Below are 72,089 nucleotides of genomic sequence, written 5' to 3'. Positions count from 1 at the left end.
AAGAGGGACGGTGAGGATACAGGGAGCAGAGGTAAAGAAGGTGCAAGATTTTAAGTACTTAGGGTCAACGGTCCAGAGCAACGGAGATTGTTCAAAGGAGGTGAAGAGGCGGGTACAGGCAGGTTGGAATGGGTGGAGAAAAGAGTCAGGTGTGTTGTGTGATAAAAGAGTATCAGCGAGAATGAAAGGAAAGGTGTACTGGACAGTGGTGAGACCAGCGATGCTCTACGGCTTAGAGACGGTGGCACTGAAGAAAAGACAGGAGGTGGAGTTGGAGGTAGCAGAGCTGAAGATGAGGTTCTCTTTGGGAGTGACAAGGATGGATAGGATCAAGAATAAGTTTATCAGAGGGACAACCCACGTTAGATGTTTTAGAGATTAAGTCAGAGAGGCCAGATTGAGGTGGTTTGGACATGTTCAGAGGAGAGATTGTGAATATATATAGGTAGAAGGATGCTGAGGTTGGAACTGCCAGGCAGGAGGTCTGGAGGAAGACCAGAGAGGAGATTTATGGATGCAGTGAGAGAGGACATGAAGCTAGTTGGTGTGAGAGAAGAGGATGCAGAGGATAGGGTTAAATGAAGGCAAATGATTTGCTGTGGCGACCCCTGAAAGGGAATAGCCGAAAGACAAAGAAGAAGAAGATGATCTCGGGCTTCCTCCACATCATAAAAGCAAGGCGCGGAGTTTAGTCCGAGGTCCGGGAAGTACGTGATGTGGTGGAGAATAGGCAGTGGCGGTTTTACACTGAATTGCTCCCCAGGCGAGACTCCCTCCCGGCGCCACTTCTAACCTCCCTGCGCGATGTGTATAAATCAATGTATGTGTGAATAATATGAAATTTTATTTGATATAGGTATATATTTACTCATGCTAGGGTACTTTTACTATGCTTAATTCATGAATTACACTCAAAGTATTAAATCCAACTATGAAGTCTGATTTAATTGTAACCATTAAACATTTTATATCTACATGTTTATTTTTCTATTTATGTTTATGTTTTGCTGGCGAAATACATTTTAGGCAGAGACGTCTCCTCGGTCTTGTTAATTTGTTTTAAAACCCCCAATTCTGTGAATTCCCCCAGCAGCGAAACCGGTTTGATGACTTCACACCTGTTGTAAAGGTGAGGTGTGGGATTACAGTAACTGTGGGTGCGCTTCACCTCGGAGCGTGCTGTCGCTTTGTGCTTAAAGAATAGACTAAAACAAAGACATGTTTGCTTCAGCATTGGAAACAATATTGTATTAGGCTAACTTTATTAAAGATTATACACTTTTGTATTCTTTGTTCACACACGTGGGCATCTTTAAATTTTTAGATATTGATCCTTTCTTGATGCAGCAAATTTTCTGAGCAAATTAATAATAATTTCCATAAATAAAAAGGAGGAAGAAGAAAAGGTTACGCGAAAATAAGAAAAAGCTTTGGAGGTAAATGCTGTGATACATTTTGCATTTCTGGGGTATCATCTTGATGCATTGGAAGACATACCACTCATCAGTGTAAGCTGCAAGTGTAGCAGGTCAGTGATGATGAACCAGTGCCTGCTGATAATGACCAACACGTCTCCCCTGATCTACCAGAGCCAAGTAAAAAGAATGGCAATCAAACTGAATAAAATTAGTAGCAGCATTAAGCAATAATTACTCGTGCTAGTAATTATTATGGTATTCAATATTAATTCAAAATAATGTTTCTCAGCATTATTTCGAATTTATATTGACTACCATAATAATTAAAATAAGTAACTAGTTTACTAGCTTAAGCTAATGCTGCTACTGATTTTATTTCAGCCCACCTGTTCAGTTTTACTGCCATTCCTTTTAAAATATTGTCTTTATAGATTTATATGTTGTTTGTCTTGATGTTCTTTTCTTCATTTCTTTGTTTTACTAATATGACCCAATATATATTCATTGATACTTCAAATAATATGTTTAAATAGCATTGATTTCTGGATTGTGTTATATTTTTATAACACATGTATTATGGTCATGTATAAAGCCAATGTATTATGGTGTGGGCTGCTGTGGGCCAGTAAGTCCAGGGCCACTTTTTGCTCCCAGTCCGCCTCTGGTAATAACGAATGGAGAAAGCGCAGTCAAAGCCCGGGGATTCTGTGTTCCCGGCGCGCGGCGGCCGCGGATTCTTTAGCTAAAAATCCCTAAACGGTTTCCCATTCATTTTCAATGGTAGTGCTAAACCACTACGGATGCGATATACTTTCGGCCGCCGGTGGCCGCTGCGGAGCCCGGCGACGCCCGTTCCGCGCGCTGATTGGTCGAGCCGCCTTAGAAAAAACCCTAAACCGTTTCCCATTCATTTTCAACGGTAGTGCTAAACCACTACGGATGCAATTGTACTTTCGGCCGCCGGCGGCGCTGCGGGGCCCTTCCGGCGCCCGTTCCGCGCGCTGATTGGTCGAGCTGGGAACCGGAGTCGCGCGCTGATTGGTCCAGCCGCCTTAGAAAAACCCCTAAACAGTTTTCCATTCATTTTCAATGGTAGTGCTAAACCACTACGGATGTAATATACTTTCGGCCGCCGGTGGCGCTGTGTGGCCCGCCGGCGTCGTTCCGCGCGCTGATTGGTCGAGCCGGGAACCTGAGTGAGACAGACGGACGCTGTGCGCCTGCGCGACACAGAGACCACGCTGATCGGTAAGTTTTTTCTTATATTATTATTAATTTTAACTTGAATAAGACACTAACAGATGAACAGACCTTATCTTAGCTCTTCCTATACATTTCTCGCCGCCATCGCCGTAATCTTTTTGTTTTTGCAGAGTTCATCGTGTGCGTTAACCTTTATCATTCACTGACCGCTCGTGCTCACGTCTAAACACACTGAACACATCATTCATTCATGTAGTTAGAGGGCATTTAGATGAAGTAGCAACGAGACTAAAACGCTAAATTTAATAAAAAAATAAATAAAAAAAACGCTATATTTCATTCTGTTACATCTAACTCTAATGTGTTTATACCATAAGAAATGTTATATAGTATATTTATCCACTTTGGCTGAACTTCATGGTACTTACTTCAGTTCAGCAGGTACCTAATATGGTATTTTTGTTCATACAGTACCACAGTAAATATGTTTGTACACAATGCTGGTGTGGTAAAGCACAGGCAGTATCATATTAAATACCCACTGTAGTACCATGGTCTTCACAGAATTATCCTTTGGAGGGAACCATAACAGAACCATAACTGTTTGTACTGTTTGTGTAACAGTAAGTTAAACTGTATTGTAATAAAATGTATAGTTTTTGTGATAGCTCCTATGTATCCGATGGATTTTCATGCCAGTGTCAGGCCTTAGCCAGCTTTACGGATAATGTTTGTTTGTTTAATTTGTGTAAAAGGGAACCTAGACAGTTAGAATTAGATAGTAAAACAAAATATTTTTTCTTTGTAACAGGTAAAATGCACAAACAAGTTTGAATCCATGTATTGTAAATTAAAAACTGATGATCAGTATGCCTATTATAAAATATGCATGCCTATGTAGTCTTTATTTTATTTTTATTTTTCCATGTTTCTTTCAGCTCCTGCTTCTGCTACTGCTTCTGCTACGCCGCAAACGACATCGACTGCCAGAGAAGGTACAGGCATCAGGACCTGAAAGAGCTGTCTAACCAAAAGTCCTCCTGCGCTGGGACCACAAGTCGTTTTCCCAAACTAAATCTTCTATTAAATCTTTCCTTCTCATCCCAAACAGCCGACTTGTACACACTGGAATGGCAGGGAAGTAGATTACTGAACTGCAAAGGTATTTTTTTGTACAAGGATCTGTAGAATTATGGAGAAGGAAGGATCTGGGTGAAAATGTAATAAATGTGAATCCTTTGTTTTACACTTTTTGCTTATGATTATCATTAAATTATAGCAACTGTGAGGTGAGTGCTAATGTGTTTTTTAGCTTAAGAAAAAAATTCTCAATTGCAAACATGCATTTATAAACTGAAGCATAACTTGATAATGTAATGGCTATATCGTGGCATTTTAGCGCATAACACCAGCACTTTGGGCACTGGCTGGGAATCGAACCCGGGGCTTCCGCATGGCAGGTGAATCACCTACCATTGAGCCACCAGTGCCTGTGTATGTTTAAAGTGCATAAAAACAATAAAACAATAATGTTATAGGCTAACATATTGTAGCGTTTTAACGCCGGAAATGATGTTGGAGAGACAAGTGAGCTTACTTGCTGCCCAATGCAATGGCTGGGAGTACTTTATATTACACACGCAGTCATACAAAAGCATGAGCAGCACATTCACACAAAGCCTACCTCCAATTCAGCCTAAGCATGAACCGGAGCACATTCCACATGTCACACACACACCACACACAAACAGGGCCGAAGTCACTAACCCAAACACCCTTCCCCAACATGGTGAACACACAGACATCCCCGCAAGGCATGCTGGTCGTCAGCCGCCGCACTGCCCACGCCACCCGAGTTGTGATCGTCCCTGGTCACCATGACGAACTTCGTTTCGGAGGCTTGGAGCCGGTCGGCGCTGGCATTGGGAACGCCGGAGTACTTTGGCAGGTGACGGATGAGCGCGAACATTGTCCGGAGGCGGTCCGGCCTCCACAGAGTTTGATGTTTCGTCGGCGTGCAGCTGGTAAGGCACAAGACGGTCCCGGTGGACCACAACTCGTGCCCGTCCCGCCAACCGCACCCGGTAGATGACATCAGAGAACCAAGCCATTACTGTACAGGGGCCCACCCAGTGGGACATAAGCTTGGCCGAGAGCCCCCTCCTCCTTCCGGAGGAACACACCCATACCTGCTCTCCAGTCCTCACGCTCTGGGTGATGCAGTAACTCGGCTGCACGTTGGCTCGGATGGCTAATCACCGCCGGAGAGCCTGGAGGACTGCACGGGGAGAATGTTTGTCGTCGAGGGTTGTATGTCGCCACGGCGCTCCACTCGCCCGCAGTACCAACCACGCGCTTTGCTGCCCAGCCGTCGGGATGACGCGCTGGCATTAGCGTGTAGGTTTCCCGCTCGGTCTGCTACCGGAAGTTCCGCCCCCCGGGTGTGTGCTACTAACCTGTCCGACTGTGGTTTAGGTCCCAGCAAACTGGCTCCCCCGAAGTTACCACGCAGAGTTCCGTTAGTCAAATTCAGCACCGCACCCCATCTCTCCAAAATGTCCAACCCCAAAATGCTGTCCTTCTCGACACTCCCCACAAAGAACTCCTGTGAATAAGCTCGACCACCCACCTGGACTCGCACCGTGCAACACGCCCGCCCGCAGTAACGGTGCGGACGTTAAAGGCAGGATCATGCAGTCTTCAGACGCACTTGCTTTGCCCCAGGAATTCACAGCGCAGCGTAATTCGAGCGAACGTAGTAAGACGCCGTCCAGCGAACAGTCGACGTAAATCCCAGCGCGGCTTCCCAAACGTCCCCCCGGCGCTAGTTTAGCAGCTGCTGGTGTACGCTGTCCCTCAGGCCTGAGTACATTGAAAATGAAGTATAAATACATATCAGTTTGAGCTTGACACGTTTATAAGCTCTGTCGTTTGCTATCAATGGGCGGCTAAGAGACATAACAAATTTTTCAGCTTCAGTAGACACACAATACTTCAGACTAAAACACGACTGCCCCGTACAGGTAATGAAGGGCATTTTCACAGCTTGCCGTGCGCAGCCGCGGCAAGTCGCGGGATCTCTTTTCTCAAAACGTGCGTTTTTAAAGGCCAGATCTGTAAGACCTCAGGCAGGTGATGCAACCGATGAGGTGCACCTGGAGGTTATAAATAGGCATGAACCGGAAACACCCTCAGATCATTTTCTCTTCAGGATCCATGTTGTGTGTGTGTGTGTGCAAGCATTTGAGCATTTGAGAAGCATCTTTCAGTGTGAAAGAATATCTCGCTGAGTACGACCTTCATGAGTTAACTCTTTCATGGAATAAGCCGTATTTATCCTGTGTTTTTGTGCTATTGACATTTGATTTGTTCCAATGTCATGGATGAAAGCGCGGCCCTTTATGATGATCTCCCAAATCAGAGAGACACTCACAGGCTATCTCTTTCCTGGGAGCTCATCCTCTTGGGAAAAATCCACACTCCCCATCTTCTGGGAGAAGATTTTTCAGGCAGCGGGTCAGCCTGGTTCAGCCCGGCACACAATGGCTTTGCAGGCATACCAGACTACCCTACTGAGAGCTGCACCTTTTAGAGAGGCCGGCAGTGGGGAACCTACTGCCAGCTATGTCTCTTTATGTACGAAGCAACGAAGAGGGCAGCATCCTTAGGAGGCTGTGGTTCAATCTCCGCCACCACTGGTGTTTCGGAGAGCAGCGGTCTCCAGTGAATCGTTAGGTGTTCGGTCCCTTCCTTTTATGTTCAGGATGCCGAACACCTAGCACAACCATCTAGCAGAGGTGTCAAAGTTCGTGCACCTTTAGAGAGGGTGGCAGCAGGGAACCTACTGTCAGCTATGTCTCCTTAAGCACAAAGCACTGTGAAAAAACAGTATCCTCAGGACAAAGTGTTAGGTGCTCGGGTTCCTCCTGCCGTGTTTCAGGACACCGAACACCTAACAGGCACCACCATCACCACCCCTCCGTCGGTGTCAACACATCACCCTAGCTCACCCCACTTCTTAGGGTGGAGCCCTAACGCCACAAAGTGTTCTCCTTCCTACACGAGGTATAAAGTTGAGTGTCATGCGGAATCCGAGCGCAATGCGGGCACAGCTGTCTCCTGCGCGCGCCAAATTCATTATAGCATACTCTAAAGAAGGAGTATAAGCTAAGCGAGGTGGTAACGTCACCGCTCCCAGAGTGGTTTCAGTGGTGGCTTAGTGCTGGGGAATTTCATCCAAGGGCCAATCCCCAGAGGCAACAAGGGTTACGCGCCGGGAGCTTCAGACCCTTTCTATGTGGTTCAGACCCTCGTCCTTGACTTTGGGTCCCACTCCAGGTCCGTGCTGTCGTCGCGAGTTGTTAACGGCAGACGTTTTCCCCTTAGGGTCCGGAGCGCGACCTTAGATGGCTGCCCAGCCCAAGGGAGCTGGAGAGGTCATCTTCTCGTGTGGCACATCAATTGCCCCGAAACGATGACTCTATTTCTGGCCCTGAAATACTCCCTCCAGCAACTGAGAGGCAACAAAGGTTAGGCGCCGAGAGCCTTGTACCCTCTCCATGGAGCTAGCGCCTTGGCATCGACATGTCGTCGTAGCTCACCTCGTTTTCTTTAGGATCGAGTCTCAACGCCACAGAAAGCGTTCTCTTTTCTACACAAAGCATACATTGAGTGTCATGTGAGATCCGACCGCAAAGTTCAGAGATACTTTAAATAATATGTTTAAATAACATTGATTTCTTTATTGTATTATATTTTTATACTAGTAACTGGTGTTAAAAATGTATCACAGCTGTCTCCTGAGCGCATTGAGTCCATTGGTGGCTAAGTGCCTGGGGATTTTATCCAAGGGTCAATCCCCAGAGGTAATAAGGGTTACGCGCCGGGAGACCTCCAGTATTTATAACCTCCAGGTGCACCTCATCGGTTGAGGTCACCTGCCTGAGGTTATACATGCCAAAATATTTGGCGTGTTTGATACACACAACCGGTCACGAGGAATCGTTTCCCATAGCGCTGTCGCGCAGCATCTCGTTCCCGCTTTTTTAGGAAACAGGGTTACAGCAAAGTAACCCGAGACGTTTTATTGCTATTCTTTTTAAAATATTGTCTTTATAGATTTATATGTTGTTTGTCTTAATGTTCTTTCCTTTGTTTTGTTTTTGTTTTACTGATATGGGCCAATATATGTTTAGTGATACTTTAAATAATATGTTTAAATAACATTGATTTCTGTATTGTATTATATTTTTATACTAGTAACTGGTGTTAAAAATGTATATCTATATTAATGAGCCAATGTATTATGATGTGGGCGGCTGTGGGCCAGGAAGTCCAGGGCCACTTTTTGGTCACAGTCCGTCCCTGCAGTAGAGTACATTGTACAGAAAACTTGTACAGTTCATGAATGGCTGATGTCATACACTAAGTAAACAGGTCACCCAACTGATACAATGACATGGGGTATACTACATGTATACTGTACTACTGTACATGAAACTTTGGTTACATACCTGTTCTCCAGTCTAAAGGTCCGGATGACAGTAGCGACAGTAAACCGGCTCAAGTTTGGCTGCAATCTCTGTCAAGTCTCACGCATTGCCGGCTCATGGTTGATGACATGATCTACTAAGGTTGCTCTGATTTCATTTGAAAGTGTTTGCCTTCTTTGGCCATGAAGTCCTCTACCTACTTTACCCCTACCTCTTACTCTTCCTCCCCCTCTTATTTTCAAACTCCTTCTTCCTCTCTCTGAAATGTCTTCCATTGTAGTTGTAAAAAAAAAAAGGTTCTCACCTGTGGTCTTTTCATAGTGTTTACGTCCTCATTGAAGTGTTAACAATTAACCATTGAAGTGTTTGGCCAGGTGGCACATGTAATTGGCCAATTAGCCCATGTAGTATCATTTTGAATGGCAGTGTTTTGAAATGGCAAACATGTGACTTGTAGGGTTTTAACGTAATAATGACAATGAAGGACTGCCGGCATTCTACACCATTATATGTAGGGTTTACATAATAAAGACAACGAATGACAGTCGCATTGTCCACCAATAAATATAGACATTTTAATGTGGACACAATGCCAACACATCCTTCACCATTAATAAGTAACGTTTAGCTCTGGGTCAGAGTTGTATCGAATCTTTAACAAATTAGGTTAATTTGATTAACTAAACAAAATGTATGATTTACACTTTATCGATTACCTGTCCAGCGTTTAGCACTATTTAGTGTATCTTACCAGTTCTGCTTATCACATGGCCAACAACGATAACACAAAATCTAGTATTTATCAATTATGAGCAAGGTAACAAAGTCTGGGCAAATGTTTAGACTTTGAAATACGTGACCAAGACAACAGTTCTTTATAAAGAAACGAAAATTTATTTGACTTATCTACGATACATGAAACTACACTACTTGATGCATGCGCACACACACACACACACAGAGATACACACACACATACATACAAACAGACATACATACAAACAGTTTGGAAGGTGCAAATGAAATGAAGTTATTCTAGTACTGTTTACTAGATCAATGAAAGTCACAAGAGCAGAGTCTTGGGTTTAAGCTTACGGTTTAGTTATGAAACGAGCACCAACTTCAGCAAGGTATGCAGCTTTGTTTGTTTAGTTGCGTCATGTTTTGGTCCCATCCGTTGGTTCGCCTCCAGCGAAGGGAATCACGGCGTTGCTGATTGGTTGGTGCGCAGTCAGGAAAGCCCATCGTTGAGGCGTTGGTTGCCTGGTTACTGATGGCTGCGCTCTGGAACTTCTCCTGAGGGTTTCCTTCGTTGCTGGACTTTGGAGTTCTGGCACAAAGTCTTGTTGAGAGTTCTTGAAGAGTGGATGACGCCAGCAGCGGCAGCGCAGCGCCCGCAAGGGTGGAAGCCCGAGCTGCTTCGAAGATGTTGTAGATTGCAGTTGTGATGTTAACCTTCCCACTACTTGAACTCTTACTCCTTAGGGTTTTTGTCCCTTCGGGGTCAGTCCATACTTTTAACATTACTTTATAAAAAGTAATTTTGCATGAGCTCTGTTCATGCTACCAATTTCCCATGTTCACCAACATTCTTGAAATTAAGCCAGCTTGAGATTGACACCAAACATTACATATCTTACCCACTCATTTATTCCTTAATTTAATAAAAGGGTTTGTAAATGCTGATTACACCTTTAAAGTTATGCAGAATAATCAAACATATACACAGGAATAAAAGGAACTGAGTAAATATATGTGAATACGTTTTGCCCTACTGGCACACTTTAAAGATATTTAAAATAGTGTCCATGCCGTATGCCTTTGTTCATTGAAAGGCATGTCTTCCAGAGGTCAAAAGAGTGTCTAGGTGTGACTTGGTCGTTCCCACCCCCAGCTCGGGGTGAAGCTGTAAAACTATTTGCTTTGTTTCCCGGATCGCCAATTTACACCCTTGGTTTTGGGGTTTACTTCAAAGCATCTGGTCTTGTGAAGTTTCTTGCAGCTTAGTTTCACAGGCACCCCTTTCTAATTGCGGACCAGATAAGATTATTGGGATGGCGACAATGCATGCGGGGAGACGGTCTCTGGAATGTGATCCGTTGATTGCTCTCTCTCTTTGTGGGAGCCCTGTTATTTGCTACAGACTTTATGTCAGATTGCTGTGTCTTATGCAGACAACTGTTTTTAGTGCTATTAATAAGTGTCATTTTGAAATGCAAAATGTGTGTAAAGCAGAAAATGTGGTTAGACTTTTGGAGACTTGAGAAGTTTTGCTCTCTGTGTGTCAGTTTAAATAATTGTGCTGTGCATGTCATTTTAGTGTGTTAGCAATTGGAAAAAAAAATAAACAAACAGCCACAATCTGACAGTAATGTGTTTTCTTTTAAATCAGTAATGTGCTGTAGAAAACAATGTATTCTGGGAAATATTTTATTGTATTTTAGTGCAAACACAGTGTCAGTCTTTATTTTTCTCTTCTTTTTCCCTTTAGGGGACTTGCTGAGCATAATACTTTAAACATATAACATAAACAAAACTTAAATGAAATCAAACAAAACTTGCTCCCGGTCAACCTCCTCAGGCTGGATCTGCAGGCGGACTCACACACACACAGGCACAGGAGATTAGTTCATAAAGCATAACAGAAGTCACAAGCAGTGTAATACGGACGTGGCTGGCGTCTCAGCCTGATCTTGCTTAGCACTGCCTGTCTCTTGACAGGCCTTACCCCAACCCTGCAGACTCCAATCAGTCCTGAGGAGGAGACACGTAGACACAGCTCGACTTAAGAGACATAAAACAAACAAGTGTCACCAACAGTGAACGGACAAGCCTATACGGGTTCGACTGGCTTAAATAGAGACACACAGGGGAGAGACACAGGTGCACATCATTATTGATGGGAAGACCTACCATCTTACCACACTAGGGGGGGGGAAAGCTGCGGCTCAGTATTCCGGAGACCCAGATCTTATTTCCCCGGACCGTGGTGGTACAGATGTGACAGCTGATCAAATCCCATCTGTTCTATCGAATTTATTTGTTTTGTGTTATTATCCTAAACATAACTTTTAGAAGCAGCAATTTAAAAGATAAATTTCAGTCAAGCATACATGAACTTGCTGCAAACGTCATCACTTATTTATATAGCTTTTATTCTGAAGAAGACACATGGGGAAGTCCTTCGTCTTCAACTCTGCGATTATCGGCATCTGCACCAACAAACTGAACAGTAATTTAATCTTTCTTTATTTCCATGACAGTATTTTATTTACAAATGTTGTATTACCAGAAGCAATGCATGAAGTTCATGCTTAGCAAGCTGTCAAGTTTGTAAAAATGTGTTTAGAACGTACTTCAGTGCTGACATGTAAGTAATTTGAGCATTTAAATGTTCATGGATTTTGCTCTCACCAAGCCAAGAGATCATTTTGGTGCCTTATGTTTAAAATGTGAGGAAGCAGATTGCTTTTCTGTATAAAATATATAAACACAGATGTAAGTTTTCTCAGAATTTATCTAATATTGTACGTTAAAGGTTATTTACTATCTAGAGTATATAGTTATTTATATCTATATAGTTATATATTATTTTTGCTAATCAGGTACTATAGAGTTAATCATATAGTTAATAATTTTTAATTGTACTTGATTTCTCTTTGGGCTAACCTTAAAATTTCAACAAAAAGTTGTTAAGCGCACTTTCTTCATGTTATGAATGGGTTGAGATGTTTTTGTAAGACAATGCTGTGTGAATATCACCTTACTATCTAAGTTATTATCGATGCTTGACAATTCTTGAAAAAGTATCTAAATTACTGCTTACTGCTTTTTTGCAGTGGTACTCTGGAATAAACCTGGAGAGAAACCATGAGCCAAGGAGTGAGTACAGGTACTGTGCATGTGTCCCCTCACAGGACCCATAGAAAGTTAATACCAAAATGTTTCTTGTACTGTACTGTTTTGTTATTACTTGCATTGTTATTATTACTGAACATTTTTTACAATTTAAATTTATTTAATGTAATATTATGCAATTTGATGCAAAAAAAGAAAAAGAAACATGATCATGCCTCTGATATGCAATTTAATATGCAAATTGTTTTTACTTTTTTATTAAAAAACATTATGTTACATAAAATTTCTCTGTTGCTTGTTCCTTGGGTAATTTTTTGACTCTACCTTTTATTAAAAGATTTTGATTTATATTATTTCTGATGTGTTTACTGTATATTTTATAAACATTTACAGAGCAATACTTTTCTAATTTCTTTTAGAAATTTAACATAAGATAATTTAAGTGTGAAAGGTGTACTGTAAGTAAGCCTGGGTCTGCTAGTTAACCAATTATCAGGCAGGAGACGGGATAGAGAGGGAAGAGCAGGTGAGCTTTCTAAAGATGAGAAAATACACAGCTTATGAACATGTGCATGCCAGGTATCAGAAAATACTACCATCATCAAGGTACTGTATGCTTTACGATTATTCACATCACCAAGGACCTGGGTCATCAGATGCTAAAATGTGGCAGGAGCATTTCTAAGGCCAAATGCCATCATGGTATACTGAAGGAAACTGCCCAGGGTAACGAAAGCAGAGATTTCAGATGCACATGATGTGAGAGGAGCTTGCCAGTATCCTTTTAACAGATCTAACCTCGAAACAAACTTTGCACTTCCTACTGTACTGTATAATATCAATGAAATCTTCCCCTTTAGGAAGAGGAAACAAATTTTTATAGTTTTGCATTAACTTTTCTATAGTTCGTACAAAAACGATAGTTTTTGTCAGGTTTTGGGACTAGAATGCAGGGAGAACTCCATGGACTGCAGCTAGGGAGAGCAAGACCATTCTTAAGTAATATAATAATAATCAGTTTCCTGTTTCGTAATGGCACATTTTGTGGGTTTAATTTTATCGGTGTTCTGCTTAACAGAAGGGGGGTTATAATTATAATATAATTGTCATGTTGAAGAATGGTGTCAGAGTATCAAAAAAAAGCTTAGGATATTGTATAATACAAATGCTGTATGTCATTTTGAGTGGACACAGACAAGTGACCAAGTTTAGATTGAATATCGGATATCCATTCTGAGTTTGGTCAGCTAGCACAGGAAAAACAGGCACCACCTAAACTACGACTATCGAATGAAGGTGCGAAATCGCATTTATAGGTGTGAGATCGCATTTATTTAAGTGTGATTTCAATTGCACACTCATAAGTGTCTCATAAGAGTATTAAACAATGTACAGTGCAATCTGGGTCTGCAGTTATATTTTTAGATGAAATAATAATGAAAGGCAGATTTTTATGATATAAGGACATTTTAAAAAATTTCAAAGAAGCATATCTTCTCTTCCTGTGGGCAGATTGCGATGAAACAAAGCCCATACGTTACCTTAAGCTTGGCCAAATACATCTGTTTTGTGTAATTACATGATGCAAACAGACAGACAGACAAAAATTCCAAAAACCATCTTGATTTGTTCTATTACTTGTCTTATGTCCCCCCCAATAATTTTTTATTTTTTTGCAAGTATTTTCAATGTACAGGCATGCCGACTTTACAGTTTTATTATATGGAAAGATTTTTTTGTATTATAGTTTGTTTTTGCAAATGTGCCATTGCTCTCATGAGAGATTCTAGTGATGCCTCTTTTATAGAAAGATCATGCTTTATCACGTGATCAATTACAGTAGGCATCACTCTGTCTCTAAAAATCTAGAGCTCTACCTGGCCGATTATCCGGAGCTTGCGGACAGAAAAAAAATCTTTTTCATCACCCAGCAGCTCACAGGTCCAGCGATGGACTGGGCGGCAGCAGTGTGGAGCGCCCGCGGGACTGTGATGGCGGATTATGAGCAGTTCCTTGAAGCCTTTCGCGCGGTGTTTGATCATCCCGACCACGGAAAATCAGGAGAGCAACAGCTGCTGAGGCTAAAGCAAGGTAATCAGACGGTTGCTGACTACGTAGTGAAATTCCGCATCCTAGCCACGGAGAGTGGCTGGTGTGACAAGAGCTTGTTGGCCAGGTTTAGAGACGGGTTACAACCCGAGCTCCAACTCGAACTATCTTGTCGCGACACCGGCTTGTCTCTAAACGACTGTATCAGCCTGGCCATCAAGCTGGACCAGCACCTCCGCGGTCAACGACGACCCCTCCCCGCGAGTAGTTCCACGGGACGAGCTGACCACGGCCGCCGCGACAGCCTCAGCAAACCCCCCAGCGACCCGCGCGAAAGCAGCCATCCGGAGCCTATGGAGATTGGCACGTCACGTCTATCGGCCCAAGAGAGACAAAGGAGGTTCCCCACAGGATTGTCTGTACTGTGGGGGGGGGAGCGCACAGAGTCAGCAACTGTCCCTTGTTGAATGTAACCACACACACATCCTCACACTCATCACTCCTTCTGTTTACATGCCAGTTTGTCATATAATAATCACACTGTGTCTGTTTTTCCACTAATAGATTTCGGATCGGCTGGCAACTTCGTCTCATCAGCACTTCTTTCCGAGCTAAAAGCTCCAGTGTCAAAGCTTTCGTACCCGATCTCAGTTAAAGCTCTAGATGGCCGAAAATTAAAACAGTCACCACTTGAACTTATGTCCGTGCCCCTACGTTTAACTTTCCCAGGTCATACCGAGGAGCTAAAATTTTTTGGGCTACCTCAGGTGGACCAGTCCGTCGTGCTGGGTCTCCCCTGGCTCAGTTATAATAATCCTAATTTTGATTGGGCTCAATCACGCATCACATCCTGGGCTCCTAAATGCGCTAAATTGTGTACACCATCAGCTTTGACGGTCCAAACAACAACCATAGAAAGTCCAAGCGCCCAAACATCGGTCACTGTACCATCGGAGTACCAGGCATTTCAGGATGTATTTGGTGTTAGAGCCGCAGCACGACTTCCCCCCCACCGTCCGTTGGACTGCGCGATTGAGCTTCTTCCGGGGAAAACACCACCTTGCTCGCGCATTTATCCATTGTCCGTGGTGGAAACCCGTGCCATGGAGGAATACGTGAGTGAGGCTCTCCAGCAGGGGCTCATCAGCAGGTCCACGTCTCCAGCTTCGGCCGGATTTTTTTTATTGAAAAGAAGGGGCGGGGGGGGGGCTTAGGCCCTGTATTAACTGGTAGAGGAGGAGGCGTCGCAGTTATTCACAATGATAATTTGACTATTGTACAAAAACACGGACACAAATTTAATTCATTTGAAATTCTTTATAGTAACATAAGTGTATTTAACTATATTAAGTCAGCTCAGTCGATCCCGCTAATTGTCATTTACAGACCTCCAGGGCCGTACTCAGAATTTCTTAGTGAATTTGCAGATTTCCTCTCAAACCTAGTCGTTTCTGTAGACAAAATGTTAATTGCTGGAGATTTTAATATTCATTTTGAAAACCCAGAAGACCCTCTGAGAACTGCATTTATGTCTATACTGGACTCGGTAGGAGTAAATCAGTGTGTAGTAGGACCCACTCATAAAGCAGGTCACACTTTAGATTTAATAATATTATTTGGATTAAGTATAAGAAATTTATTCACAATACCACTATCTGAAGTTATCTCAGATCACTATCTTGTCTCAATTCAAGTGTGTCACGATAATAATGTACACACAGCGCCGCGCTACCGTATGAAACGTACATTCACATCAACTACCAAACAGAGTTTTATCAGTAATCTCCCAGAGTTCCCAACTTCGATTAGATCACCGTCTGACCCCACAGAACTCGATCAGGCGACTGAATATTTAGAGTCGACATTTCGCTATACCCTAGATAATGTAGCTCCAGTCAAAAGAAAAATTATTAGAGATAAAAAACTTGCTCCCTGGTATAACGATCACACGCGCACTCTAAAACAGACCGCTCGGAAATTAGAACGTAAATGGCGTCAAACTAAATTACTAGTATTTCAAATAGCATGGAAGGAGAGCATCCTGAACTATAGAAAAGCTCTTAGTGTAGCTAGATCAACATATCTCTCCACTCTTATAGAAAATAACAAAAATAATCCTAGATTCTTATTTAATGCTGTAGCCAAATTAACCAGAAATAAGACCACTGCAGAAATCTCCACAACAACATCATGCAATAGTGAGGACTTCATGAACTTTTTTAATAATAAAATTGTAAATATTAGGCATAAAATTGAGGTTTTGAAATCGAACAATGTAATTGATGCAGATGTTAATCTAGCCATGTCAGACCAGAACCTAGAATACTTTACTCCCCTTGAAGAGAATGAACTAATTTCACTCATCTCTTCTTCAAATTCATCAACCTGTATATTAGATCCTGTACCAACACATTTTCTTAAACAGATAGTACCAGCAATAATAGAACCCCTGTTGAGAATAATTAATTCTTCACTCAGCATTGGATATGTTCCAAAATCTTTTAAATTAGCAGTTATCAAACCAATAATTAAGAAACCTGACCTCGACCCCTGTCAGCTGTCCAGTTACAGACCAATATCAAACCTCCCCTTTATCTCTAAGATCCTGGAAAAGATAGTAGCGGAGCAGCTATGCTCATATATACATAGAAATGGCATACATGAACTGTATCAGTCAGGATTTAGGCCTCATCACAGTACAGAGACAGCGCTCGTTAAAGTAGTAAATGACATTCTATTGGCCTCTGATCAGGGTTGTGTAACTATGCTTGTATTACTTGACCTCAGTGCAGCTTTTGACACTGTTGATCACGCTATTCTTCTTCACAGATTAGAAAATGTAGTGGGAATTAAGGGTACAGCCCTCTCCTGGCTCAGATCCTATCTGACCCATCGTTATCAGTATGTAGACTTAAATGGTGATTATTCTGCATGTTCTCTAGTGGAGTTTGGCGTTCCGCAGGGTTCAGTTTTAGGTCCACTGCTTTTTTCCCTTTACATGCTTCCTCTGGGCAACATAATCCGTAAGCATGGTATTAGTTTTCATTGTTATGCTGACGATACACAGTTATATGTCTCAGCAAAACCTGATGATAAAAAACAGCTTACTAAAATTGAGCAATGTGTGCAGGACATAAGAAATTGGATGCTAATTAACTTCCTTCTGCTAAATCCGGATAAGACAGAAGTTCTAGTCATAGGACCGCATACAGCTAGGAGTAAAATTTTAGATCACACCGTAACTTTAGATGGCCTTTCTGTTCCATCAAATGCAACAGTGAAAGACCTTGGTGTGATTATTGATTCCAGCCTTTCATTTGAAGCACATGTAGATAATATTACCAGGATAGCATTCTTTCACCTCAGAAATATTGCCAGAATAAGAAATTTATTGTCGCTAAACGACGCAGAAAAACTAGTTCATGCTTTTATCACCTCTAGGTTGGACTATTGTAATGCCTTACTGTCTGGTTGTTCAGCTAGATGCATAAATAAGCTTCAGCTAGTCCAGAATGCAGCAGCGAGAGTCCTCACCAGAACCAGAAGATATGAGCACATCACCCCTATCTTATCTTCACTCCATTGGCTCCCTGTGAAATTTCGCATTGATTTTAAAATACTACTCTTGACATATAAAGCATTAAATGGTCTCGCGCCGCAGTACCTGAGCGAAATGCTAGTGTCTTACGATCCGCCACGCCTACTTCGATCAAAGGATGCAGGCTGCTTGTCAGTACCGCGTATTATGAAAAATACAGCTGGGGGCAGAGCTTTTTCTTATAAAGCCCCAAAGTTATGGAATAGTCTTCCAAATAGTGTTCGGGACTCAGACACAGTCTCAGTGTTTAAGTCCAGGCTAAAAACCTATTTATTTAGCCAAGCATTTTTATAAATAGATTTGCCATAGGTAAAGGAGCAGATCTGGGGGACTCATGGACGTAGAGTATTATGGTGAACTGGTATGTTTGGATGCTGTCTTCCTCACTCTCATTGATCACTCAGGTTTGCTGACGGTGAGGTGATTGTTTGCTTTACATGTCAGGAAGCCCTCATGTTTGTGTTTCCTTCTGGCTCTCCCTTTTAGTTATGCTGTCATAGTTAGTCCTGCCGGAGTCTCTGCTTGCACTCTACAGTTAATATACATTCACATTATACATTGTGTGACTGTGACCATACTTAACTGCCATCTCTCCTCTTCTTCTCTTTCCCGCCCTCTTTCTTTTTCCTCTCTCCTCCTGTCCCCCCCTTTCACTCTTTCTCTCTCTCTCTGTCGAGCTACACATGTCGTTCCTGAGCTGCCAGTGATCCAGACTCCCTCTGCCCTCCGGACCTGTCTGACCCATCCTGGTGCCCCGCTTCTGGCTGAAGATCTCGTCACATGGATGCCCCGTGTGTCTCTCTGGGATGCGTCTGGTGTCTGGGAATGATCTGGGAATGACAGTTCGATAGTTCATGACTGGAACTTCTTACAAGTCTACCTGGGTCTTCAATAACTACCTGGACTCCATATTAACATCAATTAACATCAGCTATTATAGCTGAACTGCCTCCCACCCTAAACACTGTATAAATGCAGATCATTTACTGCTTTCTGTTTCACCCAAATGAGGATGGGTTCCCTGTTGAGTCTGGTTCCTCTCAAGGTTTCTTCCTATTACCATCTCAGGGAGTTTTTCCTTGCCACTGTCGCCCTCGGCTTGCTCACCAGGGACAAACTGACCATTTTGATTCATACAAATTCACATTTCATACAAACTTAAATAATTCTTTTGACTATGTAAAGCTGCTTTGCGGCAATGAAAATTGCTAAAAGTGCTATACAAATAAAAATTGAATTGAATTGAATTGAATATTAATTATCGTGGTCTAAATACAATAACAGTAAAGTACAAGCGCCCACTGCCCCGGTACCGGCCGCTATCGACCAGCTCCGAGGCGCCTCTATCTTTACAAAACTCGACCTCCGCAGCGCTTACAATCTCGTTCGTGTTCGTAAGGGCGATGAATGGAAGACTGCGTTTAGCACGACATCTGGGCATTACCAATACAACGTAATGGTATATGGACTGGTAAACGCACCTGCAGTGTTTCAGGGGTTCATAAATGACGTGTTTCGACATATGTTAAACTGTTATGTCATAGTATACTCAGATGATATCTTAGTATACTCGCGGTCATATGCCGAACACGTCTGTCATGTAACAGCCGTCCTTCGTCGGCTGCGCGAACATGGGCTCTATGCGAAGGCAGAGAAATGTGATTTCCATCAAAAGGAGATTGCATTCCTAGGCTATCGCATAGGACCACAGGGGGTCGAGATGGAGGCAGCCAAGGTCCAGGCGGTGCAACAATGGCCGGAACCCAAGTCAGTTAAGGCGCTACAGAGTTTTCTTGGGTTCGCTAACTTCTGCCGGCGATTTATTCGGGGCTTTAGCACGGTGGCAGCGTTGCTCACAAGCTTGTTAAGGGGGAAACCACAGCGGTTGCGCGAGTTCCCGCTGGAGGCACGCGCAGCCTTCCAGCGGCTCAAACTAGCTTTCACTTCTGCGCCTTTATTAAAGTTACCCGACCCAGGGAAGCCCTTCTTAGTAGAGGTCGATGCGTCAGGGGTGGGACTGGGAGCGGTGCTGTCACAACGTCACGGCAACCCAGAAAAACTCCACCCCTGTGCTTTCTTTTCATGAAAACTAAATCCTGCCGAACGCAATTATGATATTGGTAATCGTGAACTGCTAGCAGTAAAGGCGGCGTTAGAGGAGTGGCGGCATTGGTTGGAGGGAGCTAAACACCCCTTTACAGTACTCACTGACCATCGGAACCTCGAGTACATTCAACAAGCAAAAAGACTAAACTCTCGCCAAGCCCGATGGGCGCTGTTTTTCACGTGTTTTTAATTTATTATTACTTATCGCCCCGGCTCACGTAATAAGAAAGCGGACGCGTTATCCCGCCATTATCCGACGCCGGATCGAAACCCCGATCCAGAAACCATTCTACCCACGACACTCGTGGTGGCTTCGATCATAAGGGACATTGATTCGGAGATAGCCCAAATGACACGGTCACATCCCGTGCCTAAGGGCTGTCCTCCGAATCGAACATACCACCGGAGCCACTACGTGAACGAGGGCCGATTAGGGCTCACACTAGTCTAACATTTGGTCACCCCGGCGTGTCACACACCATCCACCTGCTAGAACCAAAGTTCTGGTGGCCAAAGCTGCGGGAAACCGTGAAAACAGTAGTTTCGTCTTGTGCAGTTTGCGCAGCAACTAAGAGTCCCCGCTGGTTGCCAGTTGGAAAATTAATGCCCCTGTCCACGCCGCACAGACCGTGGTCCCACATTGCAGTGGACTTGGTGACGGATCTGCCGGTGTCAAAAGGGTACACAACAATTCTCGTAGTGGTGGATCACTTTTCTAAGGGAAGTCGTTTCCTTCCGTTTAGCTCTCTCCCATCAGCCCTCCAGGTGGCAGAAACCCTATTCGAGACAGTGTTTCGTTACTACGGTATGCCGGAGGATATTGTTTCTGATCGTGGTCCCCAATTCATCGCGAAAGTCTGGAAAGCTTTTTTCCAGGAATTGGAAACCACTGTTAGCCTAACGTCAGACTATCACCCCAAAACTAATGGGCAGGCAGAGCGGACTATGTTATGTAACATCGGTACCACCTCAGTTCGGGGAAAAGAGATCTGGGTCTCCGGATTACTAGCCGTAGCTTTGTCACCCTAGTGTGTCTACGTGTGTACTTGTTCCCCTGTATCTGTATTAGCACAAGACCAAGTTCACCTGTGTCTACCCCTGTGTGTCTCTATATATACCAGCCGAGCCCATAGCCCTTTGTCTGTTCACCGTTGTGCACCTGTGTCTTTGTGTTATAGAGTGCATGTGCTTATGACTCTGTCCCCTTCCCCCAGGAGTAAAAATGTCTGCAGGACGGGGACCGAAGCAGCCGGAATAGATAAAGACTGTTGAGAATTATGGCCTGCCTGCAGACCCAGCATGGGAAGCTGTCACAGATCCGGCTGTATCTTTAGTTTGTTTCTTGTTTTGTTTCTTTATAAAAAAAATACTAATAAATATATATATTTTAGTTCTGACCCTGCATCTGCGTCTGTCCTATCTATGACATGACAGTAAACAAATACCTCAGTTGCCAGTATATTCACTGTTTGATTAATATAATATAATATAATATAATATAATATAATATAATATAATATAATATAATATAATATAATATAAATTAATGCATATAAATAATATATTTCACTACATGTTTTATCGTCATTTAACTTTTTAGTTCTAACTTGCTCTTAAATTTGTGGGTCTTCCTGAACACAATGGCTGACTGTGTGTATATTTCTACGGTATACAGTATGAGATGATTGACCTTAACCTTACTCAGATGTCGAAACTTTTGTTTTCCTCATAATTTTAGAAATAAGAACTGAGAAGTGAAACTTCTTCTTAGGCATTTAGTAAATGATTGCAAGAGAATTTTCTTGGCTCTCTGTTGGGTCAGCTTGTTCTTGTAAGCATTTAGTTGGATTTTTAGTTTTATTTGTTTATTTATTTATTATTTATGTATTTTTTGTCACATCTTAACATTCTGGATATTTTTACTCAAAACTATGCAATAACTCATATGGCATTAGGTAATAAATTAAGTATAAACAATAACAACAACAGTCAGTTGTTGTTTTTTTAAGACATGAAGGTCAGCTATTCTGGAATAGTTTTGCAAGAACAGAGCAGTATTGTCAAGTGCATTTGCAAAACCCATCAAACACCATGATGAAACTGGCTCTCATGAAGACCTTCCCAGGAAAAAGCAAGACCAAACCTTACCTCTGCTGCAGAGAAGAAGTTCATTTAGAGTTTTTAACCTCAGAAATCACCCATTAACAAACAGCATCTCAGATTAAAGCCGTTATGAAGGAATTACAGATTATGAGTAGCAGATATATTTCCATATTAACTGTTCAAAGGAAATGATTACATATTTTGCACCTCTTTAGCATTGATTTAGTGACCTCTCTTTTAATTTTATGTTGTTGTTTATTTGTAAAAACAGAAATCTGTCAAAAATCTGGCCTCTGTGAAAAAGTTATTGTCCCCTTGCTAAATCATGTCCCCTTGCTAAAGCATGAATAAACTCAAGTTTTCAAAAAGAACCATGATTTAAAGAAATTATAGAACAGATGAGAAACAAAGTAAATGTCATGTACAGTTTTAGTCTGGAAAGGGTTACAATTTAATTTCTATATTCTATATTCACAATGACAACTCATCCAGGAGCTTATAAAAGAACCAAGAACAACATCTAAATAAGGTCTTGCTTGCCACAGTAAAGTTTTGGGCAAATATTGTATGAATTGATTAGACAAAATTGGTGTGCATTCCATTACATGTGGTGTAAAAATAACAGCATTTCATAACAAGAACATCATACAAACAGTCAAACATGGTGGTGGTAGTATCATGGTCTGGGGCTGCTTTGCAAGGACCTGGACAACTTGCCATAATTGATGAAATTATGAATTCTGACAGGATGGATTTCTTACACACAATGTTCAGACAAAATGCCCAGGATTCACCATAATTCTGTTCGGGATGAAAAGTTTACTAATTATGAATGAATTATTAAACTTTTCTGTATAAAAAACTGATTCTTTAACAGTTTTACACATACTCCCGTTCCAAGCCATTTCCACATGTTTGGGCCATTAAAGGAGTTCTTAGGAGGCCAGGCTTTTTAATCATGGTTCTGGTATACAAAAAAGATGATGGTATCCAAGCATTAGTGAAATGCTAGTGTACAGTAAGTGCATTATCAGGGGATTGCATAGTTCAGTAAATCTTTTAACTCTCATAACTTTGCTCTGTTATTCTGCACAGTCTTGTTTTGCCTCCAACACACCCTGTAGGAAGATATGCTGTTACTATACTGCAAAAACCAAGGAAATAGAAGCTGCCTTCCTGGATTTATACATCTTATCCACCTGTTATTACAAAGAAATAAATACCAGAAAAGTGAAAGGACCATGAGAAAAACAGATAACTGTAAATCAGTGTGTAAGTAAATATTTTGGGTGGGTGTCCTGCAGTCCTGAATTTCTGATGAAGACAGCATTGTGACCAAAGAGGAAATGACTAAACACAACAAAATTATAAAAGCAGAAGGACATTGAACCAAAAAATGAAAGCAAGGATCATTCCTAAGTGGAATAGTCAGATCAGAGATAAAACAGAAGCAAAGAAATAGAACTGAAGTAAGTACTGAAGTATTACTGAAGTTGAATTTCATTCCAGGATGAAGATCCTGCTCATCACCACTCTCTACCTTATGTCAGGTCAGATATTCTTAAATATCTCCATATAAAGTTAGAAATTCTGAATTGTGAACTTAGAATATTGAAATCCCAGTGTGATTACAGACATAAGGTAGATGTTCTTTTGATTGACAGGTCCACTAGACTGCTCTGATATGACTGGCTTCTCAGGAGGAAGCATCATTATGATCTCTGATATACAATGGGATCCAAGCCATACTAAATATATTTGTAAGATGGGAAAAAGTGGTTGCAATGACTTAATACGTTTCCACAGCCAAAGTAACCATGTTCAGTACAAAAGATTTTTGCTTTATAAAAACACAGGAGGATCTTTCTTAGTGTTGATCAGAAGACTGAAGCCTCAGGATGCCGGAACATACATATTTGGAGTGGAGGATCAGAGCAACTACACTGTGAACCTAAAAATTCGTAACGGTGTGCAAATTTTTTCTGTCCTTCACATGTTTAAATTGTGACACATTTATGCAAATTAGATTTTAAGACACTGTTAGGGCATTAGTAAGATATTAGACTGCTGGTCAGCTTATAATTTTTTTTGTATAATTGACAGATGCATCTTGTGGGGTGTCAAAAATAATCAGCACTAATCTTGGCCAGAATATCACCATCACCTGTAACTATCCGGGAGAGTATGAAAAAAACAACAAATATGTCATTACAATGAATGATGAGTTTAATGTCAAACCCATTATTGATACTCAAACAACATCTGAGGACAGCAGATTCTCCATTTCTGATGACAAAAGTGCTAGTGTTCTCAGTTTGAAAATCAGCAATGTTAGCGAAGCCGATGACCTTTTTTATTTATTTGGAGTGTGGAATAGTGTGAGGTCTTTTGGGTATTACACCTACTTTACAGAAATCCAGCTACATGTAACAGGTAAAACTTTTTTTTTTTTTTTTTTTTTACATATTTTATACTTACTAGCACGGACAACATTAGCCTTGCAACATTTACAAACATTGTGTCATGGATTTTTTTATTTTTTTTTTAACAACAGGAACCTATTTGACAACATCAGCACCAAAAGAAATCCAATCTGGTGCAGTGCATTTCTGTAAGTACTTACTAATTATATATAACTCAATCTTCCATGCAGTATTTATGTTAAATGTGTACTGTAAGGGGATCACTGTGTTATTGTCATAGGATTAGTGTGTTATAGTCAGAAGATCAGTGTGTTATACAGTATGTCAGGTGATCAGTGTGATATAGTCTGTGGGTCAGTGTGTTACAGTCCAAGACAATCATTGTGTTACAGTCTGAGGAGCAGTGTGTTATTGTGAGAGGATCAGTGTGTTACAATCTGTGGATTGGTGTGTTATTGTCAGAGGATCAGTGTGTTATAGTCTGAGGATCAGTGTGTTACAATTTGTGGATCAATGTGTTATTGTTATATCAGTGTTTTATGGTCAGGGGATCAGTGTCTTACTGTTAAAAAACATTTGTGTGTTAGGGATCCTCACAAGGAACTCAAGCATAAATAATACTGAAACGTTTGGAATTCTAATTCCATGGACTTTCCTATTTTTTTCATTTCCTCCCACATTGTGAAACAATACTTATGGCATCCAAAATATGCAAGAATCTTTTTTGAGCAGTTGATATTGCAAAGTATCTGCTACTTATGATCTGTAAGGTCTTCATAATGGCTCTGTAAAGGTGCTGTTTGTTAATTGGTGATTTCTGAGGCTGGTAACTCTAAATCTAACTACTCTCTTGCAGCTGAGCTAATTTTTTGTCTTGCTTTCCTGGGATGGTCTTCATGAGAGCCAGTTTCATCATGGTGCTTAATAAATTTTGCAAAAACACTTGATAATAATGTTCTGACAAGAACAGTTTCAGAAAAGCTGACCTTCCTGTCTTAAAAAAAAACAATCGACTGGTGTTACCTAGTTACTTAATGTCAGTTTTGGAATCTTTCAATATCGTTTAAGAATGTGTAAAAAAAAAAAAAAAAAAAAACATTAGAAGCTGTGTCCTCCAGAGTCCGGGTTCGATTCCCGGCCAGGCTCGATTACCGTCTCTGTGTGCATGAAGTTTGCATGTTCTCCCTGTGCTTGATGGTTTTCCTCCAGGTACTCCGGTTTCCTCCCACAGTCCAAAGATATGGAGGCTAGACTAATTGGCATTCCCAAAATGCCCAAAGTGTGTGAATGAGTGCGTAAGTGTATGTGTGTGTGCCCTGTGATAAATTGGCACCCTGTCCAGGGTGTACATAAATTGGCACCATGTCCTTGTGCCCTAAGTCTCCTGGGATAGGCTCTAGGTCCCCGCAACCCAGAATACAGGATAAAGCGATATAGAAGATGAGTGAGTGAGTGAGTAGAAGGTGTGCCCAAAATTTTTGACTGGTACTGTGTCCATGCAAAACTATGCATGTACACATACCATCAAATACAGTAAGTCGCCGACTTATGAATATTCAAGTTATGAATTTTCACAGGTATGAAGCCAAAATTGAGTTCGTTAAAGGTTAATAGTATTTAGTAAACACTAATGCAGCGCTGTCCCTCCCTCCTGTGTTGAATTTAAATGAGGTCAGCTGACCCCGCTGCATCACTGAGAATCACCTTGCGATTTAAAGGTGCAGTCTCATATAATGTATATCCAACACACCAAACTTGTTTTTTATGCTTTACATTGTATATTCGTGTCAAAAGTATATAAGACTCACTTTGTCAGACTTAAAAACAAATCTGACTTAAGAACATGCTCCTGGAACAGAATTCATTCATAAGTCAGGGACTTACTGTGTGTGTTTATGGCTGTGTAAGAAAATAGTCTGTTTGATCTGTTACCGTTCTTTGTTTTTTCTGATTCCAGGTAACTCTGCCATTATCAGTGTGTGTGTCGGTGAGGCTCTGCTGCTGATTGGAGCATTTGCTCTGATAATCTACAAATTGAGACATAAGAGAACACGTGGCAGTACAATGTAAAGTCCCTCTTATTTTTATCATGGGACCCACAAGTTCTTACATATCAAATACAATATAATTTTTATATTATTTTACAAAATTGTAACTTTACATTTTTATTTTTGTGTCTCATTTGTGTATGATTACAGTTTCACCACATTCACTGAAGAGGGAACATAATAAGGAAGTGAGTAATTTGTGTTTGTATGAATTTCTGAAAATTTCTGTATGCACTATTTTTTTTATAAGAACATTGCTGTTTTTTAGAATATGACATAATTCTGTAATACAATGTGAAAGGAGTAAAACACCAGGAGGCATTTCGTTATGAAAATATTTAACAATGGCATTGTGCAGTACATGAAATTCATTTGAATAAAATCCAAGAAAATCCATTTCTCAACCAGCACTCAGCTCTAGTCCTTTGACTTCCTGTTTGAAGTTGTTGATCTCAGTTGTCTTTAGTGAACTACAGTAAGCTGCCTCATAATGGCCTAATGTAGCTCCTAACTTGTGGTGTGCTTGTGTTTATTTTCTTTGTTTAAGGACTGCGATCTACAAAACCACACTGATCACAAATCTGTTCGAGTCTGGTAACAGCTGCAGCTTCTGGTGGACTGCTAGACATTTTTATGTGTTTTGTCTTTTTTCATTTGTATTTGCTTTTCTAAATTGTTTTAATAAAGGTAACATGACATTTCATTTGAGAAATGTGTTGTATAAAGAAAGCCTTTTTATCATTCAATTATGTTGTTTTTTTTTTTTAAGAAAAATAGGGTTATATCAATATCAGAGAACCCAAAATGAATAGAGATGTTTCTACTTATTAACACATACTGTAGGTTCAGTTCACTCCCTATTTTATCTATTAAACAAAGAATAATCATCTTAGTATCTGTATGGCTTGTGTTTTTATATTTGTGTTTGCTTTCATTTACATCTACTGTACATAATCTTATATTAGTTGTACGTTATAAGTTTGCAAGTCTGGAAGACTTTAGAGTAATTTTCAAATTACTGCTAAAAATATAAAATGTAATAATAATAATAATAATAATAATTTTTGAGCATGAACAACACAAGGGTTATAAAACAGGCTGTTCTCCAAATTCTTACTGTCCTGTCATCAGACCTAGATTGGGCAATTCAGTGTTGTTTCCAACTTTAAGTTGTGTATTATTACAACATGTGACTTGTAATGATATTGGTAAGCATTCACCTCATGTCAAATAGAAGAAATGAAATAAAATCATAAAATTGAATCAAATAGAAATTAAATAGAAAGCAATGTAGATATGTTAAGGAAGGGCAAAGGACCAGGTGGCCCTTTTAAGAGAATGCAGAAAATTAAATTTTGAATTTTTTATTTTAATTTAAAATGTATGTGCAAGTGAGATTAGTCAGAAAGCACATAGCTCATGTTATGTCATGTGATTATCATGCAAATAAAACCACAGCTATGTTAGCAAGTGAAAATTTATTGAAATAGTTTTTAAAAGGTTATCTAGTAGTTCCTAGATTCATAGACGTTGTTGTTGTTGTTGTTGTTGTTGTTGTTGTTGTTGTTAAATTACTGAGACTTCATTAAACTAATTATATAACTACAGTACCAAACATATTTGAGTCATTTGATTACAAATTATTATTATTTTTTAAAAGATTTATTTTTAATTTACTTTTAACAAGTCCTTTTCACTTTTTGACCTGTGTTTGCATAGTTCCATGCATTGCACTACTGCCACATAATGGGATATTAGATATTTACATGTCTTGTTGCACTATATGAACTGACCACTAGGTGACAGGAGAGGCATTCAAATCAAAAGTCCTTAAGCATTTTTACAGAAAAAAGTCAGATACTTCTAAGAATTTATTATGAAACAATTAAATATATAGAGTAGAATGTAGGCCCCGACTATTAAACATTTATTAAAAAATGAGAGTGCATAGAGAGTGCTCAAATGCAAAATTCTGGTTGGTGATTTTATTTATTGTAATATTTAAACATGTTTGTTGGTTTGTTAATCAACATGATTGTTCAAAATCTAACTGGAATTTGTATGCCCATGCCACAACACTGCCTCCACTATGTTTGTATCCTTTGGATTAGGAGCTCTTACTTTCCTTCCTTTAAAGTTTATTAACAAAGTCTAATCTGTTCTTTCTGAACTTGAGTGCTAAAAGTTGTTTTCATCTTTACGTGGGCCTTCTGTGTTTATTTTAAAAAAGACATCTCTTGACTTGAGACTTTGACAATGATCCACCTACATTACCTGAGTGTTCTTCATCTGGCTAGATGTTGTAATAGGCTTTTCTTCACCACAGAAATAACTACTCTTGAATTGTCTTCCTTAAAGATCAAGGCCTTTTGGTGATTCTGAGCTTGCCAGTCAGTCCATTTTTTAAAAATGTACCATATTGTTGACTTAGCCACCTCATAATTTTCTGCTCTCTCACACATATGTCTGTTTTGTTTATTTTAGCCTGATGATGGATTAATTTATTTGCATTAGTAGATCTTTGGACTTTGATTTTCATTGAACAGCTACATTCAAACTCAGCAGCTGAAATCAACACCAGACATTTAATCTTGTTAATTCATCATGAAATAATTTAGAAAACAATTTATCAATCAGTCGTCCCTGGACAGAATTAGGAAAGACTACATAGAGGGACAGTGCAGGTTGGACAATTTGGGGACAAAGTTAGAGAGGCCAGATTAAGATGGTTTAGCAGAGGAGGGATGAGGGGTATATCAGATGGAGAATGTTGGAGATGCAGCTGCCAGGCAAGAAAAAAAGAGAAAGGCCCAAGATCGAGTTAGATAGAGACAAATGGTCCACTTCGGCGACCCCTAATGGGAGCAGCCGAAAGAAGTCAGTTGTCCTATTACTTTTGAGCCTGTGGAAATGGAGGGGCTTTTTTATGAAGTGGATGTAATTTCTACATTTTTATTACACTATTTTTTGTCAAACGCTTGAAGTAAAGTTATAAGTATATACGATCCAATTTCAGATGGTTTATTTCAAATTAATTGTGGTAAAAAGGGAAACCAAACGAAACATTCTGCATTTACAATGTTGCTTTGTGGATCACTAAAAGTTTACATTCTTCACTGTGCCATTGGGTGTTGTAGTAAAGGAGGCCATCACAGACAGCATAGGTTAAACTTGGCAAAGATATACAGCCAAAACAGTTTTAGTGCTGATTTAATTTTTTTTATGTTATACTGTACGTACATATAATGCAGAAAATGTGTGTGCCAAAAAAGCTACTTCTGGCGTTTACAATATAGAAGTGACCGATCTTGATCATGAAAAGATGATTTTATATGTGCCCCAAAAACTGCAATTTTTGACTGTTATAATGTCTTGCTTCAAACAATAATAATGTAAAATGCAAATTATTCTGTTTTCTTTATGAGAAATTTTTGATTGATACTAAAATCGATGTAAGCTTCTATAAGCATATGACCTGTAATTGTTGCTTAAACTGTTTTTTGGTGAAATCTTAAACAATTCATGTTGCAATACAATTTTGCATATTAGATTAATACACTTTTTTAAGGTTTATGTCTTCAAGTTTTATCTGGATGACAATTAAGATCATTGAAAGATTTGTATATATATATATATGTATGTATGTATGTATGTATGTATGTATGTATGTACACCACAAAAAAGGGAATGAAACTGTACTTAGCAAATGTGTTTCTGTTTATCTGATAAATATATATACACGTGTATGCATATTTAAAAAATTAAGCATGAATCAGGAGATAAGAAGCATTAAGTATTATGAAAAATGGTGTTATGATCCTCTCTGAAAATTCACTTTTTCATCTACAGTGAGACACTTTTTAGCACCAATACCATGTTTTAGTCGATAGTACCTGTATGTATGCGGGATCAGTATTTCTGTCCATATTAGTATGCACAGTCTGAAGCTACAGTTCTCTTCTGTGTTATTAAAATGTCTGTTTCTGTGTAGTTCTAGAAGTGAGGATGCCTGCATCAATTAACCCCTTTTTAAGTTTTAGCATAAGATTTTTTTTAATGATTGGTTGACCAGAAGTAACCGGTGGGACCTTAGTGCCATCATGCTGTGCTACACAGGAGGGCTTGTTCAATAATACATGAGCCTTATTAGAAACCAGAGACCGTATGTTGGTTCAGTTATTTCCTGGGAAATGCGAGTCAGTTGCACGTTACAAGTTGAGAATGTAACTTCATCCAGAGCAGATGATTTTCCATTAACACTGAACAAACCTGTGAAAGATATTGCATCATTTGATTAGAATAACTTAATATAACAGAGAGGTTTTTAATGTTCTATACCGTTTTTTGTCCTTTTAATGGCTTTTAGCTCCAATCAAAGATTTGTTGGTGTCACAGTTTTAACCTCTTAACCTTATATTTTATTTAAAAAATGATGTATGGCTACTGCAGTAAGCTGTATACATTTGCTTGTGTTTATAATCTTTATTATATTATACTGCAGGTTTCCAGTTTTACCAATTCATTGCAAAGCACACTTGTGCACACATTTTCAAACTTGTTTAGGGACACTTACTTTCCTGTAACTAGAATTTGGGAAGAAACCGGAGGGGAACCATGCAAGAAACCCATAGAGATGCATGAGCATGTGAAATTGACCCACCAAGCTAAAGATTAAACTCTCCACCCTGGAGCTGTGAGGTGCCAATGCTGATCTCTGTACAATCATGCCAGTCTTTTCTCCCAATAATTCCTGTCACTCAAAAGGTCATATGAATGGCTTGATAATCAGGCAGAAGAAAAAAATCTATTAAATAAGCTTTTAATGAAAGTATTTATTACAGGAATTGAAGTTTTAAAAAAAAAAATTATGGCCCTAGTTAATAAGAATGTATAAGAATAAAGATTGGAATCTCCATAGAGCTAAATGATGCCCATTAAATTACTAATATGTAAACTTCAGTGTTCTTTAAATTCCTTGAAAGTCCTGAGGCAGGTACAGACATGTCCTGGTCGCTATGCAAGGTAGTCATCCAAAAAAAAAAAAAAAAAAAAAACACTAATTTTGCTATTATTTTTTCTGTAATGACTAAACAAATGCACTTGAATATTAAAAATGAGCCACTAAATACTTAATACACTTCTGTGTTTATTAGTCATTATCATCACTTACAACAACCATTGAAAGACCACAACAGGTAGTTTCCTCTATCCAGGCAAGACATACTGTAGGGCTCAGACAGTTTCTTACCTGACTGCATTGTGTCTATGCATCTGTACTAATCTACTGTATATGCACTGATTTCTGACTGCTGTAAAGTATGAGGTTGAGTCAAAAGTGATCCGTACTCCGGTTATATTAACACTTCTGTTGGCAGCACACTCTCATCAGCGCTTTTCATTCCAGGCTACTGTCTTCTCAGTCACTGCTGTGCAGGTATGAATGTGTTACATCAGTTCATTTGTAACTAAGCTAAAATGGATGTTCCACTTGTTATTTGCACAAAAGAAGAGGATGGATGTACCACTTGTTATTTGCACACAGTGATGCAGGTTTTTTTTTTTTGGTGGTCTGAGGGTGTACCTAGTGCCGAAACAACTCACAATTTAAATATCTGCAAACAAATTTAGAGTGATAAGTTAAGGAAGGTGAAGTTTCTTTAAGAGAATCATTATTGGTGACAAAAAACATGTATTTATTAGTACAAGCCTGAGACAAGAGTATGGAATGGAAACATTCTCAATCACTGATCTAGAAAAGAAATTAAACAGTTAAGCATCAGAAGGTAAATTAATGCTTACAGTTTTCTGGGATTCTCAAGGGCCAGTATTGGAAAATTATCAGGAAAAAGAGTCAGCAATCAACAGTGCTTGTTACAGTGAGATGCTTATTTAAGAGCTGAATCCTAACCTTCAGATAAAACACAGAGGACTGCTACAATGTGATCTTGCATTATGATCCACGTCTGCACACTTCTGACAACACCGTCAACACTCTATGGGGAGGTTGTTAAAGTGTTAACATCCTTATTATAGTCCTGATCTCACTCCATCGGACTTTTACCTGTTTGCTCCTCTGAAAGCAGCCCTACGAGGACGGAGATTCACTTCTGATGAAGAAATGAGAAGTATTTCTCTCTCTCTCTCTCTCTCTATATATATATATATATATATATAATTATTTTACATGATCTCCTTGCTTTTTAATACGTCCGTTACTGTCCGTTTGTCAACAAGCTTTCATATTCCCTGACTAAAAGTGTTTTAGGCTGACCTGCAAGCCACAAATGCACCTTTGTCTTCATTTCTTCATCAGAAGTAAATCTCCGTCCTCGTAGGGCTGCTTTCAGAGGAGCATTTATATATATATATTTAAATGTTCAAACTGTGCACAGTGTCTATATTTTGTGTGGCCACCATTATTTTCCCGCACTGCCTTAACTCTCTTGGGCATGGAGTTCACTAGAGCTTCACGGGTTGCCACAGGAATCCTCTTCCACTGCTCCTTGATCACGTCACAAAGCTGGTTAGACACCTTGCGCTTCTCCACCTTCCGTTTGAGGATGCCCCACAGATGCTCAATAGGGTTTAGGTCTGGAGACATGCTTGGCCAGTCCACCACCTTTACCCTCAGTTTCTTTAGCAAGGCAGTGGTTGTCTTGGAAGTGTGTTTGGGGTCATTATCATGTTGGAATACTGCTTTACGTCCCAGTTTCCAAGGCAGGGGATTATGCTCTTCTTCAGTATGGCACAGTACATGTTGGCATTCATGGTTCCCTCAATCAACTGAAGTTCCCCAGTGCCGGCAGCACTCATGCAGCCCCAAACCATGACACTCCCACCACCATGCTTGACTGTAGACAAGACACATCTGTCTTTGTACTCCTCACCTGGTCGCCACCACACACGCTTGACACCATCTGACACCATCTGAAGATAAATAAGTTTATCTTGGTCTCATCAGACCACAGGATGTGGTTTTAGTATTCCATGTCCTTAGTCTGCTTGTCTTCAGCAAACTGTTTGCAGGCTTTCTTATACACCATCTTTAGAAGGGGCTTTTTTCTGGGACGACAGCCATGCAGACCAATTTGATGCAGTGTGCGGCATATGGTTTGAGCACTAACAGGCTGGCTCCCCATCCCTTCAAACTCTGCAGCGATGCTGGTAGCACTCACAGGTCTATTTTCAAAAGCCAACCTCTGGACATGACGCTGAGCACGTGCACTCAACTTCTTTGGTCTACCTTGGCGGGGCCTGTTCTGAGTGGAACCTGTCCTTTTAAACCGCTGTATGGTCTTAGCCACCGTGTTGCAGCTCGTTAGTAATCTTCTTATAGCCTAGGCCATCTTTGTGTAGAGAAATAATTCTTTCTTTCAGATCTTTAGAGAATTCTTTGCCATGAGGTGCCATGATAAACGTCTAGTGACCAGTATAAGAGTGTGTGAGCAATAACACCAAATTTAACACACCTGTTCCCTAAGGGCACCTGAGACCTTGTAACACTAACGAGTGACATGACAACGGTAAGGGAAAAGGGCTGATTGGGCACAATTTGGGCATTTTCATTTAGTACTCACTTTTGTTGCTAGCAGTTCAGACATTAATGGCTGTGTGTTGAGTTATTTTGAGGGGACATCAACTTTACACCATTATTCAATTCAATTTTATTTATATAGCGCTTTTAACAATGGTCATTGTCCCAAAGCAGCTTCACAAAAAAAAAAAAAAATTAAAGATTTTTTTTTTTTAGAAAAGAAAAGAAAATATTTGGAAGTGTGTATGTGTGAGAAAAATGTGTCTAGATAATAATGAAATGAATGAATGATGAATGAAATGTCTCTGATGAGCAAGCCAAGGGTGACGGCGACAGTGGCAAGGAAAAACTCCCTGAGATGGCAATAGGAAGAAACCTTGAGAGGAACCAGACTCAACAGGGAACCCATCCTCAAAGTTCAATATATCAGAAGTTGTGTAGATTCAGTTCAGCAGTAGGTGCAGAGGGCAGATGGGGTCAGGATCACTGGAAGCACAGGAGCAGGATGTGTAGCTCCAGCCATCATAAAGCAGAATCTAGCTGGAGCAGGTCCTTCTCAAGATGCCTTAGAAACCTCGCAGGGTTGGCCTTTGTCTACTGAAGCTGGCACAATCTCCAGATGCCTCAGGATGGGTAGAAAAATACAGAAAAGATGGAGAGAATTAGCGTAGTTGCCATTCAGGATAGGTGTACTGGAGTATGAGGTTATGGGATGAGTTACGCGTATGCCAGATTAAAGAGATGCGTCTTGAGCCTACTTTTGAATTGGAAAACCGTGTCTGCTCCCTGAACAGTGTCTGGAAGGCTATTCCAAAGCTTTGGAGCCAAATATGAAAATGCCCTGCCCCCTTTTGTAGATTTTAAAATTCTGGGAATTACCAGAAGTCCGGAGTTTTGTGATCTTAAGGGACGTGGTGGATTATAGCGTATCAAAAGACTGGTTAGGTATGAGGGAGCTAAACCATTTAAAGCCTTGTATGTAAGTAGTACTATTTTGTAATTAATTCTAAATTGAACAGGTAGCCAGTGCAGGGATGATAATATAGGTGTTATATGATCATATTTTCTGGATCTAGTGAGAACCCTGGCGGCTGCATTTTGGACTAACTGTAGCTTGTTTATTGAGGATGCAGGACAACCACCTAGTAATGCATTACAATAGTCCAGTCTGGAGGTCATGAATGCATGAACTAGCTTTTCTGCATCAGATACGGATAGGATACTCCTAAGTTTGGCAATATTTCTAAGATGGAAAAAGGCTGTTTTTGTGATATTGGAAATATGATTTTCAAAAGACAAGTTACTGTCTAATATCACACCCAGGTCTTTTACTGTTAAGCTGGTAGTAACAGTACATCCTTCTAAACGCAGGCTGAAGTGTGAAAGCTGTTGTGTGCTGGTTTTTGGGCCGATGAGCAATATCTCTGTCTTATCTGAATTTAGTAAAAGAAAGTTATTGGTCATCCAATCTTTTATGTCCTGGACACACTCTGTTAATCTAGACAATTTGGGTATTTCATCTGGTTTTGTTGAGATGTATAATTGGGTATCATCAGCATAACAATGGAAACTAATCCCATGCCTTCTAATGATGTTTCCCAGGGGAAGCATGTAAATTGAGAACAGGAGAGGTCCTAAAACTGACCCTTGTGGGACCCCATATTTCACTGGCATTACATCAGACGGTACTCCATTTAGATCTACAAAATGGTATCGATCAGACAGGTATGATCTAAACCATTTTAATGCCTGCCCCTGAATACCTATATGATTTTGTAGGCGAGCTATGAGAATATTATGATCTATGGTGTCGAATGCAGCACTTAGATCAAGTAAGACTAGTATTGAGATGCAGCCTTGGTCTGAAGCTAAAAACAAGTCGTTTGCAATCTTAACTAGTGCAGTTTCTGTACTATGATGGGGCCTGAAACCTGACTGAAATTCTTCTAGGATGTTGTTTTCCTGCAAGAATGTGCATATTTGAGCTGATACTACTTTTTCTAATATTTTTGATATGAACGGAAGGTTTGAAATCGGTCTATAATTTGTTATTTCATTCCATTATACAAGCTGTACACTGATTACTTTACATTCTATCAGAGTTTCATATCTTTAGCGTTGTCCCTTGAAAAGATATAATAAAATATTTACAAAAATGTGAGGGGTGTACTCACTTTTGTGAGATACTGTATATATTTGTCTTTTCCAAAAGTTTATTAAAATAGATTATACAGCCATGTGAGTGTGGATCATTTTTGACTCACTCTGGTGGTTTTGTTTGTTGACTATTAACTCTCCAACATTACAGAAAATACAACTAAGTGTGTGAAGTGGGATGGAATATTTTCAAGCACTCACCAGCCGCTTCATTAGCTACACATGTCATTACTGGGTTGGACCCCCTCAGAACTGGTTTAATTTGTGGTTGCATAGATTCAACCTGGTGCTGGAAACATTTCTTAGAGATTATGGTCCATTGTATAATGACATGACAGCGTCATGCAGTTGCTGCAGATTTTTCGAATGCACAATAATCAATAACATGATGCAAATCTCCTGTTCTACCACATCCCAAAGGTGCTCTATTGGACTGAGATTGGTTGACTGTATCTCTGTAGATATTGGGACTCATTAAACCAGCCATGGTTTTTCCAGTCTTGTGATGTGCAATTTTGGTGGGCCAATGCAAATTGTAGCCTCTGTAGCTTCTGATAGGAGTGACACCAAGTTTGGTCTTTTTCTGCTGACACCAAGTTCGGTCACTCAGGGCACATACTGAATGACTGAACAGCAGCCTTTTCTATTAGGCTATAAAGGCATTAAATACACAACCTTGCCAATGGCCGGCAAATTTAGCACACGGCTGAACAGACACACAGCCACTTTAACACATCATTGCACATGTATCACAGATTACAACAAAATTCAGTATAATTAATATTTACTTAGTCTTATTTTTATTTTATTCATATTCTTCCTCTTTTTATTATAATTTTTTAATTTCTTAAAAATCTGCACAGAGTTTGTTGCAACTGCTTTTCACTACTGTTGTACTTGTACAACCATCTATGTGACAAATAAAATTCTTGAATATAGCTGTAGACCATCTGCCTCAAGACTTGATGTGTTGTGCATTCAGAGATGCACTTCCCCATGCCTCGTTTGTAACAAGATATTATTGGAATTAATGTTACCTTTTAATCACCTTAAACCAGTTTGGACCTCTAACATCATGCTGCTCACTAGATATCTTCCCATTTCCAGACCATTCTCTTTAAACGCTAAAGATGGTTTGTACAGGTGTACCTAATGATAAGCAACGTTAAGTGATGTAACTAATTAAAAGTGAATTTAAAGTAACAAAATTACATTACAAAATTACTGTCTTTAAAAAGTAATCAGTTACATTACAGCCTTACTTTTTCATAAAAGTAACTAGTTTGAGTACTTTTGCATTGCAGCAAATGAAAACTCTTTTGTGATTCCTCATGCATGTTGTTTTAGTCAAGACTTTTTATAATCATTCCACCAGCACTCAGCGAAGTTTGGCCCATAATCTGTTAACTACTAATACCCCTATCTCACCTACGCGGTTTTGTGCGGTTTTTTTTTCCCGTCAGTTCTCGCATAGTCAAACTGCAAAGGTGAAATAGGGGGAATTACAACAACATTATAACAGGGGTGGGTTATCGAGGGCGGGGCTTGTAGGACAACTTTCATACACACACAATAACGGATTGAGAAGGACTGATGTCTGGCTCACGGATTGCATAAACTGTCTAAATAATAGATAACATTTTTAAAAAAGGGACTGAATAACTGAGTACTTAAACGGTGGACATAACGCGTTAGATTACTTGTTACATCAAAAAAAATAATCCAGCACTGATGATGGGGCCAGTGAGTGTATATTTACCCTAACAATAGGCACAAACACTTTTTTCTTAATACTGCACCTTGTTTATGGCTCTTTCACTACATCTGCAATGTCAGTGTTTTACAGTCTGTATAGGGATGATTGATTGAACCCAGCTTTTTGCTGTGATCCAAAATCAAATTAAGTCTATAGTCCTAAACTTTGTGATTAATATAAGTTTTATGTAACAAGTAGACCCAGACATCTTTTTCATGTGTTAGTTCGACTCAGCCTGTCACCAACATTACAACATATTACAACACACACACACACACACACACACACACACACACACACACACACACACACAAACATTCATGTGCCAGGTCCACTCAGCACAGTATCAAGTGGCACAACACACTGTCAATTATTCATAAGCTTCTCATAGGCTGAAAAGAGCAAAAGATTCCTTTACCCGTATATTATTTCCAGTGGAGTGCTATGAGCTCAAGTGTAACACCCATCACAAAGCACACACGCTCATGTAAACACACACCCACACATACTGGATCCATGGTATTTGATTTTTTTCCTGTGAGATTTCACTGCATTTTCAATGACTTTCTGTCTTAATCACAACTAGGTGCCATTATAATTTGACAAAAAATATTGTTGTAAAAAAAAGGTAGTTGACGTTATATAAAAACACTCACTCACTCCCAGTCATCATCTATGCAAACTCAATGCATACAGGTCCTGTAAGTCTTCTATATTTCTCTTTATATTTCCACTAATTCCACTTCAGAATATCAGCTCCAAAAACTTCCAGGTTTCTGGGTTTAATTCCAAATAGCATTAAATGGAAAAGTAGTGCACTAAGGTGTATAATCCCTTGATTAGAGGCTAGAGAGCAACTTGTGATTCAGCCTTGTGTTAGAAGCTTGTTAGCTTTGTAGGTTTCATAAGCCACAAATAAAACAACAGAACAAATTAGAAGCAATTATAAGGAGAGAGTGTGGAATGAGGGTTTTAGCTGCTGCGGCTCTCTTCAATACTATGGACCATACAGACCTACTTTCACCCTGAAGACTTACCGTTAGTGTAATCAATGGTTATTAGAACACCTGTGGTGCAAAGTAATACATTTAGATAAATGTCCCAGTGCTCCCACTCGAGGAATGCCTCTAGTCCAATAAGATTACTCAGTAGAAACTAACTATTGTATAATGTAGAATAATGTAGAAAGATTTTTGCTTGTTTAAATTCTTCTATCTTGATTTAAAACTCTCGGCTTCCTTTAAGTCATAAAATAAATATACAAATATCAATACCATCATATTCCTGAATAATCTGTGATTTTTAAGCACTTAAAATGCAAAATTTATTTGTTGTTTGTCAGAAATCTCATTATCTTTTTATAATGATATGTCCCAAAAGGGGTGATTTTTGCCAAAAGGAAAGTTGGCTTTCAGAACAACACAGAATGCCAGTGCACTAAATGGAATACTTCATTTCGAATCTTGTTTATTATCCAAGGTATTGGAATAACAACTAAGCTCATCCTTTGGCACGGCTGATTGATTTCATTCGATGAAGCTCATTCATAAAAAGCAACATGATACAGACTTAAGAGCACAATGGGCATCAATCAAACCCTGAGTAGACAATAAAGATCAAATAGAGTTACATTGGCTTAAGGGTAAATGATTGCAAGAAAGAAAAAGAGAAGGGGGATATGAGAGGTTTTAATTGCTTGTCTTTTTGATCATAGTTTAGAAAAAGAGCTTATGTCTTATATATATATATATTGTACTATTGTTTACTTTGGCATCATTTGCGCACTGTATGTAAAAGTGTTTAAGAATGCTTATGAGTTTAATTTTGATGCAGTTTGTCCTTGCCAAAACAAATGAAAATTTACTGATTCCAGGTCCTGCCCTTACCTGGTTACAAATGCATTTGAAAAAATGTAGGCATACAGTAGCCTGATCATTTCCTTTACTATCATCGTGTTTGCATTGTGGCCAACTTTTCCTAACAAATTTTGTCAGCTTTTAACAAGTCTATTTTTATATGCATTACTTATTGTTTAACCGAACTAGCTCATACTACCCAGACAGTACATACAGTACCGTAACTGTTTGGGTGGGTGCCCGGTTATTTGCTTGCAACTCATAAGAGAAGACCCTACCCACAGGTGAAATAAAAGTATATGGGCTTGCTTTAATGCACAATAGTAATTTTATGCCACTAGGGTTCTCCACTTTGGGCAATACTTTGGGCAGGGTTTCCTCAGTGCCATCCCCAAGTCCAGAGGAATGGGAGTTATCAAAGGATGCCCTTCTGGCATAAAACCTGTGGCAATTATCTTGCAGATTAAATGATCTGATGTGGCAACCCCTAGGAAAGGGAAAAGCCTGATGGGGGAAAAAAGCTTTTAAATAACCACCACCATTTAGGTGGAGTTGCCTTTTTTTCTGCCATTCAGTCCGACATTAACCTTTTTTTACACACACACACAATTAGGTAGCTAGTTTTGGATATCAGTATTTTATAGTAAAATATTTGCAGTCTAAAACGTCTGACCTAAATAAATAAAGGTCGCATTGCTACATATTGACATTGTCATAAAGCAAACTCTCAGCATGCTACATTTTGCAGATACAGTATAACTGTATACATTAGGCTGCCATCGGACAGACATATGTGTGCTGTTAAGGTACTTAATCAATAGAGGCTGCCTTTAGTTTTGGATATGGTATCTATATTTAGCTGGTGGTATCTATTCTCAGTTAGCTTAGTTGTATACCAGCCACCTTTTTGACTTAATCTGGATCTTAAATTCAATCCATAAAAATCATAAAAATAAACTGTGTTTGGGAAGCGTTGATGTTCCTGCTAAAGTGCTAAAACTTGAATGATGTAATAATACTGTCCCCCATCCCATCCCCTAACCCCACTTCCTTATACCACATCAGATTGTCTATCTAACCAAGAGTTTAGCAGATAGCTGAAAACCTGAAATACATTTAAATCCCACAAGGCATCCCACAGGACTGAAAAATCATTGTACAAATGTACAAAAAATATATAAATTTTACTTCTGAGGTTCAAGAAAAAAAAATTCTTGAAGGTTGTGTACAAATATTTCAGTCACTGGTATTTTGTCACTTTCACTCCTGACACCCTTTCAACTAAAATCCAATCTGAGAAATTCTGTTTTCTTATCCTTGCTCTGAAAAGTTAAAGGTAGCATGGGTAGGTTCAGGTCTGTGTCTCTCCTCTGACTAGTCCTTAATGGCCGAAAATGCTGAGCTTTCGATGTATTTTCTTGAATGCCCATTGTCCTACCTCCCCCTGGTCCAGTGTTCCTCTTTTCTTTTGCATGCCTCAGACTCTTGATAACCAGAGTCTGCTGCCTCTGGGACAAAAACACTGGTGGTTTGGAACCATTAACCAGAAAAGGTGAGGAGCCTGTGGGTGGCCCAGTATGATGTTTAAGTCCTGTCCACACTGCTTTTCTTGGTGAGATATCTTTAAGAGTTCTATGACGTAGCTGTGGCAGTGGAGCAGTTTGCAAAGCGGATTCCATTGTGCTCAAATGACGGGCAGCGTGGCTCTTTTCCTCAATGGCCAGGAGGAGGTCTTTAAAACGCTGACCTGCTTTACTTTCTAGATGCATTCTGGGAGAGACCACTTTTTCAGAATAGAACATCTGTATTTTTTCCAGTTTGCCATCATGCCGTTGTGCAGGATCCTCTCTTGAATAGTTCTCAGAGTGTGTTGGCCTCAGGTCATGATCTTTGTGAGGTGCTTTAATAGAGTCTTTTTTACTTTCTAAAATTAAAGGAGCATCACAAGAAGTGCTACTTCCTTCCCCACAGGGTAATTTGGGAGGTGATGCATGTACCAGTTCCCTCTCACCAAGCAAAGAGACTGAAATGAAACAAACACAAGCAAAAGAGCTAATTAAGCAAACATACATGTAAATCATTAAAACTATTTTAAGCATTTTTAGGTATCCATACACAGATAGGCATAATGAGATCTTATGATATTACCAATCCTACCTTCAGGAAACAGGCTCTCTTTAGTCCCCATGTTGACTGCAGTGTCATTGCTGGTGAGGACATCTCCAGGATGATCGGTAGGAGTATACTCTCTTTGCTCTGAGCTTGACTGTTTCTGTCTGATGACTTCCTCTGGCCTCCTCAGTAAATCTCTGTCTTGTGATGGGATCCTCTGTGTCTTACTGGACTGTCTCTGGCTTTTGTCATTGCTAGTCTCACTCTGTGTCTTCTAACAACCAATGAAGGAGTCAATAGGATTTTTTTTTTAGATGAGCTGCACTGCATTTTACATTACTGACATATTGTAAAGAATGTCTAAACAATATACACTATATGCCAAAGGGGAGTGGACACCTGATCATCACACCCATACTGTATGTGCACTAAAAAGATGTAGTCCTCCTTTGCTGTTTTAATAAATTCCAATTTCTGGGATGGGTTTCCACTGGATTTTCAAATGGCTGAGTAGAGTTGCCTATTTAGCTAAAAGAAGATTTGTGAGGTCAGGCACTAATGCTAGCAAGAACAGTTAGCTACCAAACAGTTAGCATTTCACTTTGTCCCAGTGGTGTTTAGTGCAAACCACTGTCACAAATCTCATTGCGTACAGGGAGATTCTTGTGGTTTGGGATCTGTAGATTCAGTGAATGGAAATTGTAATGCTACAAGTACACCAAGACATTGTTTACAATTGTGTAATTTGAATTTTATGCTATTAGTTTGAGGAAAGCCCAGATGTGACCAGATATCTGACCATTTTGATTCATACACATCACATTATTTTGATTGTGTAAAGCTGCTTTGCGACAATGACAATTGTTAAAAGCACTACACAAATAAAATTTCATTGAATTGAATTGAATATGGGTGTCATGATCAAGCACCCACAAACCTTTGGACATACACCGACCCTCCATAACATTAAAACCACATAACATTAACACATTACCATTGGTAATCAATTATAAACCATTAAACTGTTTACAAGATCATGGGCACCCACACTGATTAAAAAAAAAAAAAAAAAAAACTCAATACTGGCCATGAATGAAAGGCACCAGAACACTACACTACGTTTCAAATTATTACGCAAATGATATCTTTCTCTGATTTTCATAATTAGTTAATGCAAATGACAGTCAGTATAATTTTCTAGCCATCAACCATAAGTGTATAATTTGAATTTTATTGAACAAACGTCCTATTGATAACAATATTTATTTCAAAAATAAAAAACTGAAAATGCACTGTTCCAAATTATTATGCACAACAGAGTTAAAACATTTTATAGGCTGTAAAGAACTGAAAATGGGCTTTTGGGGGTCATATTTACTGACATTAAAAGCTAAATCAATATACATGAGTTTTGATTTAAAAACTAAACATTTAATGTTTATGACACTTACATCCAATTTGCATAATAATTTTGGAACACGGTGTAAGTGCAACACAGCTCACTACGCATGGGCCTAGCAGGCAAAGAGCCCAAGGCTGCTGACCCAGTCTCCAACTTTCCCAGATTCCAATCTGATCAAACATAAATGGGACGTGCTGGACAAACAAATCTGATCAACGGCGGCCCCACCCTGCGACCCACCAGACCCAAAGAATCTGTCGCTAACATCCTGTGGCCAGACATCAGAGCAAACCGAAGGTACACAATACTTGGCCTAATGTTTTACATTGTCATGTTGTGGTTGATCAGTGTATTGTACATAGCAAGTGTGTTCTGTGGCCCATAAGTAGGTCATAAGATTTGTGTAGGTGGAATGGGAGACATAATTTATAACAAATGAATAATACTGTAGGTATTTAATTTTATTTTTGTAATTGATTTTAAAATGTATCTTAGTCTTAAAGTTTGGTTGGGCCACAGAAGATTTTCACATTCCAACATGGGTCACACTAAGCAAAGGACATTCCCTTACACAGTGCCACATGAACATTACTGAGCAATTTTTGATAGGTTACCTGCTGCTGACTCCTCTCTGATGTGTTGCTCCTCTCATTCCATTCGGTCTTATTTGGAAGGTTCCACTCACTGGATTCCAGCTTCTGAGGAAATGAATCTTTGTTTTTTTTTTTTTTAGGGGCAATATTTGTATGAGAATAATTTGGTGCTCATTTGGCTGAACGTAAGTCAATTTATTTTTTTGTTGTTCGCCCTATAGGTAAGATGTTCAGAAATAAATGCTGCTTGCCAGGTTTTTAATTCAGTGGAGCAGCATAACATGGATGTGACGTTTTTAATACGTGTTTTTAACACACTTTGGTCTGACCTCATTTATGACAAATCAGCCTTTTTAAACAAGTAGACAAGAAGTTGCTTAATCTATTGCTTATTTTAAGAGGTGAATTTTTTAATGAACAAAACCTTAAACTGTGAGCTGTAAGCATTTTTGATGAACGCATAGTCAGTCAAATTAACAAATGGTAGGATTATTATATTAATTTTGCAGCCATGTGTGCAAGGTATGTGTTGTAGTATATTTAATTTTGTGTTTCAGTGTTTTACCTTAATGTTCTTGGACCCTTTCTGGTGTCTACTAAGTTTTTTGAGAAGGAGTTGGTAGGTAGCTAAGATGGTGGAAGGTTTGTTGTTGATGACTGTGTGTATGATCTCTGACAAGCTGTAGCCAAGAGCCTCAGTCATGTAGTTTAACACAGCAGAGTTGAGCTCTTCTGGATGCAATCTAAAGAATTTAATATAAAGTTTATAACTAGTTTTGATTCATTTGTATATTTCAGAGATTGTAAAGGAAAACTCCACCATAAGACAGAATAAACACACAAATCAGACATAAAATGAACACCACATAAAATTAACAGCTAGTGACATGACGATAGGTTCATGGGCATCCAAGGCTTATTTATGCCTTTAAAGACCGAAGGCTAGCCAGTTCAGTCTGATGCCACAGAAGAGCCAATGCAGCAAAACTTACAGAAAAAAAGCCAAATCTGGCATTGAGGGAAAGGCATCATTACACCCATTGCACCACAGCCCACTGTGCATGGGACTTAGCAGGCAAAGAGCCCAAGATCGCTGACCTAGCCGTCAAACTACCCAGATCCAAATCCAATTGGGCAGCCATGGAATGTGAATGACAAACAAGTCAGATTCATGGAAGCGCCACACCACAACCCACAGTACCCAAAGGATCCGCCGCTACCGTCCTGGTACAGTGGTTAATCAATCGGACTGTAGGTCCTACCGTCGCCGCGCTCGGCGGTACCGTTTGGCTTTGTGCGTTTGCTGGCTTTTACCGTTGAGTGGCGCTATATAACTACAGGCTGACGCCTCATGCCTTAGTTCATTCTCTGCTGGATTAATGAGACACGGAGTTTTAGAACTGCACGTAGTAGCGGATAAAATTAAGTAAAACATTGTAGTTAAACAAATTTATAATCACAGAACTAAAATGACGATACAAATGTAGAATTTAAATTAAATTAAATCTTATTAGGATCAAATTTAAACAAAATAAATGTTAACACAGTGAGCCTTTAAATTTTTATTACGTGTAATTAGAAAAGACACGTGTAGGGTTTTGTGTCGTCTTATATCTTGTGTTCTTTAAATTTATAGTAGATTTATTAACTAAAATAAATGACCATAAAAATTATAACATTGTCAGGACGTTCTACTGCGTCAGCTGATGTTGGTCATTCAGCCCCGCTTGTGTTTGTGCGTTATTATAAGAATGAAATGCAGTAGACTGTTATGATCTGTAACGGATTCGACCCATGTTGCACGGGCGGCACCATAAAGCACGGACACGAGGCGAGGTCTTACGGGAAAAGGGTAATTTATTTAGGCAAAATGGGGAAGAAAAGTGTGTGAGAATGGAAAGAATGGGATAAAGGTTGTGCATGTGCAGTTCCGGGGGCTGTGCCACACTGGCATGCGGGCACACAGCTGATGCTAAGTGTTGGTGCGAGTGGCAGAACTGAGCACGCGGAAGCAGCGCTCCTGCACGCTCCCTCGTGACGGCGCTTCTCCCGCTGTCGATGGCCGGCGCGAGTTCTCGCTGACGCAAAAACCTAACCACAGTTTTCCTCTTCGGCAGCGGGGCTGCGAGGGCGGGCACGGTTCGGGAGTGAAGATGCCGCGGGAGCTCGCGCAGCTCTTTCTCGCGCTGTCCTCAGCGCGGAGATCAAAGGGCGGAATTCTAATGTCCTTGTTTAAAGTCCCTGAGGGCGTGTCACATCTCCCCACTGACATGCTTCTTTCATATTCTCCATTACATCACGTACTTCCCAGACCTCAGACAAACCTCCGCGCCTTGCTTTTATAATGCGGAGCAAGCCCGAGATCATATTAACGTTAATTATCGCCAGCCGGCACAAATAGGCGGCTCCCGTCCCTTTGCTGCCTATTCAGGGAGCCTACGGAGTGAGGGAGTAGTTATAGTAGATTTGGGCGTACACCCATCACACGCGCACGCCGTGGCAGATCATCATAATTGTCCTAAACTTGTATTTCATAAGGTTTTCCGAGGGGTGGTACAGCGCAACGGGGGTCATTATTTACTATTAAACATTAAACGAATTTACAAAACTTAATGCGTGCAATTAAGCGCTGATTCTACGTAGGAAAGTAAAGAAGAGGATCCTGATGCTCAACATTCCGGAGACCAAACCCCATTTAAATTAAATTAACAAATATTGCATGTAAATAACAATAGCCCACGTTTAAAACAGCATTTTATTTAGATTATAAAAAAATAATCCTGCATCTGTTTTAGGTGTTCCAGCTGCCACTGTTCTAGAATTTAAATTAAATCAAATCTTATTAGGATCAAATTTAAGCACAATAAATGTTAACACAGTAAGCCTTTTGATTCTATCACTTGTAATTAGAAAAAAAGCGTGTATGGATTTGTGTCATCTTATTTCTTGTGTTCTTTAAAGGGGTCATACAGCACTACATGCACTATTTTAAGCTGTTTGGACTAAACTGTGTGTTAGGAGAGTGCGTACACAACCACTCTACGATGATAAAGAGCCGCGCAGTGGTTTTCTTTTCGTTTATTACAGTAACATCCCCCTTCTGAAATCAGGCCAATCGCAAAAGCCTTGCCTTGTGACGCCACATCACAAGAGGGCGTTCCTACACAAGTTGATTGACACTGGTGTTTTAGCAAAGACCCGCCCCGAGAGAGAAGAAGCTGTCGGCCATTGTTTTTTCGCCGCTGGAGCAAAATGACGCCTAAGCGAGTGTTGTGTACAGTAGTTGGGTGTAATAGCGAACACAGCAGTCGTCATTCACTACCTAGGGTAAGTGACCTAGGGTACCTACCTAGGGTTAGGTATCTGAGCCACTGAGGACGCATTGGCTGAATTTAGTTTTTGAAGCTAACGTCCCCGCTGATTTACCTAAATGCGTTCATGTTTGCGATAATCATTTTTCACCAGACTGCTTTATAAACGCGGGTCAATATAAAGCCGGTTTTACTAGGAAGCTGCTCCTAAAAAATCGGATCTGTACTAACCCTTCGTGTTCCTGCTTCATCTTCACCAGGCTCGGTGAGTGTGATTTATTTTACTATGACTCTTTGCAGATCGCCTTTTCTAATAATCACGATGAATGCGGAGTGTAAGTTAACTTACACTCTCATAGAACATGGTTTTGGCTTCTTCTCTGTGTACATCCGTCTCTATATAATCCCTAATCGCCCGTTTATAATAAACAATGCATTAAGGTGATTGTCTAGTTGTAAACTGTGTACGTAGTCGGAAAACTATATTATGCTTACCTTTGTAACGTTAGATGGTTTATAACGATGTCTGTCGAAGATTAAGTCATGTAAACACATCAGTAAACACATCGCGTCCATATCTCTCTCGGTAAGTTTCTCCGCTTTTCTTGTTGTTGCTCGTGGCAGCGCAACAGCCCGTTAATTCATGCACATGCAGTGATGAGAAAGACAAACGGGTCGATGCATGTCCATTCTTTTAATTTCTGCATTGTCAGGCGATATTACAAACTTCCGCGTAGGTTCCGTACTTAAATCAAACCAAAAACGACTGAAGAAAACAGGCTCGGGCTCTATAATCCATAGTTTTCCAGTTTGGACTGCATTATCCACAAAGCACTGCGTTGTGACTACACTTCCGTCGCTATACCCGACGTGTCACGCCCCACAGAACGGGGGGGGGGGGGCGGTCTCAGCAGAGGTCATGAGCATTTAAATTAGCATGTACTGAAACAGGTTGCTGAGAACAGAGCTAGTTTTTACCAGGTAAAAGTAGTGTTTTTTTTACACAATCCTTTTGAATTTTTAATTAACGTATAATACAAACTTTTCATTAGGACCCTAAAGATCATATTAAAATTTAATGAAAAATATAATGTGTAGGACCTTTAAATTTATAGTAGATTTATTAACTGAAATAAATTACCATAAAATTAAAACAGTGTTAGGACGTTCTACTGCGTCAGCTGATGCCGGTCATTCCGCCCCGCTTGTGTTTTTGCGTTATTATAAGAATGAAATGCAGTAGACTGTTATGATTTGTAACAGGTTCGACCCATGTTACTCAAACAACTCAGTTCAGGTGTAAGTAAATGTCTGTGCTGTTTGGGGGAGGGACGTGCTAATGATTTGGTCGGCTCTGTGTGTGTGTGTGTGTGTGTGTGTGAGAGAGAGAGGCGGGTGTCGCGGTGGTTGATTATTCAGTGAAACAAAGGCTCAGCTGAAAAATGTTAGGCACATCAGTCACTTAACCCCCAATAAAAGGTATTTGAGTGTTATGATAGTTGTAATATAACAGATGCGCACTGAATACTAAACCAGGCACGGAGATTAATGAACCAAGATAGCCCCCATACCCGTTTAAAAAATAAATAAATAAATAAATACCAAATGATATTAATTACATCTAAAGATGCTTCTCCTTCATTCACCTTGGTGAATGTAGCCTTAGCCAGGAGGAGTTGATGTCATCAGGCGGTATCCAATGATCATTGGGTGTTTCAACCCTAAACCACAACACCCTCAACATTGGTGGGTCAGCAGTGGTGGCCAAATCACTGCCCATCTACTCCCCCTGGCTTCCAGCTAAACTCTTCTCTCCTGCTCCATAACCAGCAAGAAGCCCTCTCTGCAGCCTCCCCCATCCTGCGGACAGTCATCTTTCTCTCCCTTCCCATCACCCCAATGGCTGTAAGCATCCTCCATACTGACTGGGCAGGGAATCCTCTACAGCCGACCTCAACTGGGAATAGCCATGCCTGCCAACCTTTCTCCCTACAGTCCTGCAAGAGATCCTGGTATTTGGCGCTCTTTCTCTCAAATGCTTGCTCACAACCCTCTTCCCATGGGACTGTAAGTTCGATGATGATGATCTTTTTTGCCTCTTCAGACCACAGTACTGCATCTGGCCTCAGGGTTGTCTGGACAACCGGGGGAAACTGCAATCTTTCCTTCAGGTCTACTTTCATTTCCCATGATTGGGCCTTTTGCAGCAGATTAGTTCTCATTATTACTGTAGTTGGTGGTTTTTGACCCGAGCTTACAAACTTAATCGATGGTATTACTCTCCCGTGTGGTTGGTGTTTCTTGCGTCTCTCCTGCTCCAGGGTGTTGGCAAGTGTCATGAGCACCTTGTCATGGCGCCACCTGTATCTACCTTGGGCCAGTGCTGTCTTACACCCTGACAGGATGTGTGCCATGGTACCCTTCTCCCCACAAAGCTTGCACAGTGGATCCTCTCTTAAGCCCCACTTGTGCAAGTTTGTCGGAGTTGGGAGTGTGTCATACACCGATCTTAACAAGAATGAGATACGGAAAGGTTCCAGTTTCCACAGATCTCCCCATGTGATCTTCCTCTTGGGTAGGTCCCACTTGGTCCATGCTCCCTGGGATGCTAGTTCCACTGCCCTTGCCCTTCGTTCTTCCTCTTCCAGGTTCCGTACCTCCGCCTGGATCATGGCCCTTCTATCCTTTAATCCAGCCTTCCCCCATTGCTGGATATGGGAAGTTCCAAGACCCTGTCTTCCTATGCATGGCGTTCCCATGATGTCACGTAGCTTCAGCATACTTTCAGCTTGTGCAACAGATGAGTCAGCTGCCCATTTGCGTCCTGATCTTGTAAGGATGCCTGCCTGCCTGACTTGTTCATCCTGGGAGTCTCTGTATGTCATTATGACTCTGCACTTTGCTACCTTAAATTCCTCAACCACGGATGACAGAGGAAGTTGGAGCTGCCCTGATCTTATGTAAAGGCCTACTGAAGTGAAACTTGGAGGAATTCCCAGCCACCTCCGGAGGTACTTGTTAATCTTTCTCTCCACTCTTTCGACGCTTGTCATGGGAACTTCATACACCGTCAGCGGCCACATGAGTCTTGGCAGCAAACCATGTTGGTAAAGCCATGCTTTGAACTTCCCCGGGAGCCCTGATTTTTCGATCCTCCTCAGCCATTCCTCTGTCTGCTTCTCTGTACTGCTGATGTTATTCCTGTCGGTAAGTGAATCATCGAACCACTTCCCGAGGCACTTAATTGGATTTTCCTTTATCGATGGAATCTCCTCCCCTTGCACATGTAGCATGACTCTATTTGTCAGTTTACCTTTCCTGATCACCATATACCTGGATTTCTTTGGCTTAAACCTCATTCTGGCCCATGTTACCATGCGGTCCAGAACAGTTAGTATCCACCTCGCCTCCACATGGGTTGTGGTCGTCACAGTAAGGTCGTCCATATAACCTTTTATTGGGGGTTGTCGGATGCCCGATTGCATTTTTGGGCCTCGGGCTTCCTTCCCAGCAGCTGTTATTATGAGGTTCATTCCCATGATGAAGAGGATGGGGGAGATTGTACAGCCAGTTACGATCCCTTTTTCCAAGTTTTGCCACGCGGTGGTGAAGTGGCCTGTCCTGAATCGTAGCTGGATTCCGCCAAAGTAACTGGTGATCATTCCCTTGATGTGCTGAGGTATGAGGTAATGGTCTAGTGCTGCATGGATGAGGGCGTGAGGGATTGATCCATACGCATTAGCCAGGTCCAGCCAAACAACGGTCAGATTGCCTTTGCTGGCCTTGGTCTCCTGGATCATCTGACTGAGAACTCCAGCATGTTCCAGACATCCAGAGAAGCCCGGGATCCCCCCTTTCTGGATAGCAGTGTCGATATATCCATTTTCAGTCATATATGAGGTCATCCTCTTAGCCAGTACAGAGAAGAAAATCTTACATTCTACACTTAACAGTGAGATTGTTCTAAATTGGTCTATGGTTGAGGAGTTCTCTTCTTTTGGTATAAAGCAGCCTTCTGCCCTTTTCCAACACAATGGAATGATGCCCTTCTTCCAAATCCTCTGGAACAGCTTCCATAGCCTCCGGAGGAGCATTGGGCACTTCTTATACACCTTATAGGGTATGCCGCTTGGGCCAGGGGCAGAACCCGACCTGGCCTTCTTCACCACCTCTTGGATTTCCTTCCAGGATGGTTTGCTAATGTTAAGCTCCTTTGCAGGTATATCAACACTGTTGATATTTGGGTTGGCATCGAGGACCTGGTTTCTGAAGATGTCATTGTGGGTTTCTCTCAAAAATGTCTCCACGACTTCTCTGGTGCTGGTCAGCCTTCCAGACTTTACTTCCCCTAGCAGTGTTCTGGTGAATCGGAAGGGGTCTTTGGTGAACTGAGATCTTTTGTTCTCCCTATCCTTCCTTCTTTTACGAGTGCTTTCTGCTCTTCGGAGACTGCAGAGACGTTCTCGGAGTTGACTCGTCAGGTCCTTGATGCCTTCTCTTTCACAAACCATGGATCTTTTGAACTGCTTATTAAGCACCTTAATTTCTTTCCTTAAGTGGTGGATTTCCCTTTCTCTTCTATTTGGTTGGTGTACAGCCCTGATGTTCTCCTTCTTATCCTCCAGTCCGAACCGCTCCCTTGCCAGATTGTACGTTATTGTTGTGAGAGTGTTGACTTTCTGCTCAGCTGTCCCTACTAGTGTAACTTCTAGCACTTTATCGAGATCTTGGTCTAGTTGGTCCCATTCCTTGTTGTCGCCCATCTTGGGCCATTTAATTCGCTCCTTCGCAGGGTGGGTTTGGCTTTCTGGGGAGGTATTAGAAGAGTCTGTCTTGTGGTCTTGGGGTGACACAGGTGCTGAGAGATCTCCCGGACTGTGGGGTTCTTCCTGCCTGGAGCTCTCCTGCGTCTCACCAGTTACTACTGTGCGCTGCATTTGTGACCCCTTCTTTCCACATTTGGTCCTGCCTTGATGTATTTTAAGGCCTTTTGTGTTCTTGCAGACCTTTCCGCAATGACACTTAACTTCCGTAACTTCCCCAGTTAACGTTGTTTGAGTGAGCCTTCTCATTATCTGTGGATCCATTGTCCTAGCCGTTACCGTTATGTCTGTCCTGCTGAGTCGCTCATCCTCCCCCCCTCTCGGGCGACTCTGGGGGTATTGCTTCATATAACTTTCCGTAGCTTGAGTTGGTGCCCTCTTGCGAGTGCTGTGCATGAGGTTGCTAACCTAATGCACCCACGCCAGTCTTTCCTGGAAGTCATCTGTCTCTCCAGAGTCACCGAACTTCCTCGGTTGCCATCCAGCCTTTCCTGGAAGTCACTGGTTGCCCAGAGATTCATGATATTAATTACATCTAAAGATGCTTCTCCTTCATTCACCTTGGTGAATGTAGCCTTAGCCAGGAGGAGTTGATGTCATCAGGCGGTATCCAATGATCATTGGGTGTTTCAACCCTAAACCACAACACCCTCAACATTGGTGGGTCAGCAGTGGTGGCCAAATCACTGCCCATCTACTCCCCCTGGCTTCCAGCTAAACTCTTCTCTCCTGCTCCATAACCAGCAAGAAGCCCTCTCTGCAGCCTCCCCCATCCTGCGGACAGTCATCTTTCTCTCCCTTCCCATCACCCCAATGGCTGTAAGCATCCTCCATACTGACTGGGCAGGGAATCCTCTTAATATTAATTAATTAATAATATTATTGCGTATAGACTGATTAAAAACAATGCAATTTATGCTATCATAAGGAAAATAACAAGTTCTTCCATTCCAATGATTAAAAAAGGTAACAATGTCAACTTTAGAATCTAGAATCCAGGAGATTAAAATTACACAAATTGAAATCACTGAAAGTCTCCAGAAGAGCCTCAGATTCAAGTGGTTGTTAAAGTGTGGAGAGGTCCATTACAGTTTCTCTGAATGTATAGGTGAGAACAGCCGATTCACACCTGGGGAGGGTGAATAATTTGTATTTGAATGTTGTCTGGCATTGTAAAGCACTATAGTGACACTAAAAGAACAACCCAGGATTAATAGGAATTCTTATACTGCATAAACATTATTTAGCACAAAAAAATTCCTCGCGCTCGGAAAATTATGCGTGCGGTTGAGCGCTGGTTAGACTATAGGAAATTAAATCGGAGGGTTTTTATTTAGACTATTAAAAAATTAACCTGCGTCTATTTTTAGGCGTGCCAGCTGCCACTTTTTAGTTAGAAGTTTTCAATACAAAGCTTATAATGCCCACATGACATGACGGAATAAGGCACGGCTGGTGATGATTGGGGTTTGTTCGGTTACAGTGGATTTTACTACGCGGTGTGAGTGCAATGGCCATCCGTCTGCTCGCGCTGACTCTGCTCTCCGCGGATGGCCCCCTCCCACCTCTCGCTCCTTTGAAGTCACCGGGGCGCGTTCCATTTGCCCTGCTTGCATGCCGCACTTCCGCGTTGTTGCACGCGTTGTAGTAAAATCCACTGTAGCCCAACAAACCCCGAGTATTTTATAGCGCGGGGTGCAAGCCCAGGCAACGATAGCAACGATAGCTCACCAGTCAAGTGTAATTCTGCGGTCCCGCTGCTTCGCATGTCTGAAGGGGAGGCCGCCTAACTAGTGAGCGAGGAGCGATATTGATTTGGGCGCACGCCGTGACAGGCTGAAAAAACTGTGTCAGATTAATGTGCAAAAACTATATAATAAAACTATATAAGACTACATGCCTTTATAAGACTTAACTTTTATTTAAGCGCACTCACAATAACAAAAAAACGTTGTGATTTTGTAAGTGTTGTGATTTTGTAAGTGTTGTAAGCTGCGCTGCTCTGTATTGTTTTTGGTGAACTTGAGCGCGTCAGAAAATGAACGCAAACGTTTTTTTTAAAGTCTGCTTGCTGTTTTCCCGACGCGTTCATAATCATTAGTCTACTTCTGCCGGTGCGCTCTGGAAAACTTAATGCATGCGGCTGAGCGCTGATTAAAACTATGGAGTAAATTAAAAAGGAGAATCACGATTCTGAAGTCCTGAGCCCAAACCTCATTTAAATTAAATTAACAAATACTATAAGTAAAAAAAAACAATAGCCCACGTTTAGAAACCGTTTATAAATTATTTCCGACATGAGTTGGCCCGGTGTTATGCGCAGAGCGCCGGGAGATTTCCTGAAGCTCAGAAATCACTGGGCATTTTTTCTAAATAGCCGCTATCTTTAACAACTGATGGAGGTTTTGAGCTGTATACACACGCATTCCTGCCTAAACAACTCTTAAAACTACACCTGTGACACAATAACAGTAATATTTCAAACATTCTGCAGGCTGATATTTGGAGAAAGGAAAGAATAATGAATAAACCAGTTGTTGGGTCAAAATAACCCAACCAGGTGTTCATTTGTAAACTACATCTCATATGAGCCAACATGAGCAACCCAACAATGTGTTTAAAGTACCTGAAATAATCCAGAACTTAAATAACAATAAACAGATACAGAGATACGCTGTATAACGGTCACTGTTGTATTTACGGCAACGAGCGAAAATGTCACTTTGCGCCACCTGGCGGCCATTTTACGAATGACTTTGAAATGCAACTAATTTATTTTGGCCGCTGACGTTTTCACGCGGCGGTGAGCGCGACGGTAATAACCATTCCGATTGATCAACTACTGTACAAGACAGCAGAGCACAGAGAGACAGTCCTGCCCCAGGGGCACAAGGGGAACCCACACAACACTGGGCATAATGTTTAGCATTAACGCTAAGTAAAAACTGTATAAAATATTTATCATGATGGCACTGATATGGTGGTATTGACATGAAAGTTAAGGTTTTAAAAAATGATTCTTCTGAGCAGATGCTAAGATAGGACAATTGGACTAAAGTGCCTCTGCACTCTGGAAGTATTAATATCACTGTGCTACTTTTAGTAGGCATGTGAACTCCACTTCAGTTAATATTCGGAAATTTATCCAAATTGATTGTGTCTTGGACTCTGATGTAACGCGCAAGTTAATCATATTATATCCAGGGTAGATTTTTGGTTCATGCCTTAAGACTGTTTGGTAGCTTGTTGTGAAATGTCCAAAATGAAATAGTCCAAGGCACTCTACCTGTTCTTATAGACCAAAGTGTGACTTGGTCTCTTGGTGTACCCGTCATTAAGCCAGCTCTCCCCAAGTGCTGCTTTCACACTCGGCCTCTTCGCTGGGTCCGGTTCCAGCAGAGCCAAAACAAACTGCACTGCCCCTAAATGGACAAAAACAAAGTGGAAGAAAAATTATATATTTTAAATTTATAAATTACATAGATTTTTCCCCTTTTAGATGTCTTGCATTAACATTTTCAACTTTGAGGTCTTTTTGTCTTACTGTAATTCCCTTACATCACTGAAGATCAAGTTTAAATGGCACTCTCCTCTTTCTTACCACCTTCACGGCTCAGAGGTTACTGACGATTGGCAGCTCGGCTAAGCACTGCATGGCCTGCGTGTGCGTTTCGGTAATGCAAACCAAAAACGTTGTCTTTGTGTGTGGCCTGGTAGCTCAGGTGGAGGTGTTCCTAGTGTGGTCAGACAGCGACGATCACATTTAAACATTCACTTAGGGGCCTCATTTAACCTCTGGGTTTAAACATTTATCTAGGGGCCCCACTTAGCCTCTGTGCTTTTAAACACACATACACCGTTTTCCTGAATTTAAATGCATTAGATATTCTACAGATAACATCTTAGGGAAAATATTGTACATTTTTAATGTATCGTGTTCATCTAGGCTTTACTGGAGTGTACAGGAGCATAAAAGGGAACACAAAGGTTTGTTAATTGTTCATTAGTTCCTGTTGATCTACAGCACTATCGGTTACATATTGTGTATTTTGCAAGCGTGTCGGTCTGAGTGTTCCTCATGGGTGGTCACATAAACAACATAGTGCTTAAGGGTGTGTCTGAGTGACTGGGATTGTTAAATCTCCACTGTTGCCTTGTCTATATTTAATGTGCTGGATCAGATTATAAGATAATCAGTGTGAAGAGAAGAACAGTTTGTAACGCGTGACTATACACACCTCTTATCTAGGTCACCTCCTTCTTCTACAGCCCTTATTGTTTCTCTCTCACATTGTCCCTACTGTCGCTGTGTAACTAAAGGTGATATATTTGTCTGCTCCATCTCCTTACCTCAGTTGTACTCAATCAATGGTGTGTAAAGTTTGCTTCTTTAGTTTATACTAGAGCTCCAGGGCAAATATTGCTAGCAAGTAAAGGGAGGTTATAGCCACCAGTTTAGCACTATGCAAACTGTTTGCCTAAATTACACAATTTCTTAAAGATATCTTGTAGTAACCAGACATGGAAAACTATTTTGTTACACAATGTTGACTTTATAGAGACTTGGAAGCCAGGCACATGCTCACAACCCAGAGAAAAGAACTGTTGCAAAATATCACAATGTCAGGTGATATTAAGAGAAACACAAAACATGTACAGATTAATTATTTAATTCAATAATCTTTTGTACAATTAGGTCATCTTGTACATCAAGGTAGTCAACTGACAACTAACTATTTTATTTACACATAATGTTGCTAAAGCAACCCCCAGATCACAACACTGTCAGTGTACAGTTTTACAGTACAGTTGTACAGTCAGCTCTGTGCATGATGGGTTAATTGCTTCATGCGCTTCACTTCTTACCCTGATCCGCCGCTATCGCTCTGGAACAGGATCGGTCTGGACTCATCAGACCACATGATCTTTTTCCATTGCTCCAAATTCCAATCTTTGAAACACTGAAGTTTTTTTTTTGTCTAATCAGCCACATTAACAAGTGGTTTTATTGTGGCCACACAGCTGTTTAGCAGATTCCCAATCCTGAGAATCTTATCTTCACTATTTACCATAGCTGTAACTTGTACTATCAATTGTTTTATGATGTAACTTCACCAAGTGTTTAAGTGATCTACAATCATATTTTTTTTTCATCCATATTTCTTTATATATAGTAGATTTACAGGTTGTCAGTCCTTATCGCCAGCACAGTGGCTTAGTGGTTAGCACTGTCGCATTTCACCTCCAGGTCCTGGGTTTGATTCCCATGTCGTATCTGTGTGCATGGGGTTTGCATGTTCTCTCTGTGCTTAGTGCGTTTTCTCTGGGTTCTCCGGTTTCCTCCCACAGTGCAAAGACATACAGATTAGGCTAATTGGTGTTCCCAGATTGCCCGTAGAGTGTGAATGTGCAAGCGGATGTTGATCAGAGGTTCTACCACTGTTGTACAAAATACGAATAAATACAATAAATCACCACTGGTCTCCATGGTCCCCAGGTGGACTACAATAGATATTGTATTTTCTTGAATGGATATATTTGTTTATGTTTCCTGAAATTTTTTATTTAATTTGCTTCCCTCTCTGTCTTTGTTCCTGACCTTTCCTTTATTTCTTATATTTAATTACTTCCTATGGTTCCTCACCCAGGATTTCTATAGAACATGTGAATGCCTCATCTTTGATGCACTAACAGGTGAATGTTCTATGTACAGTATTTACTCAGAAAATAGCTTAGGACTTGTATACCTCTTTACGGTGTGAATAACCTAAAGAACAGTCAGACACTTCAAAATGTGTTTGTTTCTCTGATCAGATCTGATTGGCAGGTATGTTGAAGCACAGCAGACAGATCTGGAGGGGTTAGGCTTCAAACATAACAGTGCCGAAACTTCAAGTCAGCAAATCTTCCAATCACTTTGACTTGTGCTGATATAAACCTACAGTATACTGTATGAGTGTAAATGTGTGTGTTACCTTTACTGATGTCAGATGGGATGGCACTTATTTCTCCATTAATCATTTTTTGATGAAGCTGCTTTATGTTGAATGGCTCTACGGTGAAGGGAAGGGTACCGGTCATCATCGCAAACATACTCACACCCCTGTGCATGAGAGTCAATGTTAGAGAGCAGTCATTATGAAAGAGCAACAGTCAACATATGCATGTTCAAAATAAACGTATTATTCTAATGAAATTATTTGCATCATAACGTTTTATTTAGGTAAATTTCAGTTTTTTACCGGAACTCGGTGGGAAATAACTGAATTGCCTCACTAGTAACAGTAATGTTGAATTATTAAGCAGGTCGTTAAATTACACTTTGATAAGTGATGAGTTTTTTTGAACTACTTATTAATTTTTAGTATGAAAAAGCCTGACCTGACAATAATTTCTTATCTCTTTTCTTTTTTTTTTGTATTTAAAAATAAATGTTATATCAAGCTGACTGAAATTCTCCAACGGCTGTATTTTATTAAAGTTCCAATTTCTACTTATCTTTTACCATACCTATACATGCATTCATAATGGTACTCACACAGACCATACGTCCACTTTAGGGCCATACTTCCTGTGTGCAAGAAGCTCTGGAGCGGCATATGCAGGACTTCCACACTGAGTGTTTAACAGCTCCGGGGAGAGAGAATCTAGCTTCAGTGTGTTACTAAGACCAAAGTCTGCATTCAACACACACATACACAAATATACAGAGAGTCCTTTTAGTTTAAGCATTACAACCACTTCATGATCGGGGTATACTGTATTGGGCTGCATTAAGCAAAGAAAACAAGTACTGTAAAGAGATTTGGATTTATGGAACTGGGTTAAAAACACTTCAAAACATTATTAAAATATAGAAGGATATTGCTGAACTGTCAAGGTTGTGAAAGAAACGTGGTCAGAAAAAAAATATAGATCACTGGAGATCAAGTAAACACTTGCATGGTAAAAAATCAACAGTAAAAACCATAGATGAGTTTAAAAGTGAAAGTAAGACCATTTACATACACACAGAATGTGATGAGAACTCAGAGGATTGGGACTAGACAGCTGCATGATCATAATACTTATCAGATTAATCAGTTTGCCGTGGAGCTTAAAGATTGGACTTTCGAGCAATGGGAAAATGCCATATGGTCTGATGAGTCCAGATTAACCCTATGCCATTGAAGGAATGTGACTTTCTTTTTTGCCTGAACACTGTATTAGGGCTAATAGTATGAATTATAGACTTGAGCTAATTATCAATCTCAAATTTAAAAAAATATTTTAAAGAAATACAAATAGTCCACTTATTGTATAGGAGATGCATAAAGGCCTGTTAAATCAACCAAGTTAATGCACAATAGACACTTACCGACTATCTTGATATTGTTGTGTTCATCCAGAAGAAAGTTCTCAATTTTTAGATCTCTGTGCAAACAGGTAGAAAAAAGTCAAACAAATATAACAAATATATATAAAATATAAAAATTATTTATATATGTATTGCTACATTAGTGTGTAAATTCCCATAATGACACTATTTTATTTACATCCCACATAAGAACCAGAATATATAGTATGGCTAAGCCTGCATACCGTATTGGTGAGAAATCTTTGTCATTTATAAATATATTTCCCTGTTTTTATTTTATTGCCTTGAGTAGGTTTCACCTGCGTTATATGTTGTTTGAAGTTTGTAGTTTGTGTATCACATTGATTGTTTCCTCTAATTTTACATGAATTACGGTGGCCCTGAAGTGCAAAACAAATTAACAAAACTGAAAACAAAATAACAAAACCCAATACAAAATAACAAATTCAAAACCAAATTAACAAAACGGAAAACAAAATAACTAATATCTGACTGGCCTAGAGGTGCAATACAAATTAACAAAACGGAAAACAAATTAAAAACCAAATAACAAAACCCAAACTATTTTTTTGGAGGGGGGAAGTTTTGTTGTTTTGTTTTTTGGTTTTGTTATTTTGTTTTCGGATTTGTTAATTTGGTTTTGAATTTGTTATTTTGTTTTCAGTTTTGTTAATTTGTTTTGCACTTCAGGGCCACCGTATGAATAAATAAATCTTGAAAAATAAACCATGGAGGTGGTGGACAGCCCTGTACTGTAAATATACTGTTTCTCTTCATGTCTTGAATGATTTCACCTTAGAACAGCTTCAGCTAACTCACTGATTCAGGGTTATAGCATAAAAAGGAAAGCTAGTGTGTCATGAACTGTAAGGTGTGAAATCCGTTGTTCCACACAACAAGTAGTGCCCTTGTTCAAGTGTTAAAGAGAGATTTGGGTTTCAGTTAGAAGTTATACAGCAGCTTTGTAGCTTGCATTAGCCATGAACAAAGCGGTAAGATAAGTCTTAAACTTGTCAGCTCTTGACAAGCTTGCACTCATGTTAACTAGCACTAATAAAAGATTTAAAAAATAACAACTTAGAAGTAATTATTAAGGAGACAAAGTGTTGTTTAGGATGGTAAAAAGTTATCAGATGTCTTTTTTTTTTTAAGAGTGCTTCAGGGACTTCTCCACTAGTTTTAAATGTGGGGGTTGGTAGGCAGCTGCTCTCTACTTTTTCCAGTTCTGCATACCATCACTGAATCTTTTAGTGGTATCAGGTACCAGAACTGACTGGCCTACTTTCAACCATCATTAGATAAAACTCTTGGAGAAGCCATTCTTTTTTTTTTTTTTTTTTTTTTGATTGATTAATTATTTTTTTAACTATAGATATGTTAAATAAACTAACAACTGATATAATTTAACTTCAAAATACATCTTAAAGTTCTTTACGGTCTAGGCAAAAATCATAACAATATGATTTAGAAATGCAATTAATAAAAATCATCAGTTACCCAAACAACATACATTTTATTTGTAGAGTGTTTTCCATGAGCAACTCCCAGTGCCAACCTACCCTCCTTCAAAAAATAACATTAAAAAAAAAATACAAAAGCAAATTTATTTAATACTAACCCTCCTTTCCGTTACCTGTGCACTATGCCATGAGTATGCAGATGATCAACAGCTGACAGGATTTGCCGTGTGTATCTGCGGACCTCCCTCTCCTCCAGACGTCTGCGTTCACAGATTCTGTCCATCAGGTCTCCTCCAGCACACAGCTCCATGGCCATGTAGTAGCCGTTCTCAGTCTCTAGAGTCTCCAGCAGAAGGACAATGTTGGGGTGACGAATCATCTGGTGGATCCTCGGCTCACGTTTCATGTTTTTCAACACGTACGCATCCTGCCGTGCCTTCTTCTTATCTATTACCTTAATGGCCACCTGAGGATGTAACATCAAATGAAGTCAAACAAGTCAAAAGATTGTGCATATATTTTGAACTGATTGGCCAAGGCAAATGTGATCTATGTGTCTATTTCTTGATCTAGATCAGGGGGGTCCAAACTACGGCCCGTGGGCCAACTGTGGCCCGCGATTCATTTTTAATTGACGCGCAGCAAATTCCAAAAATATACCAGAATATGGCCCGCACATAAAACCTGGAGCTATTGCATTTCTTGGTTTTAACTCTAGGTGGAGTTGATTAAGGTAGTTCCTCTACAAAACAAAATTAAGGAATTTTTTGGCCACAGCTCATAGAAAATGACAACACCAACGAAACGCAAGATAGCAAGTGAGTATAGAAAATTTCAGACGCAGTAGGAAAATGAATATTTTTTCATGAAAGTTAAGGGGAAGTGTGTGAGTATGCTGATCTAGGTGCATAAATTTATGTTACCATGGGTTACTGATGATTTTTTAAAATTTAAATTCATTAATATTTGCCGAGACTGTAGGGAACTTTAATATATATTTTATAGTTTTTATCACTGCTAGTTTCTTTAACAAATCTATAGCTGGATTGGATTCTGCCTTCCTTATAAGTACCTTTGGAGAAAAAACGCCTGGCAAAAAAAATACATATAAATGCAAGTCTAAGTGTGAATGTGGAGTTCACATAGACATTGGTGGAAAGTGCAAACACAGCCTCATAACTGAGCAAAGAGATCTTGTCCAGGCCAAACCACTTCTTCCCAGCCTGAGTCTATATTCAGTCCAAATGTTTAAATGTTAAATTGTGATGAATCCACCATTTTGTTATCCATCTATGTCACTGTGTGTGTGATGATAATGAAGGGCACTGAGCAGCGATGGGGAAAGAGGCCCACATGGCAGGACTCGGTTGATGCATGCTATTTAATCAGACTCTTGGTCATTGCTATAGCAACTTCAGAAGCTAAACAAAGTGGTCAGGACGGACTCAGTGACCCGAACTAGGGCCGGACGCTCAGACATGCACATGCATGCACGTACACACACGGATAAAATTGACTGGATTCAGTGACCCTTGAAAGAGTTGATCACCAAGGTGAGGAGACATAGTATTCCCATTTGTCTCCTTTTCTCGTACTCTCTCTCTCTCTCTCTCTCTCTCTCTCTCTCTCTTACACACACACATACACATGAGTACACACATGATTAATCCTATTTAACAGCACAGTTAAATTACTTAACATTTTATTTTGGAATGCAATTCTAATATATTCTAGTTTATATAAACTTATGAACCTGAATGACATGGCAATGTTGGGCTTCGAATGAGTTCACTGAACTAGCCACTTTCAGGTCAGAATAATTCTCGAACATATACGGTATCATTATTACAAGAAGATTCCAAGAATTTGTTGTGCAAATTTTATTCGTTAAGTTTCCTGAAAATAAACACAGGATCGAAATTATACCAAGAGCACACCTACCACTTGGTTGTATGCCCCTTTTAACTTTAGTACAGTAGATGCTTTTTCATAGCCATCACCAGCTCCTGTCAGTATTATGGTTATTTATATCCAAAAGATTGAATATTTCACTACTCTTCTGGGCAGAATTGCTATAATTATCTGTACAATTTAATTAACTTTGTTTATTTCCTGGCACAACTTTTAAATCCAACACAAACACGTTTTTGATGGGGTTAAGCTTTAAAAGTTTAATGTTAGCCTGCTTTACCCATTCCCCAACCAGCTTGCAGCTAGGATCATTGTTTTGTTGGAACACCCTTATTTTGTCCAGGTGTCCAACTGTCTACTCCTCTTACTTCATTATGCCACCCACATTGTGCAATACACTAGTCCCACTGGCAGCTACAGTAAACTGCTTCAGACCATGATGCTACCACCACCATGCTTAACAACTGGTACAGTTTTCCTGGCATTTCATACCTCAGCTCTACTCCTCCAAACATACCACTGGTCAAAGCTTTCTTCCAGAAGCCTCTTTTCTGTCTTTAGTTGAGCTTGAGGTATCAATTCCGGAGCAGAGGCTTCTATTTAGAATTATAGCCTTTCACTTGAGTAGACAATGACACTGGTGCCCCAAAAGCTTCTGTTGATGGAAGTCCCTTTGCCTTGATTGTTCCTGATCATCTACTGTAAATCGATTGTGTTTCAGCTGAGAGTGACAGTTTGGGTTGTCTTTCAAACCTTGACAAAGTGGCTAAACCCACTAACATGTACTTATCACATACTGTACAATTGTTTAACCAGATGTGGAATTCCTGGATTGTTCCACACATGGAATCCTGTAAACAAAAAAGTGTTAAACTGCCAAGAATATATTTTATATTGTTAAATGTAGCTACATTCACCTTCAATGACAGCTTGGGATATTCATGGCATTGTAACTTTAAGAAATAAAGGTAAGTCAATCTAAATAATCTCAAGAACTGTGAATGTATCTTCAAGTGCTGTTCACAAAACCAAATGCTATGATGATACTGACTTATCCCAGAACAGGAACGCCAAGATCTACCACTACAGATAATTTTATTAGAATTGCCAGCCTCAGAAACCGCCGATACAGCACCTCTGATTAGAGCTCACATAAATGCTTCTCTGAGATCAGGTGGCAGACATATTTCAACAATCATTGTTCAGAGGAGACTGTGTTAGGCCTTCATGGTCGAATTGCAGCAAAGCTTAATCCATTACTTCAGAAGAATAGAGACCAGCTTGGGCAAAGAAACACAAGCATCAGCAAAAAACTGTGTTTTGGTCTACCAAGTCCAAATTTGAAATTTTTGGTTTTAACTGCTCTGTCTTTGTTAGACGTAGAAAGGGTGAACAGATGGTTCCTGAAGATGTGGAGATGTGATGGCGTGGGGGTGATTTGCTGGTAACACTGTTGGTGACTTAGATTCAATATGACGACACATTTAACTAGTATGCTACCACAACATTTTGCAGTGACATGCCATCTCATCTGGTTTGCAATTAATGGGACATTCATTTGACACAAACATACCTATAGGTTATGTTGCAGCTATGTTGCAGTGCTGCATCAGATGACCTGTCCACAATCATCAAATCTAGATCTATTTTAGATGGTTTGGGATGAGCTGAATTGTAGAGTAAATCAGCCAACAAGTACTCAACACCTCTGGGAACATTCAAAATTGTTGGAAAACCATTCCTGGTGACTACCTCATAAGGCTGACTAAGAAAATGCCAAAAGTGTGCAAAGCTGTCATCAAAGCTAAAGATGGCTTCTTTGAAACATACTTTGGGTTATGTACCATAATTCCATATTTTTCTGTCTGTTAATGATGATTGCACGTAAACCTCTGTACAGGGGTTGGACAATGAAACTAAAAGGCCTGGTTTTAGAACACAATAATTAATTAGTATGGAGTAGAGCCTTCTCTTGCGGCCAATACAGCATTAATTCGTCTTTGGAATGATACAAGTCCTGCACAGTGGCCAGAGGGATTTTGAGCCATTCTTCTTGCAGAATAGTGGCTAGGTTACTATGTGATGCTGATGGAGGAAAAATGTTTCCAGACTCGCTCCTCCAAAACATCCTAAAGTGGCTCAATAATATTTAAATCTGGTGTCTAAGCAGGCTATGGGAGATGTTCAACTTTACTTTCATGTTCATCAAACTACACTATTACCAGTCTTGCTGTGTGTATTGATGCATTATCATCCTGATACACAGCACCGCCTTCAGAATACAGTGTTTAAACTACTGGGTGCACATGGTCCTCCAGAATGGTAACTCTTCAGGATGTTGGAAAGACAGTAAAGGGGGACTCATCAGAGAACAATACATGTTTTATATTGTCCACAGTTTAAGGTTTTCACTGCTGGCACCATTGAAACCAACATTTGGCATTGGCATGATTGACCAAAGGTTTGGCTATAGCAGCCCGGCCTATACCTATGTACATTGACCCTGTGGAGCTCCGGACGAACAAATTTTGGTGGAAATGGGAAAGTTAATGTGCACATTTAATTCTGCAGTGAGTTGGGCAGCTGTGAATTTAAATTTTTTTTTTAAACAATCTGGGTTAGCACCCAGACATACCTTTCAGACAGCTTCCTCTTGCGTCAACAGTTACTCCTGTTGGATGCGTTTCATCCTTTTTGGTGGTATGCAAACATTATCCTATGATATATCACAAAAACTTGCTATCTTGGTCACAGATGCGCCAGCGAGATGCGCACCAACAATTTTTCCTCTTTTGAACTTTAATATATCACCCATAATGTTGTGTGCATTGCAATATTTTAAGCAAAACTGCTCTTTTTGGTGGAATGTACAATCAATGAAGATTGGCCACCAGACTGGTCTAATTTAGCCATGAAACCTCCAACACTAAATTGGCCAATGTTTTAGTTTCATTGTCCAACCTCTGTATAGAATGCCAATTAGGAATGGAGTGCAGGTTATAGAACACTTGTTGAATTTACTGCCTCACCATCTATGCTTTTTCTAAGATAATATATCCACCTTAAATATATAAACTACTGCAAACCACTGCAAAATCCAGCTTAATTAAAAATACAGCATTTGTTGAATTCTATTTAGTTCTCACTTATTTTTTTTTTTTTGTTAAATGAATACCTTTTTTTGTTTTTGTTAAATTAATTAAAAAGGTAGCTGAAGAAAAAAAATTATTATTAATAATAATAATAATAATAATAATAATAATAAAAACAGCTTGATGTGTTAAGCTGGAGAAGTGACTTCACCAAAATACATACTGTACACAGACACATTAGGCATGAGTATATTAATGCTACTTTCTAATATTCACATGGAGGGATTTTTGTTGTTGTTGCTGTTGTTATTTATTTATGTCCCTAAAGATATGTTGAAAAGGATTTCTATGTATAAAAATCGTTAAATATTAAAATAAAAAAATACTACTTAACATCATGCATTACAGAGTCAGATTACAGGCAAAGAAAATGTTAACGGCTTCACCAAAAAATACACATTTTATAAATATGAAAATAATTAAAAGCACAGCTTTTATGCAAATTGAAAGCACTATTCTTAGTCATTTTATGATTTGGATACTTAAAAATAATTGGTTCTTATATTCCTGTCACAATGACTCTTGCTTGTCACATGTTCAATTTAAAACTCAGACTTTTAAAAAGATATAAATATATAAATGCTTCATTATAACACTAATGAATACAACAATGCAGTCTTTCTAACTCAAACTACACACTAATTATATATATATATATATATATATATATATATATATATATATATATATATATATATTGTATTCTTTAGTACAATTTATTTCTCAAAAAGAAATCTTTTTTTAAGTCACAGGCAGTTGTATAAGCATTTCACTGTGTATGTGACAAAAAACATTTTTTTGGAAAAAAAATATAAATATTAAAATTGAATTCAGAGGAAACCATGAGTGTGATATATTTCTCTAAACTTAATTTAAAAAAAAAATTGTTACAGTGTTGTGCAAAATTGGAATTTATTTTAGATTCATTTATAAGAACCACTCTGGCCTGTTCCCCCGTTCCTTATATGGCTTGTGTTTCCTGGTCTCGTTTCATGCTCGTCATGGTAGCTAATTAGTCACACATGTCCCCAATTACCACTTGATAGCCTGTCTATTTATAACTTTTGCTTGGCTCGAATGTTTCTCTAAAAGCCGCTTAATTGTGATGAGTTTAAATGCATCTCAAGTCTAAATGGTTTTTAAACATATCGCTACAGCTTTTTCTTATTTATTTTTTTTATTTTGATTGTGAAGAAAAGTTTAAGTACATGTTTGTGTATTGCATCTAAGCTTCACAGATGTACTTTTAACAAAGTTTGTCATTACAAAGCAATCATCTAAAATGTTTTTTTAAATACACAATTTGCTTAATCTTTAAATATTTTGATCCATTGGATCTTATAATTCCAGTTAATCTGGATCAATTTACTGTGTGATGTGGTTTAAAGTTTGAATCTTTGTTTTAAATGACTGGAAATGTTTACATACAGAGTGAGTCTCTGTCATAGCACCACTAACTGGATGCAGGAGGTCATGTGTTTTAGTCAAAATGGGCAATATTTAATTTGACACTCTTAAAAAAAAAAAAAAAAAAAAACTTTCTCAAAATAGTCTTTATGCTAAATCAGGAATTCTTGTTATTTATAAAGTATTTGGCCATGATGGCACAACTGGTTTGTATATAAGGATCCATATATAAAGGAAATAATTCCACCCTAAGTACATTGTTTAAAGCTTGTTAAAAGGAATTCACCAGAATAAGCAGCTTATTTAAGGCAAGTGACACCAAAGTTAAATGACCTTCAATTAAAAAAAAATAAAAAAGAATTTAAATTCTGGACAGGTCAGCATGGACTAGCAAATATTTGTAAAATGTGGACAGGCCCCCAAACTTTGAACATGCTTGACTTGTAAATTAGAGATCAAATCCTGATGTTTCTTTTCATCTGATGATAGCAATTAGAATTACCTTTAAATTCTATAAAGTAAAAATAATACATGTTCTCATCACCACATGTTTATTAAACTGAAGTGAAAGCTTAAAAGGGTTTTTGATGGAACAAAACAGTAAAAATATTGTGTATACTGTATATTAATTTCAGGGATTTCTATTAAACGTTTTAAAATGTTCAATTTTAGAAAATTTTATTTCCTAATAAAAATGTAAGATTCCTGTAGTTTTTAGTCATTTTATAATAAGTTTTTTACACAGATTTTATTGTCATTGTAGTAATATAGCATTTTGGAAAATACAGGAAAAACAGAAAATCTGTAACAGAAAAGTTACATGAACAAACTATAACTGTAGAAAATAAAAAACAATGTATTTAGAAATCTCGCTAAGCAGTTGCATGTTCAGTGTCAACTTCATTTTGTTTTATTAATTTTCTTAAAATGTTTAAAAAAATGTAAATTTGATTATTATAATTTTTTAATTAAATAGCGCTGTTATATTGTGTAACACTGGATCTACTGTTTATCTACAGTATGACCATATCAGGTTTGATGGGAGTCTCTCTCTCTCTCTCTCTCTCTCTCTCTCTCTCTCTCTCTCTCTCTCACACACACACACACACACACAGAGTAAACTGAGAGACAGCATAAAAAATGGATGACATTCCTTCAACATAGCAGTGACTGGCACGTTTAGTATGTGATGCTATTTTATTGATTGACAGGTGTGTGTGTGGGTGTGTGTGTGTCGGTGTGAGTCTCACCTTCTCTCCTGTGTTAATGTGCATACCCTCCATCACCTTTGCAAAAGAGCCCTTGTTGATCATTTTGCCCACCAGGTAGCTGCCCACGCGTTTAGTATGTGGAAAGTTTCTCAGCACGTCTCTGGGAACTTTCCCCAAACCCACAGTGACTGCCCGCTCCACCTGCTCCAGCTCTCCTGAGTCACATGTCATACCGTCTAGAGACGACTTAATCTGAGTGGGCATGGTGCCACCTGCTCCTATCTGTTCCTGGTCACTGAGACGATGGAGTGAGTTGGAGAAAGGAGGTGAAAAGCAACAGGCATGTGTAATCAATGAGCAGAAAGCTGCTATAATATGAACTTCCCCTGAACTCCTACGAGCATTCCTCTGTTAATGTTTGTTGTCCATCCCTTTGTTATTTCATTTTTAAGTAGTGATATGATGTCTTCTGCATAAAGCCCTGTCTTCTCTGTATGCTTCAAAGTTGATTATCAGTTCTTTAGTTTGTACTCCAGTTGTCATTCTCTCTCTCACTCTGTCATTCATCTCACAGCTCCTTACGTGCATCCCTCCAGGGAAACGTTCCTCGATCAGTCTGGTTGCTTCATGCACTCCTAATGCGTGTGTCTGTGTGTGTGTGTGTGGTGGATAATTAACTGTATCTGGTCTCAGGTGCAGTCAGCCAGTGAAGAGAGGACATACAATACCATAATAACCCCTGCTAACACACACACACACACACACACACACACACGCGCACACACACACACATACACGCACACAGACACGCCCTTAAACCAACACAAAATGTTCACACACGTTGTCAGGGACAGCTTGCACAATCCTTTTACCTTCTGATAAAAATGATCTTCACCTCTCTTTCAACTTTCACCTTCCAACACTTGTCTTGTTCTTCAGTTCCTGCTGCTCCCTTTCTTTCCTTTTTTTCCGCACTCTCCCCTCTCTCTTTCTCTCTCTCAGTAGGGGCTACACTGACTTTGAAGTTGGGCTTTCCAGATTTGACACGCTGAACCCTGAAGTGTTTTTGATCTGAGCCGTTTTAAGTGCACATGAGACACAGCTCACTAACTTCTTCTCGGTGCTGCAGCCAACAACAGCAACAGTTCTCGTGTTCTCCAATGTTCTTCAGCGAAGCACGACCACTTAAAATGACAAAAAGCAAACACATTTGCAGTCTGTCTGTCAAGAAAAAAAAACATTAAGGCTTTTTTTTTATCTCCTGGATTACTGAGATATTCTTGTTGTTTGGATGAAATTTGTTACAATGTTGCTAAAACATTTTGTTCTTCCTATTTCTATGGAGACTTTTCAATGTTACAGTACGTGATCTCATAAAAAAGTCTGAGTCTGATTTGCCACATGTATAACAGAATTCTAATATACCATTGATCCATCATTAAAAAGGACAACTTATCATTTTTGTCCTTGTGGATATGCTCTCGCAGATTTGGACCCAAGAACAGCTGCTGTAATCATTTAGACTTTCCTGTGCTCATCCCAGGACTCGTATTTATAATCTGCTCCCAAATATCCTTTATCTTTACTCTTCTACAGATGTACTGTATACTGTAATGATTTACAATCCCAATGGTGTCATTCAGATGAGAATGGCTTGCCTTTTGAGTCACGTCCTCTCATTATTTCTTCATGTGTTCTCTTCATGGGAGCCAGTTACCTTTGGCTTGTGCATTATGGACCTCATTACTTTAGGCTTATGTGATGTCTATTGTTAAAAGTGCTGTATAAATAAATGTGAGTGAACTTAAACACACTGGAAAATGGAAAAATGATGAGACTTATCTTTTTTGTGTGTGTGTGTGTGTGTGTGATTCATTTTTTGGGGGAGATTTTTCCCACTTGGCCTTCTTTTGGGACACTGTCCCTCAAGGGGACAATTACCAACCAGCAAGGGGGAGGACTATTTCATGCTTCCTCATGAGGCACATAACACCAGCTGGCCCTTTTTAGAACTTTTCAAGACTAAACTTAAGGGAACCCAGACCTCTTCTAGGTGACACTTATTAACAGTAGCTACACACTCCTTCATTTTTTTTACACCATTTGTTCTATACAGGGTTACAGAAGGTCAGGCAAGGTACGCTGTAAATGGTGTGCCAATCCAAAACACTACAGGCAATTTGGAAATGCTTTTTAGGCAACTCTGTATTTCTTTGAATTGTGGAAAGAAACCAAAACACCCGGAGGAAACCCATCAAGAACAGGGAGAACATGCACACTTTATGCACACAGACCCAAGATGGGAATCGACCCAGACCCTGAAGGTGCGACCGGACAGCGCTAACCATGACACCACGGTTCCATGTTCTAGCCATAAAGTAACAGAAAAGCCATACAGTATTATTCTACTGAGATTACTTTTCATAGTTTAGAAATGGTCTTCAAGGTTATGTAAAAAATATATTTAAAAAAAATATATCCAACAGCAGCCCTGGACTGATTTACAGAAGCTTAATGGAAGATGAAAGACATGGGACTTTGGCTTAAAGTGTCTGCCAGTGTTCTTGTGAAACTGCTGCTTTTGTCTCATTTGGTCTTGGAAAATGTTTTACTTTTTGTTGAGTTTGGCCTGGCAGTTTAAAAAAAAAAGCTCATTTGGGATTTTTTTTCAGTTAATAGCCCATAATTACAGAGGTGAATAAATGGCCAAGAATTTGTATCACTTGTTTGACTTTTATATGGAAGGTGTTATGAATAATGAATATGTCTTTGTGCTCTGTTCAAGTGCTACTGTATTCAATTTGTGTGTGTGTGTGTGTGTGTGTGTGTGTGTGTGTGTGTGTGTGTGTGTGTGTATACAATATTTGTAGCCAATTGGCATTGTAAATATTGACTAATAAAAAAATATTTACAGGTATATTTTAAGGGTGGAGCTATGATAGGACAGCATTCAGGGTATCTTTCTATGTCTCAGTGGGATTCTTACAGAAATCCTGGTTTCTTTTTTATTTCCACACCTCCAGGTGGTAACTTTGATTCAGTGGCAGGGAAAAAAATTTTAAACTATTGAACTGTTAAACTGAGAATTGCAAAAAAAAAAAAAAAAAATTTAAGACATTCGAGTGAGACAGACAGACAGGCAGGCAGGAGGCAGACACCTCCCATGACAGGGGAACACCTCTCTGATGTAGTTGATGCATACTTCCTAGGTTTGCATGGACTTCAGGAAAAAAAAAAAAGCAGCATATGAGATCATGATACAATTGATAGTTATATGGCCTTAAAACTATAAATTGTGTGCTGTGTATCATTTTTAGAAGGATTTTTTTTGTATGATTAGGTTAAATGCTACCATTAAATTAAAATTGAGGGCTTTGTACATTTGTGGTTTCCCAGATATTTTTTTTATCTTATCAAATCTGAGAGAGAATAAACTCCACAAATCCCAATCCAATTGAGCGCCCATGAGATCCAGGAAAAACAAACAAATCTGATCCATGGAGGATCCACCTCACAACCCAGAGCACCCAAAGGATCTGCTGTTAATGTCCCTATGCTGGACACCATAGAGGTTTCAAGTGGAACCTGTGCAATACTAGACTTAATGTTTTGCGTTTAAATGTTATAGTTAATCTGTATGTTCATAAGGCTATATATTTCATTAAATATCATAATCATTAATATTGGTGTAAATTATTCCTTTTAAAAAGATTACAGGACAACATCATATACGGCCGCATTTCAGCATC

The 72,089-nt window shown here is 39.7% G+C and overlaps 2 protein-coding genes across 2 annotated transcripts; one reads left to right on the top strand and one right to left on the bottom strand.

Annotated features, from left to right (window-relative positions):
- The first annotated feature begins 23,237 nt into the window (after positions 1–23,237).
- On the top strand, positions 23,238–27,734 carry LOC128510625 (uncharacterized). Its single transcript, XM_053483044.1, has 7 exons — positions 23,238–23,377; positions 23,492–23,794; positions 23,931–24,260; positions 24,382–24,438; positions 26,208–26,316; positions 26,449–26,486; positions 26,846–27,734. Exons 1-6 carry the CDS (start codon positions 23,338–23,340, stop codon positions 26,477–26,479), a joined length of 870 nt encoding a protein of 289 aa, XP_053339019.1. The 5' UTR covers positions 23,238–23,337; the 3' UTR covers positions 26,480–26,486; positions 26,846–27,734.
- A 13,063-nt stretch (positions 27,735–40,797) lies between these two features.
- Positions 40,798–68,604, bottom strand: LOC128509948 (hormonally up-regulated neu tumor-associated kinase homolog A). The gene is made up of 10 exons (XM_053481843.1): positions 68,380–68,604; positions 60,833–61,125; positions 59,200–59,255; positions 58,381–58,519; positions 57,818–57,945; positions 55,129–55,264; positions 44,274–44,451; positions 43,730–43,813; positions 41,759–41,987; positions 40,798–41,624 (listed from the first exon to the last, which is right to left on the bottom strand). Exons 1-10 carry the CDS (start codon positions 68,602–68,604, stop codon positions 40,879–40,881), a joined length of 2,214 nt encoding a protein of 737 aa, XP_053337818.1. The 3' UTR covers positions 40,798–40,878.
- Positions 68,605–72,089: the final 3,485 nt, after the last annotated feature.

Source organism: Clarias gariepinus, chromosome 22 (assembly GCF_024256425.1).
Source record: "Clarias gariepinus isolate MV-2021 ecotype Netherlands chromosome 22, CGAR_prim_01v2, whole genome shotgun sequence".
Lineage (NCBI taxonomy): Eukaryota > Metazoa > Chordata > Actinopteri > Siluriformes > Clariidae > Clarias > Clarias gariepinus.
Note: the sequence above shows the minus strand (reverse complement) of the source record. Positions and strands in the feature narration are given on the sequence as shown.

What these genes read in the sequence shown, in the direction of transcription:
- LOC128509948 (XM_053481843.1), bottom strand. Translation starts at nt 68,604, where the DNA reads ATGCCCACTCAGATTAAGTCGTCTCTAGACGGTATGACATGTGACTCA. An exon ending in CAACAATATCAAGATAGTCG is followed by an intron (nt 58,520 to 59,199) that starts GTAAGTGTCTAT and finishes TGTTGAATGCAG; the next exon opens with ACTTTGGTCTTAGTAACACA. An exon ending in AAGGGTCCAAGAACATTAAG is followed by an intron (nt 43,814 to 44,273) that starts GTAAAACACTGA and finishes TCATTTCCTCAG; the next exon opens with AAGCTGGAATCCAGTGAGTG.
- LOC128510625 (XM_053483044.1), top strand. Translation starts at nt 23,338, where the DNA reads ATGAAGATCCTGCTCATCACCACTCTCTACCTTATGTCAG. An exon ending in GAACCTAAAAATTCGTAACG is followed by an intron (nt 23,795 to 23,930) that starts GTGTGCAAATTT and finishes TATAATTGACAG; the next exon opens with ATGCATCTTGTGGGGTGTCA. An exon ending in AATCCAGCTACATGTAACAG is followed by an intron (nt 24,261 to 24,381) that starts GTAAAACTTTTT and finishes TTTTAACAACAG; the next exon opens with GAACCTATTTGACAACATCA.